The 68,917-nt window shown below is 32.9% G+C and overlaps 7 protein-coding genes across 8 annotated transcripts; 3 read left to right on the top strand and 4 right to left on the bottom strand.

Annotated features, from left to right (window-relative positions):
- The first annotated feature begins 5,326 nt into the window (after positions 1–5,326).
- Positions 5,327–6,248, top strand: LOC11438272 (intracellular ribonuclease LX). The gene is made up of 2 exons (XM_003599193.1): positions 5,327–5,713; positions 5,829–6,248. Exons 1-2 carry the CDS (start codon positions 5,327–5,329, stop codon positions 6,246–6,248), a joined length of 807 nt encoding a protein of 268 aa, XP_003599241.1.
- Positions 6,249–13,058: 6,810 nt separating this feature from the next.
- Positions 13,059–14,291, bottom strand: LOC120579491 (F-box protein CPR1). The gene has a single exon (XM_039831886.1). The coding sequence runs from the start codon at positions 14,289–14,291 to the stop codon at positions 13,059–13,061; it is 1,233 nt and encodes a 410-aa protein (XP_039687820.1).
- Positions 14,292–20,755: 6,464 nt separating this feature from the next.
- On the bottom strand, positions 20,756–24,381 carry LOC112419917 (F-box protein SKIP23). 2 transcript variants are annotated; one of them, XM_039832455.1, is made up of 3 exons: positions 24,263–24,381; positions 22,604–23,827; positions 20,756–22,125 (listed from the first exon to the last, which is right to left on the bottom strand). In XM_039832455.1, the coding sequence occupies exons 1-2, from the start codon at positions 24,375–24,377 to the stop codon at positions 22,629–22,631; spliced, it is 1,314 nt and encodes a 437-aa protein (XP_039688389.1). In that variant the 5' UTR covers positions 24,378–24,381; the 3' UTR covers positions 20,756–22,125; positions 22,604–22,628. The 2 variants fall into 2 exon arrangements, with proteins under 2 accessions (XP_039688389.1, XP_024633904.1); XM_024778136.2 differs by having other exon boundaries at positions 20,756–21,261.
- A 5,798-nt stretch (positions 24,382–30,179) lies between these two features.
- LOC11440786 (F-box protein SKIP23) lies at positions 30,180–33,657 on the top strand. Its single transcript, XM_003599188.4, has 4 exons — positions 30,180–30,369; positions 30,573–30,649; positions 30,926–32,077; positions 33,223–33,657. Exons 3-4 carry the CDS (start codon positions 30,939–30,941, stop codon positions 33,227–33,229), a joined length of 1,146 nt encoding a protein of 381 aa, XP_003599236.2. The 5' UTR covers positions 30,180–30,369; positions 30,573–30,649; positions 30,926–30,938; the 3' UTR covers positions 33,230–33,657.
- Positions 33,658–35,513: 1,856 nt separating this feature from the next.
- Positions 35,514–42,889, top strand: LOC11418666 (actin-related protein 7). Its single transcript, XM_003599187.4, has 8 exons — positions 35,514–35,804; positions 36,280–36,359; positions 36,456–36,677; positions 38,494–38,635; positions 40,047–40,291; positions 41,158–41,341; positions 41,936–42,003; positions 42,392–42,889. Exons 2-8 carry the CDS (start codon positions 36,282–36,284, stop codon positions 42,542–42,544), a joined length of 1,092 nt encoding a protein of 363 aa, XP_003599235.1. The 5' UTR covers positions 35,514–35,804; positions 36,280–36,281; the 3' UTR covers positions 42,545–42,889.
- A 580-nt stretch (positions 42,890–43,469) lies between these two features.
- LOC11438271 (polygalacturonase QRT2) lies at positions 43,470–47,950 on the bottom strand. The gene is made up of 9 exons (XM_003599186.3): positions 47,582–47,950; positions 47,183–47,308; positions 46,911–47,078; positions 46,371–46,391; positions 46,062–46,269; positions 45,505–45,586; positions 45,307–45,415; positions 44,477–44,593; positions 43,470–43,902 (listed from the first exon to the last, which is right to left on the bottom strand). The coding sequence occupies exons 1-9, from the start codon at positions 47,843–47,845 to the stop codon at positions 43,681–43,683; spliced, it is 1,317 nt and encodes a 438-aa protein (XP_003599234.2). The 5' UTR covers positions 47,846–47,950; the 3' UTR covers positions 43,470–43,680.
- A 14,351-nt stretch (positions 47,951–62,301) lies between these two features.
- LOC120579708 (F-box protein SKIP23) lies at positions 62,302–64,025 on the bottom strand. The gene is made up of 2 exons (XM_039832394.1): positions 62,929–64,025; positions 62,302–62,552 (listed from the first exon to the last, which is right to left on the bottom strand). The coding sequence occupies exon 1, from the start codon at positions 63,997–63,999 to the stop codon at positions 62,929–62,931; it is 1,071 nt and encodes a 356-aa protein (XP_039688328.1). The 5' UTR covers positions 64,000–64,025; the 3' UTR covers positions 62,302–62,552.
- Positions 64,026–68,917: the final 4,892 nt, after the last annotated feature.

Below are 68,917 nucleotides of genomic sequence, written 5' to 3'. Positions count from 1 at the left end.
TAAAAATTTATATTATTTTTTTTAAAAAACAAACAATTAATAGTTAAATATTAAAACTAACTATTAATTTTGGAATTTGGGAAAACTATATGCATATATACATCAAAATAGGCTCCAAAATGGGAAAAAATATGTATTTTTTAAAGTGACAATAATGGGATGATTTGTGGATTAATATTAGGGGTTGTGTAGTTTAAATGGTTTGAGCAAATTGTTGAAGGAGTTAGGGGAGTTAAAAGACTAAGATGGTGAAGGAGAAAATATAAATTTAAATCTGATTATTAATTTGTTTATAAACCTCTAAAAATAATAATCTGTCTATTAGAAATAACCATTATTGTCACTTTAAAAATACACATTTTTCCCTATTTTGATGTATATATGTATGTAGTTTTTCCAAACTCCAAAATTAATAGTTAGCTTTAATATTTAACTATTAATTGTTTGTTTTTAAGAAAAAAAATAATATAAATTTTTAAGTTTGGGGGGCATTTTGCACATAAGTGCAAAACTTCAGGGGGGTATTTGCAAAACGTCATGTTCACTAACAGAAAAATTTGATGGAGGGGGTAAATTGACTAACGTTGTGAAATTTCAGGAGGGTAATTGAAGTTTTGTTAATTTCAGGTAGGTAATTGATGAAACTTACAATTTCAGGAGAAAAATTGACTATTTACTCCTTAAATATTTGAAAGGAGAGCTTTATCATCCATTATAGTTCTACTGAATTCAAGATTTTACTTTCTGCGCAGAAAAGATACCTGTTCACACAACAAATAGATGGAGTGAGCAAATGATACAACTCAAGATTATACAAAACACATTTATTTATATTATTAGAGAAAGATTAAGTCTTACAGTGGTCCCGATTACAACATCACCCTTGAGGTGTACCCCCAGTCGCCACCCCACAACAAAGGTATGTACGTACCACCATTTTCATTTAACAGGAAAAAAATTTAAAACCATGAGTTTCATAACATCGCACTACCTAATTCAAACTACAGTCGTGATCGCATTGTAGTTTAAATCAAGAACCACTCTTTGTTCAATTATAAATGTTGCTAATCTTTCAAAAATATTCATAAAGATATTTACTCAATTTGCTACTTCACGAGCATATTCGAGTTGTATAGAAATAAATGTAATGTCTCATATTTTCCTTTGATAACACTTTTTCATGTTGTGAATAAAAATATTTATGTAATAATTCTAAATCTGAACTATTCACTTCAGCGTTTCAGAATTCATATAAATTAGCAGTAATCAATAATTTTAGCACTTACATCCTTTATTTATTTAAAAACTAAAAACCTAAAAGTTCATATTGATATACTATTTTGTCGATCAAGAGAGTAGTTATCCCATGGTAAACCATGATACAGTGAATTGGCCACAACACATGTCCTTTAAAAAAATAGATTCCTTCATCATGGGAAAACAAAGAAAATAAAATAACTTTAGAAGATATATATACATGATTATAGATATAGATAGTGATATATATATGTTGTCTTCTTGCAAACTTTTCTTCAATATGTATATGTAATATTTTCTATTTAGTAATATAAGAAATACCTTTGACAGAGATAAGCATCATATATGTAGTGAAAAGAGGAAAGATTCCTTCATCATGGGAAAACAAAGAAAATAAAATAACTTTAGAAGAAATGGATTAAATTATTTTTAGCATAAATAAACAATCAAAATAAAACTTCAATACGTATCTTTATGGTGGTAGAAATAGCATCATGGTGGAAACACTCTAAGATTTAGTATAATTGTCAAAATGGGTATAAATGAGTTCAAAATGAATGTGGAGTAGGTGATGGTTATAAAGGGTAAATGTGAATGTGAAAAATCTTGAACTAAACTTTTTGAATTTGTAGGTTATGAATAAAAAAAAAATGATAAGTGGAAGAAGTTACACAAATTAATTGGAAGTTACATAATAAAGAACTACATGAATATGAATGAATTTTATATAAATAAGTATGTAGTAAATAGATGTAAGAAAAGAAAAAAAAATAAAAAAGATAGCCATTTAACATAAGTATGAGATTTTAGTTAGAAAAAAGAGAGCTTTGGTGAGGTGATATATCATCAAAATGCACCTTAGAATATATGTTGAGAATTTTATATAAATAAATATGTAGTAAATAGAAGTAAGAAAAGAAAAAAAATGAAAAATAGAGCCACTTGGCATAAGTATGAGATAATAGTTAGAAAAGAGAGAGTTTTGGTGAGGTGACACATCATCAAAATGCACCTTAAAATATATGTATGTATCTATGTATGTATGTATATGTATATAGAGGTAAGATATACAATTTTGATTATGCTAGAAAGTAAATGAACACATAATTCATGGTTTACTGCCCAACCCTAAAATAATTACAGTTTTTCAATTTTGATTTGAAGTCTCCAATTACAAATAAAATAGATGAAGTGGTTGCTTATATTTACTGTTTTTGTTTAAAGATCTAATGATATATTATAGATGGTACACCGGTGAGGGGCTTAATTGCTTCTATATATGAGTGGATAATTAAGGTGTGAGCTGAAAGACATTATTATCACATATTTGGATTGTATGAAAAATTTAAACAACGACAATAAGTAGAAAAAAATGTAATGGGTTCACACTTATACCTTCTGTTGTTATAAACAAGGTATCTGGTGGACTTAGAATTTCACTTAGGAAACATTTGATTTTTTGATATCATAATGTCACTCAATATTTTTTTATTTTTTTTTATCAAAGCTAGAAATCAAAATAAAGCAGGAGAGGCCTGAACCAGAGTTAAACAATACAAGAAAACATCAAAAACAAAAACAAACCAAACCCAACAAAACGGGAGAGAAATACATCAGACTGCAATCATCCTTGAAGATAAGCTAAGACAATCCCTCTGAAGGAGGGGATGAATAAAAGATGGAGGCTGAATCCACCATTGAGTGGAAAACTGAGATAAACCTTGACCATGTTTAGCTAAAGCATCTGCAACTTGGTTACCTTCTCTGAGCACATGAACACAAGAACAGACAATGCTATGGCAGAACTTCATACAATTGTACCATCTAGCTTTCATCTTCCAAGGAACACCAAAACTCTTATTATAAGCATTCACCACTTGAAGACAGTCAGTTTCAATGCAAATACACTTGAATTGTAATTCCTTAGCTTTTTCAATGGCAAGCATACAAGCAGAAAATTCTGCTTCTAGGGCAGTGGCATGCCCAATGTTGCTAGCTACAGCTCCCAAAAAATAGGGGGTGGAGTTTCTAATCACAATACCAATAGCCCCGCAGGGAGAAGCCCCTATAGATGAGCCAACACAGTTGAATTTAATCGTCTCCCTAGCAGGAGGACACCAATGAGTGGCCTTTTTAGGAATGAATCTCTTAGAATGTAGGGGAATATTAGAAAGTCTGGAGACTTTGTAATCTTGCATATCTGAGTTCCCATTAACCCCAATCAAAGTATAACCTATTTTAACTTCAGCCAGAATATAATTAAATAGAGTTGTCATGGATTGATGTTTATTGTCAAAACATCTTTTGTTTCTTTCAATCCAGATTGCCCAAATAGTGTGTATGATAGCAGAGCCCAATAACTGTTGAACAAGCTTGCTTCCTCTGCCAATAGAGCTCAAAATAAGAGATGTACAGCTAGAGAAATCCAAAGGAATATCAGTGCCTTTGCACAGCCATTGCCATAAAACAGCAGTAACCTCACAATCAAAGATGATGTGATTGGATGATTCAACATCCTTCCTACAGAAGCAACAAATGGAAACAATTATGCTACCTCTTTTTCTAAGATTCTCATCAGTTGGAAGTTTATCATGGATAAGTCTCCAAGTGATGAAAGCTCTTGTGGGGGGTATGAAAGAATTCCAGATCACCTTGGACCAAGGCACATTCTGACCATTCCCATACAGACTAGAGAAAGCCATTTTGTTGGAAAGAATTCCATCAGGGGATGCAGTCCAGTGAAGAGTGTCAGGTAAGTCATCCTCAGGCAGAGTGAGTTGCTGAATTCTAGCAGCTAAAGCAGGATCTTTTTGATGTATGTAGGGTGGGAGACACCATTTGCCATCAACAATGAAATGTGATACCTCTAAGTCAATCTCATTAAGCACAGAGGGATGAATGTTCCAGAGATCCACTATAGTGTGTTCTAGCCACCTATCAGCCCAAAAGCTAATGTTCTTGCCATTGCCTATAGACCAATTAGAATGGGTCAGAATGTAATGAATGTGGGGTTTCATTCCAGTCCAAACTGAAGAGGTCAGATGATGGGTTTTAGGCTTGTGTTTATTGAGAAATCTGGTTCTACATATATTAGCCCATTGCTCATTGGAGGTATAAAGCTTCCAGGTTAGCAAAAGTAAAGATGCTTGGTTAACTTGAGCAGGGTCCCTAACATCAAGCCCTCCAAGATCTCTGGATTTACATACTTTAGCCCAAGAAACTGTGCACAATTTTTGTTGAGTGCAGATGCCACTCCAAATAAAGTTTCTCATAAGTTTAGCCACTTCAGAAAGCAAGTTAGCAGGCCATTTGTAAATATGGAAAGAGTACGTTAACATACTACTAATCACAGCATTTACCAGTTGCACCCTACCCATTATAGTGAGTAATTTACCTCTCCAAGCATGAAATTTACTTTGAATTTTGTCTACAACCGGTCTCAAGTGTCTGGCCTTAGGTTTACCCTTAAAGAGAGGGATGCCCAGATATGTGAAAGGGAGACTTCCATGAGTGAAGCCAGTAATTGAAACGATGGTATGAACTCTGGAAAGAGAGAGAGCACCAGCATAAAACTTGCTTTTCTGAGCATTAATCAACTGTCCAGAATAACTTCCATAAGTCTCAAAAAGCTTCATAATGTGCCTGATATTAGCCAATGTGCCTTTACAAAATATTAGGATATCATCAGCATATAAACAATGGCTAGGTATATATAAGTCCCTTGTGGCCCTGATTTGGGACAGACTGCCATCAAGAACTAAAGCTTCCAAACCCCTACTTAACACTTCCTCAGCAAAGCAAAAAAGAAGAGGTGAGAGAGGGTCTCCCTGTCTCACTCCTCTAGTGCAGTTGAAGAAACCAACAGCCTTGCCATTAATATTTACAGAGAGTTTAGCTGAATGCAATATAGTATTAATCCAATCACAGAAAGTTGGATGAAAACCAAAACATTGGAGCACATGAATGAGGAACTGCCAATTAAGAGTATCAAAGGCTTTCTTCACATCTATTTTTAAAGCCATATTACCACCAAAAGCTTTTTTATGTAACATATTAACAGATTCAGATAATGTCACTCAATATGATTCCAATTATCATCATATTTGTGGGTCTATTACTGGCTTCTTCTTCATGCTCTTATTCAACACCAAATAACACCAGCTATTATAAAACTCCAACTCCAACATCTCCTTCTCTATCTCATGATTCTCCATCACCTTATCATTTCCCACTTCTTAAAAAAGGGAAGAAAAAACCTCCACCACCACCACAGCCAATTGTTACTCCATTTGAGTACCTCAAGATAGTTCAAACATGGCCAACAACATTCTGCAAGGTTAATAAATGCATCAATCCACCACCTACAACATGGTTTACTATTCACGGCTTGTGGCCGTCAAACTACAGCGATCCTCAGCCACGTTTGTGCACCAAGGAAAAGATAGATTGGTCCACTGTAAGTTCATTTACTGAAATGTTTTCTGTTGTTAATATTTGCTATTTGTTATGATTATCATTGTTACATATATATTCTTGAAAAATAACATTTTTGTTGCTGTTTATTTTATCAGTTTTCTAGTTTGGTAAGCATGACAGATCTCCGTAAGTATTGGCCACGATTGGACACTGCTGTGAGAAACGATGATCTATTTTTCTGGTCAGAACAATGGGATAATCACGGTACTTGTTCGTCGATGCATCCACCGGACTTTTTTAATTTGGCTTTCAAAATTTACCATAAAAAAGAACTGAAAACTATCCTTCAGAACGAGGGTATTATACCTGGTGGTATAAAGCCTGAAACAAGCCAGAAAATATTTGATACCATAGAGACTGGTATTGGCGGTTTTAAACCACAAATTGAATGTCTAAGGGTGCAAAATAAGGATTATTTATATCAAATTAAACTTTGCTTAGATAAAACAGGTGACAAGTACAAAGATTGTCCTGGCCCTTTGATTAAATGTCCAATGGACGTGTACTTTCCATGATGATGATAACGTCTTCCCCCTTAGAATAATTGTCCAATGGACGTGTATTTCCCATGATGATGATTACAATTTGCAATAAATAAATTAAGTTATAATAATATTATTATTTATTATTATTATTATTATTATTATTATTATTATGTGCATGTTATAATTTTATTTTGCCCTAAAAAAAATCCAACTGCATAGATTTAACTTATTATTTACATCTATATATCTTCATAATTTTCTTTTCAATAATAAATCCGAATGTTTCTCTAAAAAAATATAAATTAATGAATTGGTTCATAATGGTGTTTTTGAATTTCTTTATGATACATGTTCAATATGTAATTGTATTGTTTCTTTCCTTTTTTGACCTAGTTCAATGAGTTCTTATGACTAATTAATTAGGTTCAACATCAAATTGTGTACTCAAAAGGTTAACTTTGAAGTTTCTTCAATTATATTTTTCTTTCAAAAGATAACAATAATCACCCAAAGGCTAAAAGAGTCCTCGCCTCATGTTTCTTTTCAAAATTATAATATTTGTTTGGTGATTCATAATTTTATCAATTGAATTTCCAAAATACCGCAAGAATTAAATAAAATCATTGGCAGGTAAATCTATTAAATCACCATAGTCCATAAATAAGCAAAACGAAAATAATTGAATACATTCCAAAACGGCCACGTAATGGAATGTGCTTGAAAATGAGTTATATATACTATAAATGAACCCAATTCGTAGGTGCGTGTGAAGGTGAATTAAGTCAACGTAAATGAACTTATGAACAAATGGTTTGTGGAGATTCCATTTGAGTGATAAAATTGGTTTCAACGACCAGTTAAAATCATTCCAGTGTCACACAAATTTATGCATTTAATCTAAAATTCATTTTAACTTTAGTTTTGATGTTGAAAACTATGATGCGATGTGTACTTTGATGTTTTGAAAACTATTTTACTGCGACGTTTTTAAATTTGAATGAAGTACTTTTAAATTGATGGAGATGGGAGACATCCTTGCATGCTTAATTAATTATCGTATTTTAATTATAAAATAATATATGGGGTTTAGGTTGTTATACACCCAATCAAACCGATTCCATACACGGTCGGGAATGGTTTTCATATACTCATCTTCGGTTTTGAAATTTTGACCTGAAATCGACCGAACCCGTCCGATGCTCTACCTTATTCACATGTAAGAGTGAACAATGTTTTTTTTTTCTCTTTCTAACATGTGCAAATTTGCATATGTTAAGAAGTTCAAAATAATACATTCGCATTGGAACTTGTATATTTTGTAATTAATACATAAATTTTTAATTAATAATTGTTGTTTTTCAATAAAAACTTACTAGTTTTAGTTGTTTTAACATGTGCAATGTTGTTGTATACTAATAGCATTGCCCAAAAATAAGAATAAAGATTGGTAGAAACCCTTAATATGTACACCCCTTTGTACCACTCTGAAAAATTTCAGTTAACCAAATATATGGTTGACCATATTTTTTCGGTTGCGTGACCACTACTTAGAAGCTGAAAACTGTGGTCACGCAACTAAATACACTTGACCACTATTTTTCCACTTAGTTAACCAAATAAATTCTGAGAAACTAGTGAAAATGGTCACATAGACCATATATTTGGTTAGCTGAAACTTTTTAGTTTTTAGAGTTGTAAAACTCTATTAAACTCCTCTACCATGGTTCCTGCAAATCTGCGACGGAAGAATAACATTTCGCCGGATTCAAATTTACAGCGAATAAAAGAATCCACAGTGGAGGCGGATTGGTCACAACTTCCGAGTGAAATTCTGCAACTCATATCCCACAAACTGAACAACACTGAGATCTACCTCATTCGCTTGCGTTCCGTATGTTCCACTTGGCATCGATCTTATTCAATCGCTAACCACCCTCGCAACTATTCTCTTCCAATGTTTCCCAATTCTCGCGACTTCGATTGCTGCCTCTCCAAAAAAAACATCTTTCTCATCAAACCACCAAACCAATTCCCGCGACTTCGCCCTTGGTTGATCAGAATTGGTCCAAATTTAAAGTTGACTTCGAAAAGTCATATGACTCGGTGGACTTACAATAACATGATGCGGTAATGGTAAAAATTAATTTCTGACCCTTTGGAGGAAATGGATTTGTGAATGTGTTGGAACTGCGGTGGCACCCGTCTTGGTGAATGGCAGCCCCACGGAGGAATTTCCTTTGGAGAGGGGGCTTCGTCAAGGGGACCCTCTCTCTCCTTTTTTATTCCTGCTAGCGGCCGAGCAGTTTAATGTATTGATGAAATCACTGGTAGGCGTCGATCTCTTTTGTGGATATCATGTTGGCCGACAGAATGAGGTGCAGTTAACCCATTTGCAGTTCGCGGATGACACCTTGATTATTGGTGAGAAGAGTTGGTTGAATGTGCGGTCTATAAGGGCTGTTTTACTTTCATTTGAGGCAGTATCAGGGCTGAAGGTTAATTTTCACAAAAGTATACTTACGGATGTGAATGTGTCCGACTCGTGATTGACTGAAGCTGCTTTGGTAACGAACTGTCGGACGGGTACGATTCCTTTTATGTATTTGGGATTTCCTATTGGTGGAGATATTTGGAATTGATCATATTTTATATCGTTTGTCTTCTCTTCTGATTTACTTTTTTTCCATCTTCAAGGCATCCACATGTATAATTTCTTATATTACATCTATTTTTAAAAGATGTCTTTTATTTGTGGCGGTCGGGGGGGCGAGGATATTAGGAAAATTGCTTGGGTCAATTGGGACTCGGTTTTTTACCATAGGAGATGAAGGGCTAGGTGTGACGAAGTGACATAAATTTAATTTTTTTATTATTATGGAAGTGGAGTTGGAGGATGCTGGTAGACAAGAAGGGATTTTGGTATCGAGTCTTGAAGGCTAGGTACGGGGATGAAGGAGGTCGTTTGAAGGAGGGGGAATGATTGCTCTTTGTGGTACGGGAGTTGGTTTGATGATAATGTCCGTCGAGTGGTTGGTGGAGGAGGTATACTTATTTTTCGATTGACAACTGGGTGGGAGGTGTTCCCTTTGGGGTTAGATTTCCTCGCCTTTTTGATTTGGCCAAAGATAGATGGGGAATAGTGGAGGAAATGGCGAGGAGAGGATATAAAGATGGGGACGGTGCCTAGGTATGAAGGAGGCGCCTTTTTCCTGGGAGGAGGAGTGTGTTAGGGAGTGTTTTTTTTTCCTGCATGATATTGTTTTGCAGGAACATATACTTGACAGGTGGAAGTAGCTGCTCGATCCCTTTAATGGTTACTCTGTGAAGGGGACTTATGATTTTCTCTCAACGATTGATGGATCTCTTGCAAGGGGCTTGTTCGACAATGTTTGGCATAAACATGTTCCGCTAAAAGTTTCATTATTTGCTTGGCAACTTCAACGCAACCGACTTCCAACGAAAGATAATCTTATGTGGCGCCGTGTGCTTCAACATGATGACAACAGATGTGTTGGATGGTGCGGTAATGAGGAGACTGCATGTCATTTATTTTTAGGTTGTCCTACCTTTGGCAGCGTGTGATCTTATGTTTTGCGGTGGTTAGGCATTACCTTCGTTGCTGCAGCTGCGGTTAGTGAACATCTTCTTCAGTTTGGTCATCTACCAGGGTCACCGCGATTTACATATTTGTTCCTGAAATTTGTAACACCCCGTTTTCCCAACGTGAAAATTTCATTTATTTAATCAGAGTAGTTAACAAAAACGGAATGTCACACTTCTTTTCTTAAAATCATAAACTGAATAAATAACTATTTAAAATTCAATAACAAAATCTTTAATACTTCGCAGCGGAATTTATTCAATAATCAAAACAGTCTTTGGCACGAAGGCCTCTTCATAAATATCTCATAAAAATCCAATCTAAAAACATAGTCGTAAATCTTCAAAAACAATACGTAAGGAATAGAAAAGCAATAACAAAAGATCCCATCCCGTTACGTATCAGAGCACCTAAGACACACGAGAAGGAAAGCTCACACGACATCAACTATTCTTGGTTACCTGTTAGTTACCCATGGTGGGCAAACAGAAGGGGTGAGATTTCACAAACAATAATATTAAGCATATAATTCATCAATTACATTTAACAACATAAACATCATCAATCATATTTAACAACTCATAGACAACATCATGTAATCATCATAATATTCATCATAGATAATAATATATCATAATTCACTTCTTTAATAGTTCATATAAAGAATCACAGCTTTAAACAATTTCATGATTTAACAACTTAACAACTCGACAACTTGATAACTTGACAACTTGACAACTTAACCTCTTGACTATGCAACTTAATCTTCTAATCATGCATGTGGTACCAATCTTTGAGCGTAAATAGGCTCCCAGGGCATCAAGCCCTCAACTTTATTGAGCGTAAAAAGGCTCCCAGGGCATCAAGCCCTCAACTTAATTGAGCAAAGGCTCCAGGGCATCAAGCCCCCAACAATGAAATGTTAATGCATGGACTCGACCTCTTAACATCTTAAATCGACAAACTCTTGTATAATCCAATAATTTGGAACTTCATCATCTTAATCAACTTAGACCGACTCATGCAGCTTAGTTAAATAACAACAGCAACACAGCAGTATACAAAAACAGCATGACATAATAATATCAAATACAAGTCAACAACGTCTCAATTATTCACATATAATTCAAGTAATGCATATACAATTATATCACAATATAACAACATCAAATAATAATCAACATCTTAAAACATCATATATACATATAAAACTTCATCAATCATGGACAATATCGTATTCACAAACATATACATACATATACTAATTCATCAATCATAATTCATGCAATATATATCTAATTATATAACATTATAAATATCAACAAATCATTTTAATCATTATCTAAGGTCTAAGGACAGTTTCTACATCTTTTTAACAAGTTTCCACCGTTTATTCATTAATTCTACAATTTTAACATACTTTTCAATTCCTCAAAAACTCATCCTACATCATGTTAAACCTAACCATTGATTCACGTACTTAATAGAATTGCAAAGTTAGTCTCACCCTTACCTTGGATTGATCGACGAAGAACTATACCGCTTTCTCTTCTTTAAAAGGACATTAAACATAAGAGGGATTATAGCCTTAAGAACACTTTTAATTCCGAAGGGACAGAAAGGAGTAGAAAAAGAAGAAAGACTCGTCAACCCAAGTCAAAAGAGGGAGAAGAGAAGAAAAGCACAGGAAGCATCAACTGTGAATTTCGGTGTGTAGAATGCACTGTGTGAGTTCTCTATTTATAGAGATAATTTACAACTAATAAGTGAGAAACTTTGGAAACAAGTAATGCACCTATTAGATCTAGTAATTAAATATATCAATTGAGTACCAAAATATATTATATTAAGTACAAAAATATATTAGATTGCCTACCAAAATTTCAATATTCTATTCTAATATATATATATATATATATATATATATATATATATATATATATATAAAATATTTCTAGAACAATAATAAATAACAAATATATCTCTATAACATATATATATATATATATATATATATATTTCCACAACAAATCATTTATATATTTTTATAACAAATGACATATATTTCTAAAACGAATCATACATATTTCTATAATAATTAACGTTTATTTCTATAACAAATCACATTTATTTCTGCAACAAATCATATATATTTTTATAATAAATAACGTTTATTTCTATAACAAATCACATTTATTTCTAAAACGAATCATATATATTTATGAACCAAATAACATATATTTTCTAAACCAATTAACATATATTTTCTAAACCAATTAACATATATTTTCTAAACCAATTAACATATATTTTTCTAAAACATATACATATTTCTAAATCAAATAACATATATATTATATTAATAAATATATAACATATATCATAACAAAATATCACTTATCAAAATAAATCATATAAATCACATAAATCATATAAGTATATTCTAAACTCATTTAAAATAATCAAATAATTAGAGAGGGCGTTACAACGATATGTCTTTCGTGTGTCTGGATCATTTGGAAGGAAAGGAACAACCGGGTTATTAATCACAAGGCACTAGATCCACAACAAGTAACAGACAAGGTAAAACTGCTATCTATCTAGTGGTCGAAGTTGGGTCTGATTACTTTCACGTTCAGCTATCATGACTGGTGGCGACATCCTTTATCTTATATGGGACTTTTGCTGTAATTTGTGTATGTTTCTTCTGTTTTATTTCAGAATGTTCTTTGATGAGACATCAGTGACTTGACTTGTACAAAATTTTGGGCGGTTCTCTTTTGCACATCTTTTGCGCGATGAATCACTTATGTTGATTTCATATATTTCATTTTGACTTGTTAAAAAAAAAAAACAACTAATACTAGTGATGTGATGTCGCATATGTGTGCGAGAAAAGGTAGTGAAAAGTTGTACTGCCTTGGGTTGTGAGGAAGTCCTTTGGGCCTAATGTGCAAATAAAAAAGAGACCCTTAATTATGATGTGCAGAATTCACGATATTATAAATATTGATGCAATTATTTAAAGTTGAGGTTGTGCAGACCACACTAGATCCGCCCCTGCGCATGTGTGTAAGTTTGTGTGTGTAGTTCCGATTATAATATAAAGTTCCATACATGTAAGTTATTTCAACATCGGGAATGTTGTTCCATCATGACAAATAAAAATAAAGATTGTAAAATCTTAATATCCATAGTTATAAATCTCCTAGGTACAAAATAGATATTAGATCGATGATTTATCCTCCCATAAGAAGAAAATTTTCTTTATAAAGTAATACATGACTAAAATTTAATGTATTTTCTTTAATCCCAAGGTCTTCAGTCATCTGGCTATTCCAATTAAACCAAACTATTTCACCATCTTCTTTTATAAAAAATACACCCTTGCTTCCTACTCCGATAGGACGCTGAATGCAAGCCAATGGGCCAATGGTAAAAAGCTTAGTCCATGATTCTTTCACACCAACTTCACCTAAAACATATATGTCAAACGTAGGTGTACCGAAATCCCATAAGATCAATGCAATGGAACCACTTAACGCAACCAAGTATAAGGGCCTTGAAAAAACGCTAAATATATCATCTACATCTAAAGGCGGGTCTAAGGGTATGAGTGTTGTAAAGAACACCTCATTGACCAAGTCAAACGACGCCAATGCTCTTTTAGCATCAGGATGGTCAATTAAATGCCACCAATGACATCTTCCATCCAAGTACAACCGCTGACTTTTAACACAATCAAACCCAGAAAAAGAACAACGTATATCACCCAAGTACATATTGATATCAAGTTTTTTCCAAGAATTACTTCTAAGACTATATATCTCCCAAAAGGAATCATTTGATATATCTCCCCACGGCACGTCTTGTAATGATATGCCCAAATCTTCAAAATCTCGGGAACTTGGTAAAAAATAATATAAATATCTAATCAACTTATAATCATCTCTAGCATGGTCATAGCCAAACCCATGAAGAACAGTACCAAACCCTTGATAAGTTGGAACAGCCTCGAGGGGGCTTGGAGGAATAACTTTGAATTCTTTAGTAGCTGGGTTCCAAAATACAGTTCTTTCATTATTTCTATTATTTCTGTTGTAGAGGCAAAGAATTCCGGTAATACTACCAGAATCTAAAATACAGAACCAAGGATCCTCCTCTTGAAAAGGATTTGGCCAATCTAATTTCACCATATTCTCATATCTATCACTTGAAAGTGAAAGCAAATCTCTATCACCAATTTGTAAAAGTAGAGATACATCACCATAGTAATAATGGTGATTAGATATTAAATTTTTGCAGAAGGTACTCATAAAATGATGGTTTTCAAATAAAAGTGTCCATGATTTACGAACACATCTAAATCGTTTTAAAGATTTCAGAGGTAATTTTGATAGAATGGAAAATGCAAGTTCATCATGTATGTAGTTCCTAACCTTTTCACCTGTCGCTGTGAAATATTTTTCCATCTCTGCTTGAAATTGTAATAGGTTCACAATCACAGGGAGATGTGTTGATCCGAGAAATTAGTAAGAAAGAAAAACAGATGAACTCAAGCAAAGTGTATATGATTTGAAGAGCGCTCAATGAAATTGTAAGGGCAGGGAAAACTGACTCTCTTCTTATATTTTGGATTAATATAACCTTAATTGATAATTAATAAAATAGAACCTTAATTGAGAAGTATCCGTAAAAAAACTTCTTAAGAAATCAATTAAAATATACTTTTATAGAATAATATCAAGAGAAAACTTAATTCTTAAGAAAGAAATTAAAATATACTTTTATAGAATAATATCAAGAAAAAACTTAATTCTTAAGAAAGCAATTAAAATATACTTTTATAGAATAATATCAAGAGAAAACTTAATTAAGAAAAGGGTTAATTAAGTAAATGGATCCTATAAATATTTAGAATTTTGTTTTTAGTCCCTATAAAATTTTTCATCAACATTTTTAGTTCCTATAAAATTTTCCATCAGCATTTTTAGTCCCTGTAAAATTTTTCCATCAACATTTTAAGTCCCTAAAATGGTTAAGGAAAATGTCACAGTGACTAAATAGTGTGATTTTATTTTGTAGGGACTAAAAAAAAATTGTGAATATTTATAGGGATTAAAAACTTAATTAACCCTTAAGAAAAAATATCAAATATTTTGATTTTCACTTCCACATATATCTTATCAATTTAAGTGTTTTATTAATTTTGTTTGACAAAAGTATTTTCTTAATTGTCAATTTATTTTTATATTATAAATTCTTTTAAATGTTTTCCTTTTACTTTTTAAAAATTTCAATGCTTTTCTTTAACATCCGTTGATTTTTTAATCATAATAAATACACTGATTTGTTTTTGTATATAGATTCTTTTAACATAAAGTTATGAAATAAAGGTATTTTTCAAAAAAGAAGAGAATAAAGGTATTATGGTTTCCTTGACTAAAAAAAAGGTATTATGATTTCTTTAATTTAGAAATGTCTATATTAAACTGATTTTTTTAATCAAAATAATAAATAACCGATTTCTCTTTGTTGGTCTATATGGCAAAGATGGATTTGGGCTAGAGAAAAGGTAAATAACGTTTTTCAAAATTATCAAGAGTTTAGCGAAGATGTATTTAAAAAAGTGTTTGACGTATTTAAAAAATTGTTGGTCTACATGATAGCGATAACAAAAAATCAAGACAACGATAATATTTTACTATTGAATTGAGATATTACATTGCTAATTAATCTTAATACAATCTCAATAATCCAGAACACAACTCAGAACATTAGACAATTCTCAAACCAAACCTAAATACAATAAAATAAGTTGTCATTTGAGATAGTCCGGTGGTATTGGTCTGAGACCTTGGAGTATAGGTCTCAAGTTCAATTCTTCATCATGTCAATTTTAATGGACTAATTTGGTTTTTTCAAAAGGTTTGACTTGAAATTATATACGAAAAGTTTATGCACTTATATCAACTAGAAGCTAGCATATACAATATATTATTTACGATATATTACTTTAAGTCAACTTCACAAGTTTGGTCTGATGTGAAAAAGACAAGTCTTGATTCTTAAAGTTTATGGGTTCGAGCCTGCCACTTCTCTTGTAAAAGTAAATGTAAATATTTTTATGAGTTTTTTTAAGCGATGAGATCTTCTATGCTTCTATGCATTGGATGAGACATCATCCTTCCACTTTAAATTTTGTTTATAAAGGAAATGGTTCACACCAAAACAAGTTTATGAAGATTAAGAATTATGTATTATGTTTTTTTTATTATCTGGCCTAACCCTCTTATAAAATTTGCTTCTAATGTGAGGGACTCACTCTTTATAAATACTATTGAGTTTAATGTGTGGATAAAAATGAAGGGCTGTCTGATGGATTGGTTTTGATACCATATTTAATTTTGTTTTTCTTTCTTATATTTGACTCCTTGTAAAACCATTTTATAAGGTGATTATTGTTGCTCTTCATAAATTTATTTTAAACCATGCCCCTTTTTGCGAGACTAATATAGGCATTATCTCTGATGGATAGGCTCAGTGACGAATCTTGAAATATTTTATGGGGGGTGCGAGAAATGTATGAAATATATATTAAATTTTGTGAAGGAAATATCACAATTGTTAACTGGTCCAGTGGTTTATTTTGCTTGATTGCAAAGTACGGGATGCGGGTTCAAATCCACATAGAAGCTTTTTTTTGAACAAAATAGTAAAAATATAACATAAATAAAAGAAAGAGGATGGAAGGGTCGAACCCGCAACCTACGCAAGAAAAACAAACATCATCTGCAGGTTCCTATGAAGATCCGCCACTGAAGGCTCATGGTTCTCTAACCAAAATATAATCAATAAATAAAGCAGTAATGCTTATGGTTCCTGACAAAAATATAAACAAACTCATAGATAATTGTTCATAAAAATACCATGAACTCTTCAATTTTTTGTTAATCGCTAGCAAATAACTAAAGCAAACTATTTCCTCGACATCGCTTTCGGACATGCTCCCGATCAAATATCATGCATAAACAAGAACAAAATTTGGAGGCAATGAGAGAAGGTGTCAATATTTTTATTTTTTTTTAAACTGATGCAAAAGCATCAAACCATTAGATTAACAAAAAAAAAAGAGTACAAAAAAGAAAAGGGGGACTATACCAAAATCTTTTCAAAAGGTAGTAAATCTAAATTTTGGCATACCCAACCTATTCCTATTGTACTCTCCTCTAATGAAGTCAGACAAACTATCAGACCAAAACAAGTCAGGTGAAGCCAATGCAAGACCACTATTAGCAAGGTTGTCCGCACAAACATTGCCCTCCCTATAGATATGAGACACCACAAATTTCATCTGCCTGATTCTAACTAAGCAATTGAGCCACCTATTTCTTAAAACCCAAGGAACCAAGGAAATAGATTTAAAAGCCAAAATAATCAATTGTGAGTCTGTTTCCAACCAAAAATTCAAGAAACCATTAATGTGAGCAATCTCAATGGCAATCATAATAGCTACTAGTTCAGCAAATAGAGCATCATGCTCCCCCAGATATTGAGTGAAACAACCAGTACATATGCTATCAAAGTTTCTGAAGATGCCTCCTATAGCTGCTCTATTAGGGTAATTTGTAGCTGCACCATCAGTGTTGGCTTTAATCCAAGATGACAAGGGAGGTGTCCAAATTACTTCTTTGATGATGGGAGCCCTGGGGGGTTTAATGTTAACTTTAAAAGCTTTGAGTATCCTGAATTCCTGCATGTCCCTGAAGGTGAGAAAAACACAAGAAGGGTTGTTGAATTGTGTTTGCTTTTTCTTAATCTTTCTCCTATCTGAAACAAGCAGATAGAATTCTACTTCTGAAGAGATGTTCAGAACTAAATGCAGCGGATAAAAATAGAGAGAAAGAGAGAAGGGAGACACAAGCAATTTATACAGGTTCCTTCCACAAGCCGGAAGTCAGTCCTGTCCCTCTTGCACTTCCAAGAGGAGTTCACTATGTAATATCTGATTACAAATGCTCACTACTAAACTTAGTAAGAGACTTCAAATTGCTCAAGCACAACTGCAAGAGACTTCCTATGCTCCTGAACACAATCAAGAGACTTCTATTGCTCAAGCACAACTGCAAGAGACTTCTTAATTCAAACAAAATTACAAAGAAAATTGTTTGAAGTTGAACACTTGATATACAATTTGTGGTGTTCACAATACAAATCAGATACAGACTCTTAAAGACTCTAGAATTCCTAAGATGCAAGCTTTGTTAAGAAATTCTAAGTGATTGGAGTGGAGAACAAATTCAATAGAGTTTTTGCTTAGCTGATGCGTATATTGTTCTTATGAAACTCTGTGTCTTTAGTCCCTTATATAGAGGTCTGAGAGAGACGTTGAATTTGCCAGCACATCCAAAAAAAAGAGTCGTTTGAAGCTTTGATAATTCACCATTGATCCTTTGCCTGATATGGTTATTGTCCTATGAAGGATCAATTTTAAATGTGTTCCCAATGTGTATGAACATTGTTTGCAGGCAGAGATGTTATTCTTGTCTTGTAGCAGAGACAAAAACAGAGTAGTGCAGATAGTGGTTATACACTTCGTACAAACGCACTATGTCAACGCTCCTTGAGGAATAAGCATCCAATGCTTTTCAAAATAGTCGTTGTTAACTTTCCAAGTCTTCTGCAATTTTCTGGCGAGCTTGAATCCTTGAAACAACTTTTGAAGCTTTAGGTTGATCTTCTGATGATCTGCAGCTTCTGGTGAACTTGCTTCTGATGACGTCAACACTTCAGAAGCACTTTGTCTTCAGAAGCACTTCAAACTTTAGACGCAGTTTTCTTCAGACGCTTTAAGCTTCCCTTTATGTTGATGTATAAGGAGCAGTGACTTCATGCACAATGCCATTGTCTTCACAAAACTTCTCAAACACCTTTGAGGTATACTCACCACCACCATCAGTTCTTAAAATCTTAATGGATTTACAACTTTGCTTTTCAACTAAGATTTTAAACTTCTGGAACATATCAAATGCTTCACTTTTGGCCTTAATCAAATATAACCAGAGTTTTCTGCTAAACTCATCAACAAAACTGATGAAATACTTGTTTTCCCCTAATGAAGGAACCTCTAAAGGACCACACACATCTGAATATACAACATTAAGCAGCTCCTTTGATCTACTTGTTGCACTTGAACTGAATGCACTTCTAGGTTGCTTGCCCAACAAGCAAGTATCACAAACTCTGTTAGGTATCTCAATTTTAGGTACTCCCAGAATCATTTCTTTATCAACCAATTGATTAAGACCTCTAAAATTGAGATGACCAAATCTATAGTGCCATAACTAGTTATCTTCATCTTTTACCATAGCAGATAAACAGTTCAACTCTACAGCTTTCATATTGGTCTGAAAAGTTCTATTCTTTGCAAGAGGAGTTTTCAATACTAACCTTTGATGATTACCAAACAACTTAAAGGTGTTGTCCTTCATAGTAACTCAGTATCCTTTTTGAATGAATTGACCTACGCTCAGCAAGTTGCACTGCATTCTAGGAACATAGAGAACTTCTTCAATTATTGCCACTTTCCCATTCTTCCCTTCAATAGCAATATTCCCCATTTCTTCTGCAACCAAGACTCTATGATTTGTAAGCTTCACCATTGTATATCTTCCAGGATCCACTTCTCTTAACCATGTCTTGTTTCATGTCATGTGATTAGAACAACCAATATCTAAGAACCAACTTTCTGAATTGCAGCTCTCAGTACTGGTTGTTGTAACCATCATCAATAATGAATCATCTGAATCATCTTATGCAACTTTAGCTTCCTCTTCATCATTCTTTGATTGTTTTCCTTTACCAGGCTAACATTCTGAAGCATAGTGTCCAAATTTCTCACATTTGAAACACTGAATCTTCTTCTTATCAATTTTCTTTCTTTGATTAGAATTTTCCTTCTTTGAAGATTCACCTTTTTCAAATCCATTGTTCTTGCCTTTAGACCAGTTTCCTCCCGTAGCGTTTTTTTCCCTTTCTTGAAGTTCTTCCTATCATTATCATCCTTCTTGATAGTTTGAACTTGTAGGGCTTTTTGAATTGATCTTTCACTGCTTCTTTCAGTTACCATCAATTCATGTGCTTCCAATGAACTCTGCAATTCCTCAATCTTCAATGTCTTCACATCCTTTGATTCTTGAATTGCTACCACAATGAAATTAAACCTTGAAGATAGAGTCCTCATAATCTTTTCAACTATATGTTGATCAGTGATAGCTTCACTACAAGCCTTCATCTGATTCACAAGATTGATGAGTTTAGAGATGTATTCAGAAATCTTCTGATCATCTTCCATTTGCACCAGCTCAAATTTCCTTCTCAGTGATTGAAGCTTAATCAACTTCACTTTATCACCACCTTCATGATACTTTGAAAGAATGTCCCATGCTTCCTTTGATCTAACTGTTTTTGAGATTCTTTCAAAGTTTCCTTCATCAAGACTTTGTTGAATCAAGAACAGAGCCTTGCAATCTTTCTTCTTCAATTCCTTGTGTGCGTTCCTTTGCACCTCAGTGGCATTCATAGCTAATTCATCTACACCATTCTGCATAATTTCCAACAGATCTTGTGCTCCAAATAGATTCTTCATCACTGCACTCCATCTTTCCCAATTGCGTGCTTCAAGAATTGAAAGATGTGTGTTGAAACTGCTGCTACCATTCATGGTGTTTCCTTCAACGTTTCTTCCTTCAAATTGCATGATTGAAGATCTTGATAACCCCTTAGAACGAAACCAAAGGCTCTTGATGCCAATTTGATAGCGCAACACTAAAGCTTGTTCAACAAGCAATGAAACCAGAAGCAATTTTGTAGTTTCTAGGGTCTGTAGATTTATGAATTATAGAGAGAATGAGAGAAGAAAAAGATTAAGAGAATGAAGAAAATAGTTGTTATTATTGATTCTCATGAAAATATACAAAGGAGGCAGCTTATATACAATGTCTAGCTAAGTTTCTTGAAGCACAAGCAATGTTACAAACTCTAGATCTTATTTGCTAACCTCTAACAAACTTGTAACAAACTTCATAACAAACTAAAAACAAAATGTGATTAATCACTAATTGTGATTATCACTAAAACTAAACTTGAATTAAAACAAACTAACACTTTATCCACACTAGATGCACAAGACATACACTAGATACAATACTTATGCCGCAACAGATGGAACCTCTTCTAACAATAGCATCCAAAGTTCCATCTATCTCTTGACTTGCCCTGTTAAATCACAATCTGCAACATTCCCCAATCAAAATTCTGCAGCATTCTTCAATTACTTTAGTAAAAATGTTATACAAGTCCGGCATTTGGTTCATGTATCTCGATCCAGTTTATGAGTTCACATCTGATGATGAACCCTGTCAGAAATTTTGCAAGAGATTCCTGCCCAAGCATTATCAGTTCAAAGTTTTTTTTTTTAAGATCAGTTCAAAGTTATTAAATAGATAAAAATATAACAACTTAATGCAGTAAAGATATTTTTCCAATATTAATGCATCATGCACACACTAGCAGCAGACCACGTCCATTCTGTCACTTCAAAACATTACCAGACCGTGACCATGGCTATTTTCTTACGCTAAAACCTGTCCTTACTTCTTAGGGCATATGCTTGGTATAAGTTATAAGCCTCGTCTATTTGATTCAGAACTTGACCGAGAAAAATTTCTTAAACTATTTTGATTTGCTCTAACTGCATAAGCTAGTTGAAATATCAAAACAAATTCAATTAACATGCAAAAGCAACAGTTATAAAAACGGTTACATACTCTACATACTTTTAACTAAGCTCTATTTTCAATCCACCACTGTAGTATATAACACCATTCTACAGATATATCACAAGGAAAATCAATAGCAAGAGCAAATGTCCATTTTTAAAACACAGTTTAATCTGTATTTAAATTCAATAGCATGACTAATTGCGAAAGCTTAAGTACACGAGTACTAAGGAAAATTTTAGTAGGCCTCCTATTTGAAATGTTCATGTTAGGCACAGGGCCCAATTTAATTTAATTTAACTGTGTATTTTTTAAGAGAATAAGGGAGGAATGTGTTAGATTCACTTGTTTTTATGTTGTTTTGGTTGAGAGAGGCTAGGCTCTCCAATTCCTAGAGGTTGTGTTATTTACTGGCAGTTATTGTATTTCTTGCTGTTCTTGTAAGCAACTCTGCAGAATGTTATTCTCAGAAGGTTATTGATTAAAATATATAAGTTATGTTCGTTAGACACTCTCCCTCGTTTACCTGCAAAGTTCCAAATCAATCAGAAAAAATTTAAACGGTGATAGCAGGAAGCAAATTAGTATTTCTTAGCATTCTAACTTCAACCAATGGCAACAGTAATGGAACTTACGACGTCATAAAATATATCACATGATTATTATGCTAAGTTCAATTAACTATTTAATATACAACTAAAATTATGCCTATAAGTTCCTTCATTTAACTTTATTTTAGAAGCTTCTTCATTTAACAGTAATTTGAACTTAGAAGTCAGAATTATTATCATAATTACAGCTGTATATGAAAAAGTTAAATTAAGGAGCTTAAAAAGAAAATAGAAGTCCAAATACCAATTTCAACATATCCAAATGTATTAATTAGAAAGAACTCAGTCAAAATGTAAGATCATTTGAAATATTCCTATTTCTATAAGTTTACTAATAACAATTATCCAATCTAACAAAGCATAAAAACTCAGTATCACTATCACAATATAAACCTTTCACGCAGGAGAGTGTACTCTGTTATTTCTGCAGCCCAACGATCCAGTCCGAAGGTGACCAGAATAACTTGAAGTAATCAGGATAACCAGACAAAGGTGAAACCCGACCTTGATCCAAGTGAAAAATACGCATTCCAGACTCCATGGAATCAAGCATTCCGGACTCCATGGAATAAAGCCCGTGGGAAGCATAATCCCTACTATAGATGACACAATTCCCATTTGCAACACACAACTCTGAAGCAGATGCAGAGAACGAACAGTCTTCCCCCAAAAACAAAACCCTATCCCCTAAATTGGTCAACTTGACCCACTTCTTCTCCTTCTCATCAAGCCTGAATACATCAATACTTACATCATCGTCACCGGCATCAATTCCATTGCAATCCACCAGCAACAACTCATGTTCACTCTTCACCAAGAATTTAATGTAGCCACCAAACACCGCGTTGGCCAGCAAGTGGACGCTGGAATCTGGTCCAATCATCACAGTGTGCCCATTGTTGTCTGCCACACAAGGCCGCCCTTTAAAAATGCACATGTCTCCCAACAAAGATGTTGACATGGTGGGAATCCTCGTCCAACCATCGGCCCCACAACCGAGCACCATCGGCACCCCAAACGGCACCCCAGCAGAGCAGTTGTCTGTGCGGAAAGCAAGAGATTGCCTTCCCTGACACGTCGCAACAACAACAACCTTTTCCAAATGGATATACCGATTATTTTGAAGCAAGTCAGTGTCGTGGATGTATAACTCTTCTCCAAGATCGAACACGGGGAGTTGGTTGAAGTCAAGCACATGGTAAGGGAAATTGAAAGGTGGTTGGTGAATTGAGAGGGGATGCCAGAGTTGGGTTTTACCGTTTAAATTTGGACCGATTCTGATCAAACAGGAGGTATGAGTTTGTTGTTGGTGATGGTGAGGGGTTATGGGTGGTTTGATGAGAAAGATGTTGTGTTTATAGAGGATAGTTTGGGATGGACGATAGATTTCTTTAGAGTAGGGGAATATCGGAAGCTTCAAGGGTGAATGGTTGTGAGGGTAGTTGGGAATGGAAGATCGCCATGAAGAACAAACCGAACGAAAGCGAATAATGTAGATTTCACTGAAATTGAGTTTTTCAGAAATTAATTGAAGAAGTTCGTTTGGAAGGCGAGACCAATCTGCCATGGATGGCGATGGCGATCTTGTCAGCTCTCTCTTTCTGTGTGTACTCAGTTCTGCAGTAACAAAATTCGATTATGATTAAATTGATTTTGTCTAAAAGTGAATTGAATTATGAATTAATTCTATAATCAGAAGCTACAATTTCTAGCTTAAAGTTAGATCAATCATAGAGGGAAAATCAATTGTAATATATGAAGCACGGACACTCCTCAGATTATGCCTGACCACTTGTCGTGTCTAGTGTCCGTGTCTATATATGTGCAAGTATCCGTGGTTCATATAGATTCAAATAAAGAGCAACCAAAAATTTGAAGTTCAATTCTACATCTATATAATAAATTTTAACTTCTACAAAAGGTGAAACCAAACATTCTCTTTTGTTCAATTAATGTGAAATTGATAAATAAGCTACTCGAGCTTTATGATCGGAGATTAAAGGATTCGAGGACTAAAAGGGAATTTGAACTTGAAAGAAAGAGAGAAGGAACCTGAGAGTGATGATCGAGGAAGAAAATGGATTGTTCCGAAACGGAGATACCAACGGTGGTGGAAATGGAATTGCGCTATTCGTTTGGTGATTCTGTAACTGTAACGTTCTTCCATTGTTTTTGTCCCATTGGTCTTTATTTTTAAATGAATTCCGTTTTTTTTATTGCGTTAATTTTTTAAAATTATTAACGGTGTTTTTTATAAATTTTTTATTTTGATTAAAACTAAAAATATAAATATTTGTTGTTTTCAAGATATAACTAAATAAACTAATCATGATTATTTATTTCAATGACACCAACAATATAACCTTTTATTAATTTTGTGAAAAAGGTTGTGTGTGAGATCTATGTAAGACAACAAGTCACTCTTGTTGAATCTGAATCTTACTTGTTATGCAAAGGTACAAATCGTATGACTGCTTTGTTTATGCACAATCTTATAGAAATGTTTGATGTTATTACTACAACACTATTTTTTTGGATTTAAATGGGAGATTGTTGGAACTTTAGATGGAATTAGTAGGAAATTGAAGAGTAAACACAAGTCTTTAGATTTTGAACTAGTGTGTGAATTGAAAAAATAGTTGAAGTCTCGCATTGAAAAATTAACACAATAATAGTGCTTATATTGGGAAGAGTGAGACTCTAACGGTGTGCCCTTGTGAGAATAATCTTTGGACGAAAATCCTCAATTATTCTCTAATTATTATTAATGTTGACGTCGTGTTCGATGTTTGTGGCTGAGCTTTATAGGTAATAGATTTTTGGGTTAAATATGTTTTTGGTCCCTATAAATATATTAACTTTTTGTTTTAGTCCCTCTAAAATTTTCCTTTAACTTTTAGTCCTTATAAAATTTTCAATCACTACTTTTGGTCCCTGTTTAATTTTTGTATTTTTTAATGAACTTGAGCAAAAATGTGTAGAATATTGTAAAAATCTCTAAAAAAAAATAGAATATTTTAACAAAACATAAATTAAATATGAATTTTTAACTGCCAAAAACATAAAAATTAATATTTAATTTATGTTTTGTTAAAAAATTCTATATTTTTTTTGGAGATATTCTTATAATATTATAAATTTTTCTGCAAAATTTTATTCAAAAATATGAATTATACATATGAGTTTACTTTAAAAGAGGGACAAAAAATGAAGATAGAAAAATTTTGGCGGACTAAAAGTTGAAGAAATTTTTTAGAAAGATTAAAACAAAATGTTAACATAGTTATAGGGATCAAAAACATATTTAACCCTAGATTTTTTATGCTTGCAATTTGTTATGTGCTAAATAATGAAAACATTTAGGTATCCTCATCTCGGTTATCACTGTCCATATATAAGACACTTGTGATCAGGGGCGAAGCCACTCACAACACTGTGAGGGCTCGTGCCTGCACTACTTATTTGAACAACCATTTCTTGTGACAACCTTTTAGACAACTAAATTATACAAAGAAAGTTAGGCAGTGACACAAAAATCAAAGCAATAGAGAGAGAAAGTAAAATGATAATGTGAATATGAGAGAGAAAGTTATCACAAAAATTGATAAAAAGTGGTTGTTTAAATACCATTTCTCAATTTGAAATGCAATCATATATATATAACATACTAATAACAATTGTGTAGTTCTTTTAAAAAAAAATTAACAATTGTGTAGTTGAAACTTTAATGGGTTTGTTTACATAAAAAAGATCTCACCTCTTTAATATTTTCCCCTCACATTTCACAATTACTTGATGACAATCATAATTAAATTTAGAATGCATACTCTGTATCAAAATATTTTTATAATTGCAATTTGATTTTACCGGCTAAATAAGTTTTTCGCCCTCATAAATAAATCAAAATTTGATTTTAATCTCTACAAAATAAAAATTATATGTTTTCATCCTCACAAAATGGATATAATTTTGACATGTTCTTGACATCTTTTTGAACTTATTATGAACACATAAATGTTAAAAATAATAATTAGGCATAAGATTGACACATTTTGAATATAAAAGAGTCGTAATCTTGACATTCATATATACTTAAGTTGTCCATCAAATGTAACACCCCGTTACCCAAAAGTAATTAAATATAAAATATTCATCAGTAATTCACAAACGGGCATGCTACACTACATTTCAAAATTTCTTAAATAGCATATGAAACTATTTAATTAAACATAATTCATAACTTCAATAATTATGCAGCGGAATATTTGCATTTTAAATAGCAACAACAACAACGGTTAAATTCTCCAAAACAATATCTTGGCATAAAGCCTTAACAACATAATTCATCCATCTTAGGGCCACAACATCCAGTTCCAAAATAAGATACATAGGAAAGAAAACAATAAAAAGAATATTTCTCATCCCACGTATCAGAGCCCTAGACACGACACTTGAGCCACCACCGACTACTCCGGATCACCTGCAAGTTATCCATAGGAAGGGCAACATTTTCAAGCAGAAGGGGTGAGCTTCACAACAATAAAATATAGATATTAAAATCTTCAATTGAATCTAACACCCTAAAACATCAAATCATCTTGCAATTATAATTACATAATTCACAAGCAACAACTGTATCACCATCAAATCAATCCATCATAATATGTGTATAAATGTATACTCATCAAACAACATCATCATCATCATCAATATAACAACCACAACCAACAATAAAGACTCATGCATGACATAACGACACCACTAAGACTCCTCAAATATGCAATTATGCATGTGGTACCAATCAGGACCGAAGCCCTCACCGCTTTTGAATGGTTAAAGCATTCATCAGGACCGAAGCCCTCACCGCTGTGAACAACTAGTGCTCCAGGACATGAGTCCTCTCCGCTGTTTATGCATATGCAATGGACCCACTCGTGTATATCTACATACAACTAGACCATGCATACATTCTCCATATGACTCCAAATTATACAACATGTATGGTTCAATAAATAAATCATACTTCACAGCCATCAACAACCAGTAATCCAGTAATCTAGAATAATGCATAATTAAATATAACTATGCTCAAAACAACAACACCAAGCACTACCATTCATGTACGTAATTCAGCACCATCTGCTCGCTATGGCGAGTTCACAAAACAGGTTACTCGCCATGGCGAGTTCAAGGCGAACTCGAGGCGAGTGAAAAGTAGGTGCTCTCGGGAGTTTTGACATTTTTCTCACTCAAACTTAATTCTAATCTCCCTATTCATCTTTTTAACATAAAACTTGCTCCAGTCATCATTAAAATCATTTAGGTACATTAAACTATCCCCAAAACATCTTATAACAACAATTTGAAAATCCAGAATTTCACTCACTAACTCGCCATGGCGAGTGGTTCTGCTCGCGAGGCGAGACATGATGTTGCTCACTCGCGAGGCGAGCGATGAACATCAGTACGGCCAGAATACAGATTTTTCCCAAAAATCCAATTTTCCTTCCATTCACTCCCCAAATCAGTTTACAGATATGAATTAACTTGCTGTATACACCCAGAACCTATTCCTAACATCAAAACAACAATTTCTACTCCAAATTCATCATTTCTTCACAAAACCCAAAATCCCCAATTCTCACCAGAACTCTGTTAAACTCAAAATCAGAAATTAACATCTACACTACTGAAGTAAATCTCACTCTTACCTTAATTCAGAATGAAAAATGCACATCAAATGGATTCTCTTGGTTCTTCTCCCTTGTTCCTGGTTTTCTCTCCCAAAGCTTGGTTTCACGTAAAACAGTTCTGACTCTCTTTTCCTAACTTCCCATTACTTAACTCCCCTTAATTATCACTTAACTCCCCATAATTCTAATAACTTCTATTATTTCGCCAAACACCAAAATAATTATTATTTCTCACTTATTCTAATTATTATTAAAATAAACTATATAATAAAATAAACACACCACATAAATCACCAAAAAATCATATATTAGACTCCACATAAATCAAAAATAAATAACACAACGATTAGAGCGTTACATTAAGGACCAAAAGAAAACAATTTTTTTTTTGTGAGGATGAAAACATTCATTTTTATTTTTTAGGGACAAAAATTAAAATTCGTTGTATTTTTTAGGATGAAAAACTTATTTAACCCTTATTTTATTTCAAAAATTAATATAATATGATATGATAATGTATGAAATAATGGTTATTCAACATTTTTCAAAAACATTCATATATTTCCGTAATTTAAGAAAATAGTAGAGAATATTGTGATCTATATATATACTATACAAATACACATATACTCTTAAGAATAATATTATATTTTTTATAGTATATTTATGTTGAATATTGCCCCCATAACTTAATATGGTTAGTTTTCTCCTAGGTTGAAGATGAGTTTTCATCTTCCTAGGTTGAAGATGAGTTTTCATCAACACTGTCACCTCATTCAATAAGCAGAATTTCAATGAATGCATTCTTGGAGGCTCAAAGAATTCATCTCACGTGTATCAGCAACATCGCGATTGTGCAGTCACTCAATAAGACATCCTTGAAGGATCAAAGAATCCCTTTCCCATAAATCACTTGTAATTTGATATTATGGAGACAATATAAATTATACACCAGATATACACAAGATACGATACTATGAGGTAACGGATAGAACCTCTTATGACAATAGCGTCCAAGGTTCCATCTATCTCTTGACTTGCAACCTGTTAGATCCATCAATGTCTTGATGCACAAAATTCTGCGGCATTCTTCAATTACTTCAGTCAACAAATTAGAAAAGTTTTGGCATTTGGTTCATGTATCTCCATTCAGTTCATGAGTTCACCTCTAAATGTTGAACTCTGTCAGAAATTTTGTAAGAGACACCAGCCCAGTAACATCAGTTCCAAGCTGTTAAATAGCTAAAAACAGAACAACTTAATGCAGTAAGATATTTTTCCAATATTATTGCATCCTGTGCACACTTGCAGTAGAATACGACCATTCTGTTTCATTTCAAAACATTGCTCTACGACCTTTTTCATACGCTAAAACATGTTCTTAAGGCATATGCTTGGTACAAATTATAAGCCTCGTCTTTGTTATTCACATGGCCAAATGTGTGTAAGGCTTATCTATCAAGGATTGCATGGCCAAAAGTGGAAAGCGGCCAAAGCGGACCTATAAATAGTAAATCAATAACTTGTACTAGTTGTATATAATTGGTATTAGCCATTTTTGATTTTGCTATTCCTTTTATTTCATATTATGAATACTTCATGAAATTTTGAGTAATGATTAAGGTATTTTGCTATTTCTTTTTGAATAAAATGGTATCTGTATTAAATTTATTAGTGGTCGCACCACCAAAATAGCGCCCGCTACGCGCCCCGCTCCTGCACCGCGCCAATTATTAGGTTGGCTGGCCGCGCCGCATTGACAACAGAGGGAGTAAACAAGTTTTAGTGCTTCACACATGTTTCTGCTAATGCAATGTGGAGTAAACTAATTTCATGAAAATGTATCCTTAAAAGAATGCCAAGCCGAGTGCTAATGGCTTTTACATTGGCTATAGCCACAACTTCAAATTCAATACACGGCATGAAAAAACGTGGGAACGAGGTGCAGGATCATGGACGAAAGTGACCATTTACTCCATATATATATATATATATATATATTGAGAGGCTAAAGAAAAACAAGAAGGGGGCACTAGGTGTATATTTCGGACCACACCCACCCTTCATTTTCACTTGCCAAAAATAACACATCACTAAAATTTACACAAACCCTAACCTTACTTAGTTTTTAGTGAGAGAAACTTCAACTTCTCTCTAAATTTTCTTTCTTCTTCATTCAGCGAGGAGAGACTATGTTCGTATGTGATGTACTTTATCTATTTGAATGAATATTGTTTTGTTTTTTTTTGTTTTTTTTATTAAAAAAAGAACACAACACAAAACTCTCTCTCCCATCCTTTCTTACCTTTTCCAAAATTCCCTTCACACCATTACTCAGCCCTCCATTCAACCTCACCTCTTCATTCTTCTCATTTTTATTTCCTCAAATTCTCATCATATATTCTACATTCATGATGAATTGAAAATACCCACTCATGAAGGGATTAATCTTTGGTGTTTCTTGAGGTAAATTTTTTTGATTCATATAATGATATCTAGCTTTGATGAGTAGTAAAAACTAGTATATATGAAGTCTAGGTTAGATTTTCATAGGTTCCTTTTAAACCCTAAGTCTAGAAAATTGGGGGTTTTACCAAATTCTTTTATCTGTTGTTATTTCAGCTTTGAATAAGTTTTCTCAAGAGTTATAATGATTGTATAATGTTCAGATTCGGTGGAAATCGCTACGGTGGCCGTTCCTGAACGCATTGCTAGGAACAAGCTTGAATCTTCATAGTTGTGACTTGTAAGTAGCTAAATTTCATTGTGGCATGTTTTTATAAGCAACAAATTTGTTTTATAGGAGAAACAAATAATTTTTTTAAAAGAGAATCTCATTTTCCTTCAAAAATAAGATTTCACTATTTTGTTCATTTTCAATAACATGAACTTAATTTTGATGAGAATTGGTAGCTATTGAAAAATTGAGGTGATAATGTGAATAAATTGTCATATGATAATGTGAGTAAATTTTCATATGGTAACACTGTTCTGGGCGCGCGACGCCAAATTCCTGTTTCAGTGAACTCGCATCCATGGAAGCAGATTGGTCTCAGCTTCCGAGAGAACTTCTGCAACTAATATCACAAAAACTCGACAACAGTGAACTCTATCTTCTTCGCTTTCGTTCCGTCTGTTCCACTTGGTGCTCTTCCGTCCCAAACTACCGTTGCAACAACCATTCATTCTTGAAACAGATTCCACAATTCCCTAACGAAATCAAACCACCCACAACATCAAACCGACCCGCTCCTACTAGCAATTACGTTCGCTGCCTCTCCAAACAAAATATTTTTCTCATCAAACCACCAAACCAACAAACTCCTCTTCGCCCTTGGTTGATTAGAATTGGTCCTGATTTAGACGGCATAACCTGCCTCTGGCATCCGTTCCACCTTTACCAAAAATATCCTTTACGTTTTGCACATGATCTCATCGATTTCAACCAACTCCCTGTTCTCCATCTGGGACACATGTTCTACATTCACGGCCCCGACTCAGATCAGACTACGCGTCTCCATTATGGAAAGGTCGTTGTTGCAACAAGTGATGTGGGACAGCCTCTTGCTCTTCTCACATACGACAGCTCTCTGGTACCAAAGATCTTCCGATGTGGGGACAATTCTTGGACGAGTATCCCCACCATGTCAAGGTCCTTGTGGGGAGACATCTGCCTATTCAAAGGCAGGCCTTGCGTGGCAGACAAAGATGGCCGCACTTTGATGATTGGACCGGATTCCACCGTTCACTTGCTGGCCAATCCGGTGTTTGGTGGCAATGTTAAACACTTGGTGGAGAGTGAATGTGAGTTGTTGCTTGTGGATTGCCATGGAATTGATACTTCTAATGCTGATAAGGATATAAGGTTTGATGTATTCAGGCTTGATGAGAACGAGAAGAAGTGGGTCAAGTTGGCAAATATTGGAGACATTGTTCTTTTTGTGGGGGGAGACTGTTCGTTCTCTGCTAAAGCTTCAGATTTGCAGGTTCGAAGTGGGAATTCTGTGGTCTACAATATATCTGCTGACTTCAGCAATCTTGATAAAATACAATCTGGAATGCGTATTTTTCGCTTGGATCAAGGTCGGGTCTCCAAGTTGTCTGGTTATCACAATTACATCAGGTTATTTTGGCCACCTCCAGAGTGGATCGTCAGGCTGCATTCACATCCAGAGTATGTTCTCTTGCATTTAAATGTTTATAATGTGATAGTGGTGGTAGTGCATTATTGTGCTTAGTTTCTGTAGTTAGATTGTTTAAACTTTGCAACTATTACTCATGGAAATATGAATATTGAAATAATATTACATTTTGACTCAATTTTTTTAACTCCTTGGATAAGTTAAAATTGGTACCTGGACTTCAATTTTCTTTTGTGAGCTCCTTAATTTAACTTTTCCATATATACAGTTAGAATTGCGGTAATAATCCTGAATTCTAAGTTCAATTTACTGTTAAATGAACATGCTTATAAAAGTGAAGTTTAATGAAGGAACTTATAAGCATAATTCTAGCTGTATATGAAAATGTTAGACGAACATAGCATAATAATCATGTGATATACGTTGTATGACACTACATTGCTTACTACTATCATTGTTTCAAATTTCTGGTAGATTTGGAACTTACTAATAGTGTATAACGAATTGAATTTATATTATAACAACAACACTCTGAGAATAAATTTCTTTACAGTTGCTTACAATAACTGCTAGCAACTAACACAACCTCTGGCAATTGGAGAGCCTAGCCTCTCTCTTCAACCTAATCAACATAAGAACAAGGGAATCCCCATCACATTCCTACCCTTATTCTAAATTAAAACATGCAATTAAGTTAAATTGGGACCTGTAAATTGAGATGCACCTAACACAACATTTGTAACTGAAGACCTACTAACAAATTTCTTCCTACGAGTGTCGGTAAATATTCCCAATTAGTTATGCTATTGAATTTAAATTGCAGATGAAACAATTTTTTGTAGTTGGATGAGTGCTCTTAATATTGATTGTCCTTGTGATAGTCATGTACAATGGTGTTATACTTATGCTAATAGTGGTGGATTGAAAATAGAGCTTAGTTAAAAGAATGTAGACTAGGTAAACTCTTTTTAAATCTTTTTTTTCTATTTGTCATGTTTTATTGCTTAGACTAGGCGTTGGCATGTTGCCCTTACAATAACTTTGCATCCAAAAGTTTGAGTTTTATAATCTTTGTATACATTGTTGGTTATCACTAAGCACATGTTTGCAGCGTTTATCGGTTATATTTGCGAGTTACTACCTGTTCATATTTAACCTTTCCATTCTTCTTGTGTAGGTATTGAAGAATTCTAATCCATCATTTCATTGGTTTGTCTTGGTCTCTGATGACATTCTTGTAATCATGAAGTAGTATATGGTGTTAAGGATTTGAAAGAACTATGAATACTAGGTATTGAAGAATTCTATAATCCATCATTGGTTTGATTTGGTCACTGATGACAATCTTGTAATCATGAAGTAGTTAGTATATAGTTAGTATATGGTGTTGTTTTTTTTTTTTTTTGGTCTAGTAGCCTAGTGGCTGGAGCTCACACATTTAAATATGGAGAAGTGGAGTGTTCGGGATTCGAACCCCAGCCCCTGCATAAATTATGCAATGTCCCTGCCAATTGAGCTATGCTCACGGGGACAGTATATGGTGTTGTTAATTGGAAAGAACTATGCATTACAATTTTAATCCATCTAGAAACAATGATTCTAAGTTTGAGGAGCTTGTTTCCTTTTTCAGTGTCCTCATTGTCAAGTTCAGAGGTTGATTGCTTTCAAGCTCAATGTTCTAATTTCAATTATGCTGTTCATATAAGTCATTTATGTAAAAAAGTTTATCAAAATCAAAATCGTATATTGTTAATTTGTTATACCCGATCAACGCGGTTCATATTTAGTGATGAAATCATGGGCGAAGATTTTTCATATCGATATTTTTTTTGTTTTAAGTCTCTAACTTATTTTTAAAGTTCAGTTTGACTCTTAACTTTAAAATCGATTAATTTGGACCTTTAACTTATTTTAAGAGTTTAGTTTGCTCTCTTAACTTTAAAATACAATTTAGTTTCTTACTTTTGCAAGTTAATGCAACTTGGACCATTAACATACACAAATATACTATAATACATCAATTGAAAGATCAAGTTACATTAACTTACACAAATTAAGAGATCAAATTTCATTAACTTACACAACTTAGGACTAAATTGAACGGTTTTAAAGTTAAGGAATCAAAGTGTTATTTTAGGCAGTTTTTTTAATGTGTATACCAATCATAGCAATGTATACTCAATCCAAATTTGAGTAACAATGAAGCAATCTCTTAGCGGACTAAATGAATAATTAAACCTAATATATGTATATATTCCATAAGCCTTTTTTTAGGAATTTTTTATAGTATATAATAAACCTATTATATACTATAAAAAATTATAATTGATGAACCTAATAGGAGTTGAGTCTTGCGAAAGAGATTAATTTCTCACAACGTGGCGAACCAATGTTTGAATCTAGTGGCGGAGCCAGAAAATTTATAGAGTCTGGACAAAAATAAAAGAGCGATAAGTTTTACCTACGGAAATAACCGGGGTGCCAAAATTGTTTGTAATATATATCGAACAGTTTCAATATGTAACAAGAAGCGGTAAGTAGATAAAGTGGTTTGTTTCTTTTGATTTTAGTGTGGGGGAGTGGGTTTCAAGTCCCTACCAGGACACATTTTTGGAGAAAATATTAATATTAAACATATAGGAGAAATACTAAAAAGAAGAGGCGATGGGACTCAAACCAGAGACCATTGAAAGTACGCTCACCATTTCACTGCAACCAAGCAAACTTATTGATTATTTATGTCTAATATGATATATATAGAAACCTTGGAGGATGGTATGACTCCCATGGGTCTCCAAAGAGATCCACCCTGAATATCGGTTGAGCCCGGGCTAGCTGGGTGGTGAATCCGCCCCTGTTTAAATCTCAGTAAGTACATGTGTTTAACGCAACTCAATTATGATTATTTAAAAAAAGAAAAGAAAGTAAGTATGGAAAAATAAATAAATTAATGAATAAAAAACAATTCGAAAAATGCAAATGAAACTAATAAAAGTTGTCTCAATTTATAAGTAGTGAACTCATCTACAAAATCATGAGTTCAATTCCTATTATCATATGACCTCATTAGTCTTTAGCAAATAAATAATAGTATATTTGTTTACATTTGGTGAAAAAAAAAATAGTATATTTATTTCAGCATTGCTATATCCCACGAAATCTGAAAATACGAAAGCCACGATAAGGCACAATGAAACAGTTACAAAAGTTTTTTTTTTTTTTTTTTTTTTAATTTTAAAATAATATAATTTAGGATTTGGTAGCAATTATGATCAAGCTAATCTTATTCTTGGCTTTCGTGGAACAATGCTTCGTGGAAAACAGCATTTTCCTATTTATTTATATTTGATGAACGTTTACAGTCGATTGAGTCAAGCTCATTTAAACTTTCTTATATGAAAATAAAAATAAAAATAATGGAGCAAAATTGACATCCATTCCAGCTTTGAAAACAACAAAAGCCAACCACGAATACAACAGAGTTCAAATTGAGTCCCGCTAAATAAATTGTTTAACTTCAATCTTCTTCTTCATTTCGTCTAGTTGCATCAACCGGCTCCTTACTACACCCCCACTATTACACACTCCACCCCCCTAAAACACTATATGTGAAGAATCAGAACAACTCTTCTTCTCTCTCGTCCCTTGCGAGTCTCTCTCTCACTCTCTCCCTAACCACACATACCGCTCTCTCTCTCTCTCTCTCTCTCTCGCCCCTGCTCACTCTCTCTTAGTTCTCACAGTCTCACTCACTCTAAGGTAACCCAATTCATTCTCCAATTGCTTGTTTTAGGTTTAGGGTTTTCAAATTTGGAATTGAAAATTGCTTTGTAAATCTCTCATCTGTCATATTAATTCTGATAAATAACCCAAATTTGAACATTTACTTGTGCTTTGTATGCGAATGTCGATTAGATGAATTAATTATGCTTTCTTTGTACAATTCTGCTTCCAAACTCACTATTTTATTTTATAGGATTAACAAATTTTTGGGAATTGGGAATTGAAATTTTGTTTGTCATGAATAGGTTGTATTTATTTAGATTGGAATTAGAATTTTGTTATCTACATTTTTTTGTTAGTTATAATTGAAATTGGAATTTTGGAATGTTAGTTTTTAGTTACTGAATTGGAATGTTAATTAGTTAGAATTGAAATTGGAATTTTGGAATGTTAGTTCTTTGAAATTTTAGCCACACATAGACTAAATGTCTAGATCCGCCTCTGTTCACAGCCATGGAAGCTGCAGTAATTGATGCCGGTTCCAGTCTCCTCAAAGCCGGATTTGCTATTCCCGATCAAACTCCTGCCATGGTAACAATACCCCCCTTTCAATTCTCCTTTCTCGAAATCAGCAATGTGTATCTCTAATTGTGATTGTTTTTGATGTTTTTGTATTTGTGGGTTCAGATAATTCCTAGTCAGATGAAACGAATGGTTGATGAAACAAATGATAATGGTAATGGTCAGTTGGTGGTGGATGATGTCGCGGTTGAGCCAGTGGTAAGAGGTTATGTTAGAGATTGGGATGCTATGGAGGATTTGTTGAATTATGTTTTGTACAGTGGACTTGGATGGGAAATTGGTAATGAGGGACAAATATTGTTTACAGATCCACTTTGTACCCCAAAGGTATTTGATTTTAGTAGTTATGTTTGTTTTTGATTAATTTTTAATTTAGTGTTTTTGAAAGGGTTGTTTTTTATTATCTTATGTTCAGCTTGATTGAATGTGTACTGCATTGTGATTTTGCAACCTGTTTTGTTCGATGAAGCACAGACGATAATAATTTGATAATAATTTGAAACCAGGAGGCTGGCCCATAGACACCGATAATAATTTGATAAAACTAAAGTGATTGAAAGTACCACATATGTCAGACGTCAGTGTATTGTTAGTGTCTGGCAAGGATATGTTCCTGACACTGTAAATTCCTTCAAATTGGAGGGTTGGTGCTCTACACATTGTTGTTAAATAGTAGCTATAGTGGCGATACACATTGTTATTGAATTGACATTGAAACCAGGAGTGTAGTTTTTTTAGAGTTGCCAATAAAAATATCATTTCAAACTGAGAATCAGGATAATAAACATAATACACTAATTAGATGATATTAAAATTAAAATAAAAAAATAGAAGTGGATGAAGTTTGCAATCCTAGAGCAAATAAAAGGTGAATTCATAAGTTGCTTTTATCGATTCCACTAGAAATTGATGGGGCTGCTGAGCTGAGTTCAGAACTATAGCCACTGATTATTGTTTTTCACCCAACGGGTATCGTCGCGGTCATATCCGTTATTGCGGTTGTTGTCTCCACTGCTTGTTACGGTTTCCAGTTGCCGTCTCTGTTTCTCACTCTGTCGCCATTGTTGCAGAGTTCGTGAAAGTACAGCTTTTTTCTTTCAATCTCTCCTCTCTCTACAATTGGTGAGCGACATTTTTGTTTCTTCAATCTCACCTATAATTATTTTTCTGTTACAGTAGAGAAAGTGATACGATCACTTTTTTGCTTGAGATGCAATATGTACTATGTTAGTTTGAGACTCAATATGGTTTTTTTAAATGGATACGGTTTACTACTTTTTCCAATGAAATGGATCGGGTCAGTTTTGATCAAAGAGAAAATGTTTTTTTTTTTTTTTAAATGGTTCACTGGATTTGTGGATATAGTTCTCATGAACCAGTTTTTTTGCACACCCCTGATACACTATAGTGGCGCTATAGCACTACTGTGTAGCAGAATTTTAACAGTCCTCTATTTTCCGATATCTGCAATGGACAACACTGGGGATACACATGTTTTGTTTCTGCTTTGATGAAATTATTTAGGGTTTTAATGTCATATACTACAAATTTAAGGTTGTGAAAATGTAAGTCACTTGTTACTGTTTAGATACACCCAAACGTTAAACGCATGCTTCTAATCATGTTTTAATATCTTGCAAACACAATAATATTACTTTTTAATATCTGTCTATAAATAATGAAATATGGCCCAATATCCAAGTAAAATCTGTTATATAGTCAGTGTATAGAATTTTTATGTTTTTTTAACAATCATTTATGACTAAAGCTAACCAACTTTATTGAAATGAGTACTTATTTACACCTTTTACCCAATCAGGGTTTTAATGCATCATGTATTGTGTGTGTGTGTTTGTGTGTGTTGGCTTGTGTATTATACCATTTGCCTCCTTGGTTACCATACTTTATTATGATGATCCTAGATAATTTTGATATCATTTTTGTGTATGTTTTCTTCTTAGGAATGTTTATGTCTACTGTTTATGGTTTATCCTACTAGGCGCTGGGTTGTTTGTGCATTCTTTCCTTGAAAATTAAATCGGGGGTGGCAATAGTTTTCTTTTAAAATGTATTATTTGTTTATACTTTACGTATATGCTTTACTGATTTTTTTAACAGATGTATTTATATTATTGCTTTCCAGGCTAACAAAGAACAGTTAGTGCAACTTATGTTTGAAACGTTCAACATATCAGGGTTTTATGCCTCGGAACAGGCAGTTTTATCACTCTATGCCGTGGGTAGGATCTCTGGATGCACAGTTGACATTGGTCATGGAAAAATAGGTATCTATATTTGAAGCAATAGGGATTTCAAGATTTGTTAGAATTTACGAATAAGTATTTAAGCGGTGTTTGATGTGCTTTCTATATGTCAAAGTCCATAAATTATCCCATGTTTGCAATTGCATATTCTTTTACCACGTAGATTGTTTCCTGGCTACTTCATTATCTTCATAACTATGTGATAAGAGTTGGACACCTGGCGTCGGTATAAGTTAATGTAGTTGAATTAAATGGATTTCTTAAAGAAGTCCTCTCAGCCCCATGGATCTATATTTGTAGATTACATATAATTTAAAATTCCTCAATTTTAGATCGGTATATCTGCCTTCAGCAAGTGCATATTCTGTTTCACATTTTAATGCAATGACACAAATATCAAACAATTCAAGAAGTATCAACACATCCCTTAAAGCTGGTGCGTAAATGTATGCATGGAGCTTGTTAAGTTGTTATATATGTAATTAACTTGGACCTCAAAGAAACACAGGAAAATGGTTAACAATTGATATTTTTGAAATGGAAAATGTTAGTGTTAATGTTGTGCATGGGGATAGAACCCTCAACCTCCTTATCATTCTACATCGTAACATGCTCCCACCCCAGCCACCAAGACAACGTTACATCCCCAAAATTCACCAGGTAGTAAATAATAATTTCCTTGTATATGACATTTTCTAGGATTAAACGGCATTCACTCGCTATATGGTTGGTTAGCTCTTGTATTCAAGTTGGAAATAGTTTAAAGGTTGTTTGATTGTCACAAATGAATATCAGAGAGGTTATTTTGCAAACTTCAGTTTTTGAAGTAGTCGTTTAAACCATTCAAGTTTAGAAAGTGCCATTGCTATGATTTAAAATTTCCACATGGTGGTAACTTGGAACACAAACGGTTCTGATATGCTTGTTTAATATCGTCATTCATGATAGACAATCGAACGAAGGTTAATACATATTTTTTGTTTCATGGATAGATGACTAAGTATTTGTTAGATGCAGAATATACAAGAGATAAATGGGAATAAGAGGGTATATGAATTCTGCATACTTTATTGTTAGCCTGCTATAACATCCAACAGGGCAGTTACACAAGTTACAACTGCTATATAATACAGAAGCTGACACACAAATACAGAAACTGTCTAAAATAACCACTCCTCTAGGAATCAGAGAGCCTAGTCTCTCCCAAGCCACACCAAATGACAACAGACTGTCTATTATGAGACATCCTTATTCTATTTATACACAATACATACTAATAATTACAATTGGGCCTAATTTAATTTGGGCCTGCGTCTGAAATGTACATGTCTAATAGGCGGCCTAGTAACAATATTTTACTTTCAGTTTGACTTTTCTCTTGATATTATTTGTTGTTCTGTGTAACTTTATCTTATTTGAATTTTGTAACCAGATATTGCTCCAGTAATTGAGGGTGCTGTTAACCACATTGCCTCAAGAAGATTTGAGTTTGGAGGTACTGATCTAACTAATTTCCTGGCTCAAGAACTTGGCAAATCCAATCCACTAGTGAATATCAGCATATCTGATGTCGAGAAAATAAAACAGCAATACTCATGTTGTGCTGAAGATGACTTAGCTTATCAAAAGACAGAAGACTCTTGTCCTGTGGAAACACATACCCTTCCTGATGGACAGGTCTGCCTTTTGATTCATCTTTTATTGGTTATGATTTATTATGGTAATTGCTTATTTACCTGTTCCCGACTTTATGTTTGATCAGTTCTTCAATAAAGTTTGTGCTCCTCGAATCTGATAATCGTGAATTAAAATTGGTTACTGAAGAGGGAGGCAAATAAAAATGAAAGACGGGATAAGTTGAATCAATTAGGCGATAGCAGGGTTTATTTTATTTTTTATTGTTGTTCTTGATTTAAACAAAGCTTGAGCAGAAGAGAGGAGTTGGCCGACGTTTGTTGCCATGGAAACATTCTGTTTTATTCATTATCAACGTGAAACATTATGTTTTTGGCTGGTGATATGATGTTTTCTTTCATTCGAATGTGTCTGAGCTGGATTTTTTCTATGGCCTTTACAAGTTCTCTCCAAAAATTTTATCAGAAAACATCTGATTGATTTGATTGAGGTTATTTAAGATTCTATTTTAGATATTTGAATTGTGAAATATGAAACTATCTCAAATTGGAAGTTTCAAATCTCAACATTTTTTCTTATTTTACGTCTAGATGTGTTGGAGAGATTATCATTTAGGAAATTAAATTGAAGATTACTTATGGTCTATATCTATTTCTTCTTTATATGGAAGTAATTTAATATGGATGCCCCATGCATAGTTATATTTTAGTTCTCATAAAGTTTGACGGGCTCTAGTAGATTTGTCCCTATATCCATTCCAGTGGAAGAATGTGGTTAATCTGACCTGATACATGTGATTTTCTTTGTTTTATTAATTTCCGTAGGTTATTGGTTTCATGTATGTTGAACATTATGATCATAGAGATGATCTGGATGGTGATAGACCTTTGACTAACTTTCTTGGGCAGGTGATAACAATTGGAAGAGAAAGATATACAGTTGGTGAAGCTTTATTCCAGCCAAGTCTATTGGGGTTAGAGACTCATGGGATTGTAGAGCAGCTTGTCCGTACTATTTCAACCGTGACATCTGATAATCATCGGCAACTTCTGGAAAATACTGTAGTTTGTGGCGGCACTTCTTCCATGACTGGTAAAATATTATTTTTCCTTCTTTCTTGTATTTAAATAATAAATAACATATATTTTATTGCTGCATTTAAATTTTTACAAAATGGAATCACAATTTTCTGCTGTATATGTGGTCATGTGCTTTTTTAAATTGCAATGTGATATGGCTGAATATTGAGCCATGATAAGGTTACATTTGGTTTTAGCCTATCAAAATGTAACATTTCAGTTTTTTTGTTGACTATTTAAATACAAAGTTAATCTGTATTTGAAGGTGGAATGTTGTCGTGATCTGTATGGTGATGTTTGGACTTTGAAGCAAATTGATTGTGTCTTCTTTTATTTGTAAAACCGAGATGTCCTGCTTGCTAAGTGATGCTATTCATAAGATAGACAGAATTTACTATTTTGCCGTCAGTGATTTATTTACATTTAGTTTCATATGGAATTTAGGTTTTTTTATCGCTAGCAAGTAAATTTCTACTGTCTGATTCATCAACTGATTCAGTATGTTCATGATAAGATGAAGGTCATCTCGAAGCAATCTGACCTCTTTATGAGTATGCTATTGTTTTATTTCTGCATTTTAACATGCTAATATTGCTTCTTGCTGCAGGTTTTGAAGACAGATTTCAGAAGGAATCTTTGCTATGTTCATCTGCCGTTCGACCTACCTTGGTTAAGGTAATTTGTTCGAGTTTCAGTTACCTTCTATCTTGTGACTGTTAGAACTTCTCAGTTAAAATAAGTTAATGGTTTTTTCACTTAGGAAAAAAGTTCTCACAATTTTTGTAGGAGTTTATGGAGAAATTAAATGAGTTTTTGTAAAAAGATTTGAGATGCAAAAGTTAATTGCACCTTATGCAAGACACCATTGTTCAATCTTATAATATTTCTTTTTTCATATATGCTTATGAAGAAGTTTATATAAAGTTACTTGTAGTATTGTGAAGTAAATCATGTAACATGTCTCCAAGGCATTATAGGCTTTGTCCTGTATTTCTGTGCATGATTGTTATAGTTTTTTATCTTATAATTTATGCTATTGCCAATAATCTCTGGTTTTTTGCAGCCTCCGGAATATATGCCTGAAAATTTGACCATGTATTCTGCATGGGTGGGAGGTGCCATACTTGCCAAAGTAGTTTTTCCTCAAAATCAGCACGTAACTAAGGCAGACTATGACGAAAACGGGCCTTCCATTGTTCACCGGAAATGCTTCTGAAGGAATGTTTTTGTACAATATCTTCAAATAGCTTGTTCTATTACACTTATGTTAGAACATGCGATAGGTCTTCATTTGACGTCAGATTCTATATGCTAGTCTTGCTAGATGTGTACTTGTATGAATTTTAGAAACTATGCAGTGGATCTACGTTAATTAAACTAGTTTGTATTTCTGTTTACCAGTGTTTAGGCACCAAATGTAGACGATTTCAGTAAAATCTTGGTTTGAAAAAATCATTAAAACGTGTAATATGCAGCAATATCAGTTTGCTTATCTTGTAATGAGTAGAGCCTGCAAGAAATGAAGTTTCCTCGGTGATATGTACTTGCACATTTCTTACAACTAACGTCCACTTTTTTGCTTGTAATTTATTGTTCTTTGTTAAAATCATGGTTTAATCAGTTGATATAAAGTTACTATTAGATTTTGAATGCTACAAAACAGCGTTAAAAGATACATGGAGTGGTGTAAATATGCTACTTCACTGGAATACGGATCAGCTTTCCTCATATGTTTGGATATGTTGTGACGAATATACTAGTGATATGAAATCGAAAGTGATTGCTCTACGTGTCATTTGGTTGCTCAACAGCCTTCCGGGTTTATCGGATTGTAACTTTGGATTACATAACATAAAATCTATCAGAAGTTGCAAAAAAATCCGACGAGTGTTTTTTGCATCGGAGCGTAACTCTCGATCAACTTGTTTCTATTGTTTGAAAATTAGAGAAACGAAAGCTTAATTAACTTAGCTCAAATGAAGTATTTCATTTCTCAGTTGTAAAGTATTATTTTTTTTCCATAGCAAATCCAAATACATTATCCTTCCTTAAAATTAATGGGGAAAAATGGGTTCCGTCACTCTCATTTATCAAAGAAAATAAAAAATAATGGGTTCAGCAATATGATTTTTTCAAATTTCATTGAAGTTTTTTCTTTTTTGTTATTAATTTCTAAAAGTGTATATCAAACTGAAAAATACACATGTTTGTCAAAAATCAGCGCAAACTTGAATCATTATTTTTCCAATTTTTTTGACCAACAAGTGTAAGCATTTGTGCCTAATCCTGATCAATAACTGATCTAGTATATACACAAATCCTAATTAATTTAATCCATCCTTCTTTCTTTCTTCAAGGGTGACACTTAGGAAAGAACATTCCACTATTTGAATATTTAACATTGTCACATTTTGCAATGGTGTCCTTAATGTTTTCTCCTGTTATTTTCACATCTTGCAAGTGAATTCCTTTGCATGGGACAGCTTTGCTACATTCAAGTTTGATTGCAACTTCTGAAGCACTTGTTCCTTTTATGTTTTGGTACATCACATTGCTCAATTCCACAGCTGAGTTCTGTAATTTGACCATGAATTTGATTAAATTAGTAACAAATATTTAGAGAGAGAAAAATAACTAAATCAAGTAGAGGATAACCTGTAGAATTCAAATAAAATATACTACAAAATCAAGACAAAAGGAGACTATACAATTAAAATTAAAATAATTAATTTAAACAAATAAATCAATATTATAGAAAAACGATTCGAACCATAACAGTCCAATATTATAAGATTTTTTAAATGATAAATCTTTTTTTTTACATCAGTAAAGTGGAATAAAACCTTGACCAATTTTTTTTTTTTAAAAGAATAAATTGTAGTTTGAACTTTGAACCATGAAACAAAACAAATATAAAATGGCGGGGGGTGTTAAAATGAATGAGAGCATGGGCTTGGAGCCCATATTGCAAAATGAAAAACAATTTTTTCTAGATAATTGCTATTTATACCCCACATCATGTTTTGTTTTTAGACCTAAAGCTCAAGTTTAGGTTGTTTCCTCTGATTTTGTTCGTTAATTATATATTTTTTTTCTTCTGCTAGTAATATCAAATATGAAAGTACTTAAGAAATTTAAAAACAATTACCTGTTCTTGACATTTCTTTTTTTGGTCACAATATTTTTGATCTATGATTATGGGATTAGTCACATTTCGCACAACTATGTTGATAAATTTGATGTTTCTTGCATAGCCAGAACCTCCCTGCATTGAGATATATAGTATGAAAAATAAGACATTAAAACAAAAACGATTATATTTCAATATAATAATTTATTTTTAATGTGATTTCTATATTTTAGAATTATATAAATTGAGTCCTTACTTTTAAACAAATAATCAATCAATAAAAATATCTTAACTTTTTTAAGTTATCAAGACATTTTTCCTCAAAAAAAAAGTTATAAAGACATTTGAAAACTTGGGTAAAATAAGATTTCAAGTATATGGACATCTAAAATTGTAACAATAAAAAAATGAAAAAAACACTCTTTGTTGGTTCAAATTAGTTAAGAAGAAGGACTAAAGAAAGTTGAACCACACAATATAAAATGTTATTGACATGTTTGAAGTAATAAGGTTAGAAACTGGTGGACTTTGTAAACTTGCCTAACTTGGTTAGTTAAAGTATTGCATGTAAAACTTTATGTTTAGTTAGAAATTAAAATCAACCATTAAAAAAAAATCCATTATTAATCCATGTAACATTAGTCAACTTCCCATTATTATAATGCTAATGCACCTAATTTGGTCCTAATTAACATAGTTTAACCAAAATTATAAAAGAAACCATATGGTAAAATAAAAAATTAAATTAAGTGGGTAGCTTTAATTCCACTCTTTTTATTTTATAATTTATAAATGAGCCTTAATTTATTTAATTAAAATGTTGCAAAATTTTAAAGCCATAAATTTACCTGCCAAGTCTTTATTCTGACTCCATTAGTGGTTCCTATTAGTGTGGCTCTGTTAACTTCCACATTAGACACTTCAGCTTGTGTGTTACCTCCACCTAAGCTTCCAATGCTACAAAACAATAATAACCACATCAATTTTTTTTAACCAATCAATTAAAAATTCAATGACAAAAAAAAAATCAACAAAGAGAATGATACCTGATTCCATGTCCTGGTCCACATGTAATATCTGTTGCTCGAACATTTTTGGACCCACTTACAATTGAAATACAATCATCACCTTAACAAAAATAGTGAGGAATAAATTAGAATTTTGAGAATTCAAGTAACTATTTATTGTTATTTATTGGGTTATAAACTTATAATAAACTTATAATAGATGTTTTGTTTATTACTTCCTAAATTGACTTATTGTCTTAAAGTTAGTTTCTATAAAAATAAAAATAAAAATATTTATTTTTAATGTTATTTTAAAAATACATAAATGCCACATTTTCTTTTTAAGGTAGAGTATATATATATTTTTTTTAACAATAGGAAGATTATATATTTTGAATCATTTGTTTAGAAAATTTTGCATAATCTAATCTTTGATTTAATTATTATGACTCTACTAAAATGTTTTAACAATTTTTCATCATATAATTAGTTATGATTTTTAAAAAATTTATATTATAACTTAAAAAATGAGATATGTTATGAAAAATGATATTATAATGTGACATTTTTTTTTTTTCATTTATATATCTTTTTACCTGTCCCAATGGTGCTGTTGGTTATGAAAACATTTTGTGAATGAGTAATATGAATTCCATCAGTGTTGGGACTATGCCCTGGTGCTGTGACTATAAGATTTGATGCCCAAACATTGTTGCATCCTTGAATCCTTAAATGCATTTGTTGTGCATTTCTGAATCTTATCTTATCCACTTTCAAATTATTGCATTCATCAAAAGTCACAGCCTATATATTCAACAAATTTACCAAGAAAAGTTAAATTGAATAGAAATGTGTATGGAAGTAAAGCATGTAATAAAGTTTACAAAAATGAAAATTTAACTTACAGTTGGTGCTCCTTTGCATGGCTGTGAAATAAAATGAGTAAAGAAATTGTGGTCAGTATTTAAAATTTGAATCAAATTAAAATGATAAGAAAAAAAGTCTATATAATTATTCATTAATTAAAATTGAAATCAATAATTGAAAATTAAGTAATAATAAATTGTTATTAAGATATACACTATATTAAGAGATGGGGGTCACTTCAATTTCATTTGTGTTTCTATTTTTCTTATGCACCAATTTTATATTTTTTTAATTAATTTTTAAAGATTAAAAAAAATATTGTGACCAATTATAAAAATGTTGAAAAAAGGTCAATTATAAGTTATTTTCTTTATGTCTGTATAAACAAAAAATATCCAAATAATTTTTTGAAAAGAAAAAAAATGAAGTGTATAAATAGTATACGATTTTTAGTTGTTACTGAAAAGTAAACAAGAAACAAAAAATGAAAATAATATATTTTTCCTTAATTTAACAAATCCAAAATTAATGCATAGATTAAATGAATGAATTAAAAGGAATTAGAGTTAATATCATACAAGGCTTTCATTGACTTTGCAAGAATTTTCCCACCATATTCTTCCATTTCCATTAATGGTACCACCACCATCAACTATGAGATTTGTGACATTCTCAAACTTGATCCATAGCTTTCTATCTGCTCCATATGCTGAAATTCTAGGCCATGCTTTGATTGTTCCATAGATCTAACATAATGAAACAGTGATTAATTAAACACAAAAACGTTACAATGAGTTTTATATATTTAAGTGGACATTGAGAGTTATAATTATAAATCACTTTAATTTACCTTTAATGCAGTATTGGGTTGGCATGGCCCTGAAAATGTTATAGGATTTAGATGATAGACACTTTGTTTAGGTACCACAAGAACCTTCCCATTAGAACATGCCTCATTCCATGCCATTTCAAATGCCTAAAGTGTAAAAATGAGAAAATTGAGAGCAATATTTAAATGGAAACAAATATCAAATGCACGATTTTACAATCGGACCAATCATAATGGAATTAGTGATCAGAACAAGACGATTAAACGTTGATCACATAAATATTTTAAATGAATTTGAATCTCACTCAACAAACCCGAGGCACAAACACATATAAGTATTGCACAACTCAGAAAACATGACAACCTTATATTCAAATACAACTTCAATAAAATAAAACTCACATTCATTTTCTAAATTACCTCATTATCAACTTGTCCATCATTAGATTTGGCTCCATAGTCGTTGACATTAACCGTGTTATGAGATTGCGGCGAAGGCGCAATCGATGGATGATGAGCCCTTGCCATGAAACTAAATTGTTCATGTCTTGGTTTCACCAACCTCTCATTGTAAGGTTGATGATTTGTTGAATAATGTCTTTCTTCTAAGTAAGAGCCAAAACACAAACCAAATGAGGCTAAAATGGTGAAAAGTGAAAGAGTTAAACTTTGTGAATACATCATTCCTATGTGTTTCTTTGTAGGAAAAGAATAGACTCAATTAATTGAAAGAATGAGAAAGTTGTAACTATGATGATTGAGATGGAAGAGGTATCATATATTTATAGGAAAGTTTTGAGCTTGGTTTCAAGAGAGAGAAAATGAGAATTGAATAGGAAAGAGAGAGAATTGATTGTAGAATAAAAGCAAAGTTTTGCTTAGAATTGAGATGCTAGAGACTTGGACGAAAAACTAATGATGGGGTGTTACCAGAATTTGGAAAAAAAATCAAAATGGGGTTAGTTAATTTCTGGTCCTAACTATGTATGTGCTTGTTTACCAACAAAACAAGCCAAGCATTTTATGAATTTGAACTTTGCTATTTGTTCATGTGTCTAACAATTGACTAATGGACCGGTTTTTGTGCCTTAACATGTGTATGCAGTATTTGTACTATTACTTCATTAAATCAATTTTGTATAACTGTCATCAAACAAAACTCAAGGGTATAAAATAACTACTATTTTTCATAACTTACATAATTTTATGAGGAATAACTATTACGTCATTACTATTCCTCTGAGTATACCTTAGTTGACAGCAGGGGCGATCCAGAATTAAGTTTTAGCGTGACTAAAATAATATTATCATCGAAATCAGTAATTTTAGAAGTTTTAATTGGGTTAGTTTTATTATTACAAGTTCATTTGTAATTTTAACAAGGCCTTTTAACAATTGTTAATTTAAACAAAACAAGTCATTAATTTCCTCTAAAATCTCATTCTTAGCCATCAATCATGTGATATTTTGGGATGGGACATTGTAATATGGAAGGGATGAAGTTCAAACCTCAAATTCTCATTTTATTCACATTAAAAGATGAAATTATGGTCTTAAACAATTTGACAAAAAAAATATCACATCCTTATTACATATACTTTCATTAAGTCATTGACTTCAAGTGATTAATGAATTTAAATTGTTCAAAATAATTCAAATTTAGTCCGAATTTACTTATTTTTCATCGAGTTGGTCCGAATTTACTTATTTTTCATCGAGACTACACACTAGTAATCCTCATTGTTGAGATTGTGAAATCGGATGATTAAGACTGAGAAATTATTTTGTAAAAAAAAAAGACTGAAAAATTATTACATATACTTTTTTATGTGCGTAGAAAACTAAACTTTGACTCATATAATATTTGTATAAAGTTTTTTTTTTTACAACTATATTTGTACAAAGGTTACTCCATTTGCTTAACGGATGTTTTGTTTTTCCAGTTAGAAAAAGGAAATAAAGAGGCTCGAATTTGGTAACATAGAATAATTCATTTACAAACAATTAAATTGGACAAAACTGAATTACATAAAGTTTAGTTTCTATTTAAGGTAACCACATATTCAAAGGGATTCAGTTATTTATTTCCTAAACATACATATAGTCAAACTTTGGATATATATTCATTCAGGTCAATGGCTTTTTTTAAAGGGGAAATCAGACTTTGAAATGCATTCCTAAACAAATATTCAAAAAAAAAAAAACTTAAAATGTTGAATCATATCACATTTATTACGAGACTGTTAAAGTAAATAATTCAAATTCACATATTCTTCTCGTAAAAATAAAACAAATGTATACGTTTCCGTTAACTTAACTCAATTGATAAAGACGTAGTATTATATACGAGTTTGAACCCAATATCCACTTGTTTATTTTCAGACGTGAATTTCATTCAATGATACTTTATATAGGTGATTTAAACTTTAAACGGTCTAAGTTGTGAGGATATTTTAAAATGCATACTGAAGTATAGTTTCTTAATTTTTTTTTTTCCTTTTTGAAGATATAAAAAGGAAATGTGATTAATAAAATTCTAATCACAATTAGTCAAAAAAAAATTCTAATCACAAGGCATGTCTGAAAAAAAATACAAAACGAAAACGCCACTAAGCCATCAATGGGAGCAACACTCAAAGAACGAAAACACACCTCCCTCTCACCTTTGGACAAGTCGGAAATTTCCTTTAGCCGAAATGTTTTTGAAGAGAAGAAAATTTTGTTTCAAGGTTTTATTCAAGTTAAGAAAGTGGAATGTCGATCGAAATACCTTGATCGGCGACATTTGTATGGAAGTCGAAACAACCGATTTCCAATTTTGCTTAACTCTTAGCTAAATCAATCTATAAATTCCTAAAAAAAAAAATGAAGTTCTATACTCTAACAATCTTTTATCCCTCAAGAAAGAAACATTCAGAGTAAACTCTAGAAACTAAGCATTGTTCCTCGACACTTACAGTTCTTGTGGCAGATTCTTCATCAAAGGCTATCAATAATCGAAGAGGTTGAAAGGGATCAAACTTGCGAAGGAACCAACTCTTTGAATCTCATTACATTCATCATTGGTCTAGAAAAGAACCATCATTCTTATGTAGGAGTAATAGTTAAATACTTCAAAAGTTTGTCTCCTTGCTTCAGTAGTTTGAAATTCTAGCATATTCGCCGTGTAGCAAATTAAGTTGCACATTATTTAGCAAAATTTGCAATTCATTCGTCGTGTAGCAAATCGATTTGAATATTATTTTGGTTGAATAAAGACCTCATTGTATTTCTACAATTGTGGTTTTTGATTTATTGTCACCGTCGTTTTAATACAATCAGTCATTTAAAAAATAAAATATTATACAAAACAACACATTATATAACTTTTTTATTTTATTTTCTTCCAAAAATAACAATATCAATTTGTTTCATACGTACAATTTAGATGGTAAAAGACCGTAAGGACTATTAACAATATAAAGAATAAGAGAGAATAACACAAAAAAAGCGACTATATTTAAAAAATAATAGTGTATATTTATGACTTATACAAAAAATAAAACCCCCTTAGCTTTGGAAAAACATAAGCCATTTCTCATAGTCCATCTTCCAGTTCTTTAAGCCCATTCAATTCCAATCCATATTCCAGACACAGAAAAAAAATCCTTTCAAACACTAGTTTCTTGCCACTCTCTTTCTCTGTTTAGACACTTCAAGCTATGACTCAAGCTAATTTTCCATGTACGATGAAGCCTATTGAAGCTCAATTTAGACACTCTCTTTCCCAGGTTAGACAGTTCAACCTCTCTTATCATCTAATTATGCAACCCATATATTTAGACACCCTTTTATTTTTCATATACACATATTCAACACCTTATTTTCTCGCTATCCTTCGTCCTATTATATCATAAATATATTTCATCCATCACATCACACTCTCTATTTCTTTCTCTTTCAAAATGTTAAATGGATATAGGATATACTCAAACGAATTTCCCTTGATTATGTTACGAGTAAATAGGCAATTATCCTGAAATTGTAAGTTTTATCAATTACCCTCTGATATTAACAAAACTTCAATCACCCCCTGAAATTGACAATGTTAATGAATTTACCCCCTCTGTCAAATTCTTCTGTTAGTCAACATGACGTTTTGTTAATACTTCCCTGAAGTTTTGCACTTCTATGCAAAATGCCCCCCGGACTTGAAAATTTATATATTTTTTTTCTTCTTATCCTTGACTCAAGATATTAAAGGCAAACAATTAACAATTAACTTTAAGCCATTTTTGAGGAAAATAATATTATTGATATTGTTGTTGTGAATTTCAAGATTGCCTCTTATGAGAAGAAGGAAAAAGTGGTGTTGTATTTTACAAGCCTACGTGTTGAAATGTGTCTCAAAATTAATGTTGAAGTTTGGAACAATCGTGGCACGTTTGCAGGGCAACGTGGCACGATTGAAGGGTTCAGTTTTTGGGTTGCCACTGGAAAAATCGTGGCACGATCCAGGAGGAACGTGGCACGATGCAGACGGATAAGGTATAATATTGTACTATCACCTGCTCCATCGTGGCACGATGGGTTCAAAACGTGGCACGATGTTGCGTATTCGTGAACACTATTTAAGACTTCATTCTTCATTTTTGAGTAGAGCTTCAAGAGAGAGACACTAGGGAAATCAAATGAGGTAACTTTAGGGTTGAGGGTCTTTGATTAGGGTTCTCTTCAGTTGGGAAACATTTGTAAACACCTTGGGTGAGTGAAAATCATTGAGTGTCTTGTTCATTTGTGAGATTGGAAAAATGGGTAGAAATTAGATTTTGTTCTTTGTGAGCTTGTTGAAGCTAATTTCTTGTAACTCATTTATACCTCTTTGTAAGAATTCTTTGATAGTGGATTGGAGAGATTGATCTCTCCCCCAGATTAGGTAAAGTTGGACCGAACTGGGTCAACAATCTTTGGTGTGTTTGTTTCTCTTATCTCTTTATCTTTTGCTTGTGGTTTTGAGCTTTTCACTTTGATTACTAGATTAGATCTAGGTGTTGTTATTATTGTAGTTGCTTGTTATTTGCTTTGATATTGGTTACTACTTTCCTTTGCTCCACAGATCATAGTTTGTATTGGTGTGATTTTGAGTCCGAATTCACAACACTACGTATGGTGAGAAAACCTTATGAGGATTGTTGCAAAGTTAGGATGATTTTGAAAGGATTAGGCATAAGGGTTGGTGAGAGAGATGTGTCAATGCATATAAGATTCAAGGAAGAGCTTAAAGAGTTACTTGGTGAAAGGTACTATGATAAAGGAGGATTACCAAAAGTATTTATTGGAAAGAAATACATTGTTGTAGTTGAGGAAATTCATAAACTTCATAATGACAAGAAGCTTGAGAAATTGCTTGATTGTTGTGAAAGGATTGACGACATTGAAGGAGGTGATGGTGGATGTGAAGCTTGTGGTGATATAAAGTTTGTTCCTTGTGAAACATGTCATGGAAGTTGTAAAATCTACTATGAAGATGATTATGAAGAAGATGATAATTGTGAGGTTGGTGAGTGTGGATTCCAAAGGTGTCCTCATTGCAATGAAAATGACCTAATAAGATGTTACATGTGTTGTTTCTAGTTCCATATTTTATTTTGACATTTAACAATGAAAATGGCTTAAAGTTAATTGTTAATGGTTTGCTTTTAATATCTTTTGAGTCAAGGATAAGATTTTTTTTTTTCAAGTTCGGGAGGTATTTTGCACATAAGTGCAAAACTTCAGCGGTGTATTTGCAAAACATCATGTTGACTAACATAATAATTTAACGGAGAGGTAAATTGATTAACGTTTGATCAATTTCGTGAGAGTAATTGAAGTCTTGTTAATGTCAGAAGGATAGTTAATAAAACTAACAATTTTGAGGGATAATTGGCTATTAGGTTATGCTAGAAGCCACCTATGAATGTGTCTTTTAGCAACCCATACCTCAATGTGTGATTTTCACTTTTTAGTTATAACTTTGCAAAAGAACACCTTCATAAAAATTAGTTAATGTCTTTTAACAAATGTTAATAGAATAACTTGTTAAAAGACACCTTCATAGAAGGTGTCTTTTAACAAAACCCTTGTCTATTTACTCATTATGTTACTAAAGGGAACTACTCCAATATTTCAATAAACATCAATCTTATCAAATCTACCAGACTATGACATTCACACCACTTAACTGACGACACAACCATTATGAACTCATCACTTTTCAATATGTGTAATCTTTACATTCATTTTAAATATTATTTGTTTGTTATTGTTTATAGTCTTGTAGCAAATAGACTACGGAGTACTATAAACTAGTATGTAGAAGCCATGGTAAGCAAGAGTACAAGACCACATTGATACATCAATATTGATAGTCTCATTTCTGTTAAGTTTCCGGTACCGTTTAAGGTAGGAGACGTGAATAGGTCTCCTACGGTAGGAGGCCATATAAAACACAGTTTTTTTTTTTTTGTTATCAAAATGACATGTGTTTGTAGGTTGTTGTACATTGGTAACCTACTATTGGAGGTAAATTCTGTATAAATTATTTATTTAACTGTTGGATAATCTTGGAATTTCCTCCGAATTAATTTTTTTTTTCCAGCAACATTGTAATTGCAGCATCGTTGCTATTCCTTGAACTACATTAATATAATGGCTGCAATTTCTTTTTAGAGAAATATAATGACTGTAGTTGAAAATATATTTACGATTTTACTATAGATATTGAATATTATGAGGTTTTTTTTTTTTTAAAAAAATAATTGAATATTATTAGTTGAATGGTCAATATACAACAAGAGTTAAATAAGTTTTTAGACTCAGATGAAAAATAATTTGACATGTTAATGATGTCTTAGTGAAAAAATTCAACCCCCAATTTTATTCTCTACTCCATCCGTTTTTAAATATAAGCAAAATTTACTTTAGGTCCATTCATTTAATGATGTATGTGGTTCATATCCTAACAACTCAATTTTGCTTATATTTAAAAACAGAGGGAGGACTTTAATTCTAAAAATTTTCTTAGAATTTGTTTAATTATGTTTCAACATTTTAATTTTTGAACACCTTTTTACAGAGATGTTAGGAGCACTAAGGAACTCTTTTATAAAAAAAAAAAATATTTTTTTTTAACATGCAATAAATTAAATTACAATATTTCTAAACAACAAAATTTTAAGATTAAAGTGATGAAATATTCTCGGCCGATAGTATTGTGATTAAATAAAGTGATTATAAACGGTGATTTATTGTTTCAATTTTAAATATGAGCGTAAAATACCACATAATGTCAAAATTCTAAATAAAATCAAACTAAAAAAAATCAAATAATATCTAAAAAAAACCTATTTATAAGAAGATTGACCAAGTTTCAAGATGTTTGAAGGTAAATTTCATTTGTGCCCTTATTTATTATGAGAGAATATTAAAAGTAAGTAAGTTGGTGGAATAAAGAGTAATTAATTTAGGGGTATTCATGAAATTTTTTTAAATGTAGAAATGTATTAAATGAAGATGACTATTTTCAATGTATTTCCTTGGTCTTGATGTTTTATGTCTTTTGTTTCTTGTATAAAATGTTTTATGTCTTTTGTTTCTTGTATAAAGGATCGGAGGGAGTACACTTTTAATGGGTCAACTTGCCAAGAGATCCATGCCATTCAATAGCTACTTACTATATCCAAAGGCTAACAATCAATTTTCAGCAACAAAAAAAAATAAAAATTGAGTCTCCTACGGTAAGAGACCCATTAAGGTCCTATTGTAGCCAACGCCTAAGTTTCCACATAAAACTGTAACTTTAGTTTTCATAATCGTTTTTCCATTTATAGTGAGTTTTTTTTTTTTTTTTTTGACAAATATGGTACCGGTAGCTATCCACTCACAGTAATGTTATTCCTCCTGTGTTTGACTTTTAAAGCATATTTTCTTTTACATGAAAAATAGTATATAAATAACATAATCAAATTCTCTCCCGTGGGATTTGGAGTTTAATGGAATGTCACTATTCAATTTTCTTTTAAGTGACTTTGACCTGTGCGGTAGAGATAACTTAGTGGCTGACCCTAAAGTAACAAACAAAATTAAAGCTATCAGTAAAAGTTTTTTTTTCTCGTTCTGAAGAGTTTTTTTTTTTTTTTTTTAAGAAGGTAAAATGAAATATATTATCAACCTCAAAAGTCTTTCCTATCACAAGGTGTGCAGAGGAAAAACAAAAAAATTTGTACATTATTTACAAACCAGGAAAAGAAAAAACAACAAAAAAAGAGCAATGAAAGAAATAACAATTAACTATTGTCTATTATGTCAAGGGGACAAAGCCACCATCCATGGTATTTGAAAGAGAATTGAACAAATTTCTCGTTCAACCGCGAAAAGGAAATAGACTTTATTTTGTCCACTATGCGCAGAAGAGTTATTATTAGTAAAAGTTATGCGCAGAAGACTGTTTTTTTTTTTTTTAACAAAATAATAATTATTTTAAAACTCGCTCAAAAAAAAAAAATTAATTCAAACCTAGACCAAATTTTTTTTGGTCCCCCTATTGTAACGAAATGACGTGGAAAATAGGGGGACGGAAAGTTTTTTAAAATAGGGGAACCAAACATGTATTTAAGCAATCTTTTTATTACCATTACATAGGTACAAAATTTCTATCTTCATTTAACAATGACTAATCTTAGTTGCAGAACTTTGTCAAAAAAAAAAAAAAAATCTTCGTTGTAAAACTTGTGGGCCACTTAACTAAATTCTTCAATTTCAATTGAATTTTCTCCATACACAAAAATCAAAGGTGGAATCTTTGTAGGTTAAAGTGCACTTTTCGTCCCCTAAGTTTTAAAATGTCGTGATTTTGGCCTCCGATTAAAAAAAACGAAAATTTTGCCCTCTATCTTTAGGTAAATTGCTTTTTTAACCCTCTAACTTTATGGAAATATGATCGTTTAACCCTCTATAATTAGGGAAATAATCTCTTTTGACCCCTTATCTTTACAAAAAGTTGCAACATTGGCCTCCTGTTTTAGGACACGTGGCATCTTCTCGTTATCTTTGCAATGTTGTGTTAAATTAAGGGGAAATTGTTTCCAAACTTTTGGTTCCCCTATTTAGGACTAAATCGATAGTTTGTCCTCATTATTGTTGTATGGCGTGTATCTCAAAATCTAAATTTTAACATTGTATATTTGAAAGGATATAACTGGTGTAAGGGATAACAAAGGATGAACTTGGTAAAATTATACATGGAAGAAGTTGGAAGTAATTTTGGCTGAAGCATGTGTTACTGAAAAAGGCAATAGAGAATGTTATGATTGTGATGTTAGCTATATGAGAATGGGATTTGCGTGTTTTAATTAAGGAAGAAAAATGAAGGAACACATTCTCCATCATGACCTAAAATAGTTGAAGTAATGTGCTTTTGAAATAAGAAATGATGCATACATAGGGATGGGGCTTTGACTTGCTTCTCAATTTCAATTGTCTCTAATACGTCAGTTTTTTTTTTCTCTTCTCATGTCAAACTTATATACAAAAAACCATTGCTTGTTATTTTTGACTTTTCAATGTTGTTGGCTTTTGAATGGATTATAAATCAATAGAAAAGCACGTGCTCATCAAAGGTTAAGTACAATTTCACAAAACGTGCATGAACTTTTTAATAGCAAGATGCCACTCCATATATTATTTCAAGCCAAACATTACTATTCAGGTTGCATGCAAATCTTATTAGACCTTTCAAAAGTCAATTCATTTTTACCAAACTAATTTTACACGTGAAAAATTGTGAACCATGTAGATGCGTATTGGAATTGTATGGACATGGTTCTTAATAAATGATAGAAAGTTTAAAACAAGATAAGAAGCACATTGTGCTATCTATAATACATTGCTTCAACCCATGTGGGTTGGCCAAGTTGTGTAGGTTTGAGAGTTTAGTGTGTGCTCTTCTCCAGATTTTAAGTTTGAATTCTCTCGGTGTCAGCTTCTGTGGGCTAGTCGCAAGGGCGGTGGGATACCAAGTTTAAAAAAAAGTACATTTCTTCAAGATATAAGACAATGGACAAAAAAAATCAATATGAAAAATTTCTTCCCATGATTTTATTACAAAATTTAAATTGCGTGTATATACCAGTATAATATTTTGATTTAGAAATACATTTTATACGAACCGATATTTATATGATCATCATTGTTGTAATTGAAAGAAAGAAAATTAAAACATTGAATTTGAAAACAATCAAGTTGAATTTGGATATTTTACTTGGCAATTAGGACATTAGAAAAAAGGAAATAGGCTCCTCAAACTTAGAATCACTGATTCGAAATGGATAGTTTTAATTGTAATGCACAATTCTTTTCTATCCTTAACAGCATATACTAATACAGGATTCCAAGATTTTCATGAGACTAAAACAAACTAAAAGATGGATTAGAACTCTTCAATACCTAAAAAAAATGGAAAGGTTAAATAAGAACAAGTGGTCATTCACAAAGGTAATAGGTGCCAATCATAGAAGCGTATCAACTTGGAAGCCGGTGGTTGAAGAATTGAAAAGAAAACTGTCCATTTGGGAAGGTAAACATTTGTCTTTCGGAGGTTGTGTAACGCTAATTTACTCGGAAGACAATCAATAAGATTGGTTTGCAGGTGACGTCAAGATTCGATTTGGGAATGGTTTGAAATCAAATTTTTGGAGGGGTGGATGGCTGGGATCTGACTGTCTTATGCAGGTTTTTCTGCGTTTGTATGCGCTGGCAGCAGACCAGAATTGTTCTGTAGCTGATGCAGGTTTTTGGTCTGAAGGTATTTGGCGTTGGAATCTCTCTTGGTGACGCCCACAGCTGTGTTGGGAGGAATCTGCTACAAAAGAGTTGTTTCAGCTACTGCACGGAATTTATCCTCATCACAAGACCAAGGATTCGTGGATTTTGATGGTGGATCCGTTAAGAGGGTACACTGTAAAATCGGGTTACTAACAGCTGCAGAGGGATGCACAAAATGCAGCAATAATCGCAGCACCCAACGACAATTTCAAACACGCGATTAGCCGAGCTGTAATGTGCTGTCTAAAGTAAGAGCTCTTGCGTCAGAAGTTTTTCATGACAGATTAGTGATGAGGATGCTATAGCGAGAAGAAGCGTGGTGGATTCAAGAAGGGAAAGAGGCTGCGTCTTTTGCTTCAGAATCAATGAAACACCACAACACCTCTTTTTTGAGTGTTCTTTTTAACACAGAATTTGGATTGGTATTCTTAACCGGTGTGGTGTGCAAGGGCCAGTGCAACAAAGTAGAAATCGAAAAGGAAGAATAAATCGAAAAGGAAACGTTTATAGTGTGGATGACTACGGTTTGGTGTAATAACTTGTTGCTTGTATTGATAGCCATGTATGAATTTTAGTTTTTAGTCTCAGAACAATGTAGTGGGTTCGAGTATCCCTTTTACTCTTATTAATACCATTTTGCTTATTAAAATATTGGTAACTACTAATTATTTCACCATGATTTAACTTTAGCAAATAGGTATTTAGTGATAACAATTTCAATTCACAATCTCAACTTCTATCAATATAATTTTATTTCCACTTTTCTCTCTTAAATGCTAATATCAATATTTTGCTGCATCTTCTATTATGAATATTGATATTATATGTATCCGTGTATGCATACCAAGCGATCAATGTATAAAGGTAACTCATGCTGTCAATAAAAATCAACCCTTTAGTTTCTCTTCACTTCTTCTTCTTCAACATACAAATCTCTCTCTCTCTCTCTCTCTCTCTCTCTCTCTCTCTCTCTCTCTCTATCTATCTATCTATCTATCTATTATGTTATCTTTCTTTCACTCCAAAAGCAACATGTTTTCAACAGAATTGGCAACAGAGCGCCTTGGTTCTGATTGAAAGAAAGATACTGTTACAACGCTGCGCAAATGGCTGCAAAAAATGGTCACTTTCCTGGAACACTTCCCATTCTTGATGGGAAGAACTTTGATAAGTGGAGTTCTCAGACGAAGGCAATTTTTGGGTACCAAGATGTGTCGGAAATGCTACGGAGGCACAGAGCAACATACAAAGAGTTGAAGAAGAAAGATTGCAAAGCACAGTTCATTCTCCATCAATGTGTAGATGCAGCAAATTTTGAGAAGATTGAAAATGCTACTTGTGCAAAGGATGCGTGGAAGATACTAGAAAGTTCATATGAAGGAGCTGAAAATCTAAAGAAAGTCAGATTGCAGACTCTAAGAAGGCAATATGAATCGAATTAAGAGCTGTGGTGATCAACTCATCACCGATCAAACAATTGTGGAAAAGATACTGAGGAGTCCCACACAAAAGTTTGATTACATACATTGTTGCAATAGAAGAGTCCAAATATCTTGCTACCATGAAAGTTGAACTTCAAGCATCTTTGATGGCACATGAGCAGAGAATCAATGAAAGAAATGCTGAAAGAAGAAATGATCAAGCACTGCAGGCTCACGTCGCAATGAAGAAAAAGGGTGAGAAATGGAAAGGCAAGAAACACAAAGGAAAAATGTCTCGGAACAAGACTGAAGGAGCAGTAAATTTCAAGAATCAAGATCATGCTGAATCATTATCACAAGCCAACAAGAATTACCATTCAAAGAAGAAGAACTGGGATAAGAGTAAGATACATTGCTTTAATTGCAATAAGTTTTGTCATTTTGCTAGCGAATTCTATCAAAAGAAGAATGTTCAAAAGTGATCAAATAATGAAGCAAATATGGCTCAAGAAAATGATTCAGACTCGTATAGTTGCTGATGGTGACAACAAGCTCGGAATTAGGTAATTCAGATACTTGGTATCTTGACTCAGGTTCTTCATATCACATGACTGGCCATAGAGAATGGTTAGTGGATTTTGATGAAAACGAGAGAAGAAATGTGAGACTTGCAGATAATAAAACAGTTCCAGCTGAAGGAACAAGAAATACAGTGATCAATACCAAAGAAGGAAAGCAGGCAGTGATCACATATTTGTCATTAAAAAAAAAAACTAGATTTAGTTACTTTTTAAATTTGGGGCTTAACTCATCCTTACAAAACAGGTTTGTAAGGTGAGGAATGCCTGCATCCGATGTGGGACTAAATGAAGGTGTTGGAGGCTGCAATGAAGGTTAACCAAAGGCTGCAATTTAGGCGACTAGGGGCTGACAGCAATTAAGGCGGAATTTCCAATAGTTACTATTTCAAAAGCATGAACTATCTAATTCGCTTGTCTCAGTAAATTCAATATGAGTTTTCAGAATGAAAAAATTCCAGACCTCAGACCAAGAACTCTAATATGAGTTACCAGCAGATTTGATTTTGTCCCACAACCCACTATTTTGCTCAATTCAAATCCACACATAAACAAGATATGCAGGTAGTCCTCGTAATTATCTCAATAAATTTGGACAATTCATGCCTTTATCTATGACATGGTACAAATGCCAGACAACCAATATTTTTTCTAAAAAAAATACAAAAACCATATAATGATAGTGTTTCTATACTGCGTCGCCAACTCTGTTACTAGATGCATACAATACATACAACTAGGTTACTTGTGTTTCAAAAACTAGAATCCAATTCCACTTTGTTTTAATTTCCGAATACACTTCAGGCCATTCGTAAATCCATGCATCATACCATGAGAATTCAATTTTGATGTTGAAGGCACATAACAATGATAGATAATCCTATTAGACTTATGTGGCTTTTTCGCCAATTTGAATTCAATGGAATTACACCTTCTATTGTTACTTTGAGTATTTTGATGAATTTTTACTGCAACCTGCGTGGAATGAATTTTTTCTTTTCTATACTGGCCAAAATTCTCATGATGGGTTATGAGCTGAATGCCATAACATTGACCACCTTTACGAAAGGTATGTGTCTGAAACGATCGAGCTCAAGAAGCATTGTACTTCCTTGACCATGCGGCTGCACATGGAATTAGGCTGGACCAAGTGAGTTATGCCATCTTGATGAATGGGTTATGTAAAATGTGGGAAACAAGAGCCGTTATGCAAATGCCAAGAAAAATATGGGTCAACACTGACGTGGTAATGTATAGCACAATCATTGATGGTTCGTGTAGAGATAAAGTTGTAAATGATGCATAGGAGGTATATCCTGAAATGATCGCAAAGGGGATATTTTTTTTTCCAAATGTTTATCCTTTTATTATACTAGTTGATGCATTGTGCAAGGATGGAAGAGGAAACAAGCTATGACGATGAGAAAAGGTGTACAACCGAATGTTGTTACTTATGATGCTTTAATGGATGATTATTTTTTAGTTAATCAAGTGATGAACAAGGCCATTAATATATTTACCGTTGTGGTCCAGAAGGGAGTGGTGCCAAATGTTCGATGCTACAATATCATTATTAATTAATGGACTGTGCAAGAAAAAAGGGTGGATGAAGCCATGAATCTCTTCAGAGAGATGCATTGGAAAAAGATTATTCCTTTCCAAAGAGCAAGTGGCAAGATATGTCATAGGCAAGGTTTTAGACTTCTACTAAACAACCTGACCCATCTTCACTTCGTTGTCGCATAACAATGAATGTTCCTTTCCAATATACTACAGCAGCAAAAGCTCCTATCGTAACATAACATAGAAATTAGACATAAAGAGTGATTACACGTCGGTAGGTCTGAATTTACTTTTGTAGCTTTTCTAATAGAACCAGCATCTTTTGTCATGCCTAAATGCAGTGCTACAAGAAGAGTGCCACCCTTAACCTAAAACAAGAATTACATTGAGAATACCTAAATTACTAGAGATGGAACATTGTTAATGTAGCTTCTAACTAGAGACATACAGTAGAAAATTTGTCGAGAAAACTGCCCAAATATTTCAATCAAAAGGAAACAAAGACAGATGCGAAGGAGACTACTACTGGAGATTGGTCTTGCATAAAACATGTAGAAGTAAAACCCGAGATTAGTCGTAGTAAGGGGTATGGTGTAAAACTATTGATTGTAACTTTGCTTGTCATTGCATACTGTGGAAGCTCTTCGCTCATACTAAATTTATCAAGGATCAAGACTCGATATCTAAATAAAACACCAAGGATAATAATATAGAAAATAAAGAGTGAGAATAATAATATAGAAATCTTTTCAATATGTCCAACAAGTGCATTGAGAACTAAATAAGACTAAAAAATCGATTAGAAACTATAACTTGGCAGTATCACTTCCATATTGTCCGGACATAAAAGTAAAATATTAAATTTGCATATTGTCTGATCCATTCGTCCTAGAAAAATAACACACCTTGAATAATCACAACTTGCTGAAAAGAGAGTTGAAGTATCAACCATACACTTATCCAGCAGCCGAAATTCCACTTCTTTTTCTAGGAAAAGAAACAGTGAAGATAATAAAATACATCAACATTGTTATATCTAGTCTAGAATCTTATTGATAATGATATTTTGCCATGATGATATACTACATACATTCATATATACATATAATCATATAAGTTACCCCTCAAAACAGTATGCATCATTTCATCATATAGATCAAGATTTATTAATAAGGTAGCTGCATTTTAAAAAATAAACAACGAGTTTATGAAAAATTAGAATTATTTACTCATACTTAATGCGTTACAAGCAAAATTTCAATTTTCTAGTCAAAAAGTTTATCCAATCTAACAACATAAGTTAGGCACAATACTGCAATATGAAAATCACATTATAGAAACCTATCGATATAAGATAACATACTCAGCTCTCGAGGATCCAATCCGGTGGCGAAAACAAGTTGAAATATTCATGATAACGAGACACAGGCGAAACCCGACCTTGATCCAAATGATAAACACCATTCCCACCTTGCATCCAATAAGCGGAGACGGAATCATCGATAAAGACGATGCAATTCCCTTTGGAAACACACAAATCCGAAGCTGATGCAGAAAACGAACATCCTTCGCCCAAAAACAAAACCCTATCCCCTAAATTCATCAACTTCACCCATTTCTTCTCCTTCTCATGAAATCTGAAAACATTAATACCAAAATCTAAACTTTCATAAATGTCCACCAACAACAACTCACCGTCACTCTCCACCAACAATTTTCTATCCCCACCATGAACCACATGTTCAGCAACCATCTGAACCGTTGAATCCGGCCCAATCATAACTGTCCTACAAAATTTATCAGCTGCGTAAAACCGCCCTTTAAACACACAGATGTCGCCAGACGTCGTGGATATTTCAGGGATCCACTTCCAAGGCTGATTGCCGCAAGTGAACAGCACCAGCTGGGGGGTACAATTTTTTAATATGCCAAGAAAGAGAGAATGTTTTCCAATGGAAATTACCTTTTGAGGGAGCAGCATGTGGAATGCGAGTTCGTTTGTGATGAAATCGGCTCCTAAATGTAGGACGGAGAGCTTGTGGAAATCAATGGCGCGAGGCAAATAAAAAGAGGTTGAAGATGAGTGATGGGATAAGAATGGATCGAAGCGTTTCTTTTTGCCACTTGAGTTTTGTGTTATTCTAACTAACCAAGGACGAATTAGGGTTTGTTGTTGTTTTTGTGGTGGCTGTGGTTTTATGAGGAATATACTGCGTTTGGAGAGGCAACAGAATGAAGTGATGGTAGAATTAGATAATGATTTGTGGAGTGGAAAATTGATGGTTAAATTGAGATGGTGATTTGGGACGGAGGAAGAGCGACGCCAATTGGAACAAACCGATCGAAAGCGAATCATATCGATTTCGATGTCGATTCGTTCTGAGATCATATTCAGAAGCTCCTTCGGGAGATCAGACCAGTCTGCGTCCGCCATGGGTGATGTTGATGCAGCTGCTGATGTCAAATAGCAAAATAGCCCTAAAAAAATAAAGGGATTCCAAGTTATTAAAACATTATCATGCATATGATTTTATATTATTTATTTATTATTTTTCTGAGGGGATTACCATCCCTAAGATTACCGCGTCCAGATCCTATCCATTTCCAAAGTAAATGGGGATCGACATTTCATCGCCTTGCGGAACGACACGTGGCATAATTTGTAACCAACGACAAAGATTTAAATCCAATTAATATTAATAAAAATAATAAAAGAATTCAATCACGTTCAGTTGCCAAATTCGTTCAACTGGTTCACCTTCGTTCGTCCCTATCGACCTTTACGCCGTCTGTGTTTAACTTCATCTTTCCGTTGCCATTCATCTTCGTTCTGTTCCGCCATTGCGTTTCCATTTTTTGTCCCTTACACATTCATCCCTAACTCCGTCTTTTCTTTCTCGCTGTGTTTTGTCATGTTCGTAGTTTATGTTGATTGTACTAGATGATTTTATTTGTTTGTTTGAACTGAACGACTCGAGTTTCATATTCTTTTTCTCTGATGGTTGAATTGGTTGATGAAACCTAAGGTTTTTATAGTTAACTCATTTGGGTAAGTGACATAATTATGTTGATACCTCCCTTGGTGTTTACTTTATGCACTCTGTTGATGTTAAAGCCTTAGAAAGGGACCTTGTCAATACACGTTGCTTGCAAGTTGTAGCCATGTTATGAAGGCATTTCAAAACCATACTTCTCTCCTTTCAGACACTAGTTTCTCGCCACTCTTTCTCTGTTTAGACCCTTTAAGCTATGACTCAAACTCAATTTCCATGTACGATGAAGCCCATAGAAACTCGTAACTTTTGAAGCTCAATTTAGACACTTCAACCTCTCTTATCACTTCATTATGCAACCCTACTTTTTATTTTCATTACACACATTCAACACCTTATTTTCGCTCTATCTCTCGTACTATTATATCACAAATATATTACATCTATCAACTCACACACTCTATTTATTTCTCTTTATCAAGATTTTAAATGGATATAGGATGTACTCGAACAAATTTCCCTTGATTATGATATTCAAGGGAACTACTCCAATATTTTACGAAGAGATGTGTTATTTGAACATCTATTTATTTGACGAACAATATGACAACTATATTTTTACAAAGAAAGATATGTATTGACATGAAAACCAATGCAATAGAGAGAAAATAAAAATAGGGAAATGTTAACTTTGCCCTTAAGGCACGAGTTAAAGAGTTAAAAAAAGAATTATTTTTTTGAAAAGTGTGTATTCAACATTACAACAGTTTACACATTTATAATTTCAATACAAAATTAATAGAATCAAATTTTCTCCAGTGGAATTTGGAGTTCAAGGGAAACTAGAACTCCGACCCGTGCTGATGCACAGGTCTTATAGAATGTAGTATTTAACAATGTAACCTAAGTTTGTATGAGACTATAGTAGAATGAGTCATAAGTCATATAACAATAAGTCATAAATCATACAAATAGAAGAACTTTAATTCGGTTCAATCATACAAAGTACATGATTTAGGATAATTTCCAAGTCATAAATATTAAAATAGAAGAACTTTAATTTCGTTCCATCATACAAAGTACACAATTTAGGATACATTGCGAATAACTTCGTTATAAACAACATTAGACGTTACATCAATGTCTTCACCATCATCATCAAATATTAATATCTTCAAACCTTCTCTTGAAGTAACCCTTGACAATGCCTACATACAGCTGACCATTAGAAAAGATAGGCGATGGCAAATATACGCTTGCATGTTTTATAGAGAATGACCTTGACTTTTGTTGATAGTCACACTACTAGAAAAAGCAAAATTGGCGAGGGAAATTAGTGACGGAAAAAATGAAATTCCTCACAAATTTCATAGTCGCAAAATTTAGTGACGGAATTAGAGAGGGATTTCACGTTTTCCCTCACAAAATTTCCCTCACTAATTTTTGTTTTTTTAGTAGTGTCATTGCAAAAGAAACGGTCAACGGAAATTATTTTCGTTGAAACTTGAAATGAATTCTAGTATCAGATCGTGTCAAAGATAATCTTGGAATAAAAACTTTATCACCTATATTAGAGCCGGATATCACTTTTCCTTCAAGCACAAACTTACCCATCCTTGTAATAACCAACCTCGTTCCAATGCACAATCCCAAACTCTGATCTATATTTCTTAACAACATCACTGGAACTCCTACCTTTAAGCGCAACTTGTGATTTGGAAGTCCTGAAGAAACTAATGTGTTGAGAAATTCAGGTGTATGAACATTGTGAACATTGTCCACTGCATCCGTACTTGTGTTATTTTCTAATGGCTATCGTAACTCAAATATATTCTTTCTTTTCTTGGCATCAAGTCCAACACATACTCGTTTATCCGATCAACAATTGAATTTTTGGGGGCTAAGATAGCTCTGTTTTGGAAGTAATCTATATTACTCATATCTTCTAAAAGATTTGGGTAAGTGTTAGAAGGGAAATGCTCATTATCGCGAAAGAGGGCCTCACGAAATCGTCCTGAATGATCTGCACCGTCAACTACTTCGTTTTTTTTTTCTTTGCTTTTGGGCAGTCCTGAACTACTCTATTTTCATCCACTTCCATGCATTACTTAATATTATTTAATTAATAATTCAGTTTCAATCACATCCTCCTTTCATCTTCCACTCCAACATCAACACTCCCTCTTCTTAAGTAGTTCGTTGTAGAACTTGTGAGCTACAAAACTGAACTCTTCAATTTCAATTGAAATTTCACCATACACAAGAATCAATGGTCGAACCCCTAACCATTGAGCGCATGTCGCTTTACCTCTGAAGCTTATCTATTATTGGTAGTTAATTATACATAGGTTTTATCATCAATATTCGTTTTGATCGATGGTTTGTCCTCATTATTGTTGTATGGCGTGTCTCTCTAAATCTAAATTTTAATATTGTTTTCGAAAGAATATAACTGGTGTAAAGGATAAAAAAGGATGAACTTGGTAAAATTATATATGGAGAAGTTGGAAGTGATTTTGGTTGAAGCATTTGTTATTAAAAAGGCAATAGAGAATGTTATGATTGTGATGTTAGCTATATGAGAATGGGATTTGCGTGTTTTAATTAAGGAAGAAAAATGAAGGAACACATTCTCCATCATGACCTAAAATAGTTGAAGTAATGTGCTTTTGAAATAAGAAATGATGCATACATAGGGATGGGGCTTTGGCTTGCTTCTCAGTTTCTATTGTCTCTAATAAGCCAGTTTTTTTTTTCTTTTTTCTTTTTCCTCTTCTCGTTTGAACTAAAGAGGTTTAGTTGAAGGTAACATTTTTTTAAGCCACGTATATATCCTCCGCACAACTGTTGAGATTAATTTCCCAAATGAGCAGCAAGCTCTCCCTAACTATTTTAACGTTGTTGCATGTCCAAGGCTGAATTCGAACCCAAGACCATGATTAAATTAGAAGAGACTGTGACATCTCATATAAGCTTTTTTGGGTGTTGAACATACCATTTAAGGTTAAATATATAATTCTTCACTTGGAAAACTATCCATATCCATATAAACTTATAAAATTTGTAATGAAATAAAAAAAGGGTGAAAATTATGAAAAAGTGACAAAGCTAATGTCAAACTCTTGACTGAAAAAAAAAAAAAAAACTAATGTCAAACTTATATACAAAAAGCCATTGTTTGAAATCCTGAAAATCTTATGGAAACGGTATTTTTTTAATAGGAATTTACCGTATTTGTTGTTTTTGACTTTTCAACATTCTTGGCTCTTGAATGAATCATAAATACATAGAAAAGCACATGCTCATCGATGGTTAGTACAATTTTACATAAAAATGCATGAACTTTTTAATAGCAAGATGTCACTCCATATATTATTTCAAGCCAAACATTACTGTTCAGGTTGCATGCAAATCTTATTAGACCTTTCAAAAGTCAATTCATTTTTACCAAACTAATTTTACACGTGAAAAATTGTGAACCATGTAGATGTGTATTGGAATTGTATGGACAGGGTTCTTGAAGAAATATGATAGAAAGTTTAAAACAAGATAAAGTGGTGTAGGTTTGAGAATTTGAAATGTGCTATTCTCAATATTTTAAGTTTGAATCCCTCGATGTCAGTTCTGTGGGTTAGTTTTTTGCTAGTGGATGGTGGGATGCCAATTTTTTTTTTTAAAAAAAAAAATACATTGCTTCAAGATATAAGAAAATGAAAAAAAAAAATCAATATGAAAAATCTCTGCACATGATTTCATTAGAAAATTTGAATTGTGTGTTTAACAAAAAAATATTTTGATTTTGAAATACATTTTATACGAATGGATATTTATATGATCATCATTGTTTTAAGGGTTAATGGTGCTTTACCCCCATGTAATATATGTCATTTTTGGTTTTTCCCCCTGTAAAATATTTTTTTTGATTCCAAAAAAAATATATTTTACAGGGGGGTAAATCAAAAAAAATATTTTACAGGGGCGAAAACAAAAAATGATCTATATTACAAGGGTGTAAAACACCATTAACCCTTATTTTAATTTAAAGAGAAAAAAAAATTTGAATTTGGATATTTTACTTAGCAATCATTATTTTTTTGAAAGACAAATATTATTCTCGACGAGAAAATGAAAGATGCATAGGCACTCGTGGAAAAAGCAAAAGCAAATTCAACCGGCACTACATGTATACGGAACACCTCCAAACCAGACATTCAATACTTCCTAAATAATGAGGCCGGAGTATACATACGGACAAGGAACCCAAAAACAACACAGCACCGCTGCCAATTCCTAAGCATCACATCATAGGTAGTGCCTAACAGCAACAGCAAACTACCTTCCCCAAAACAAACTTAGAAT

This window comes from Medicago truncatula, chromosome 3 (genome assembly GCF_003473485.1).
Source record: "Medicago truncatula cultivar Jemalong A17 chromosome 3, MtrunA17r5.0-ANR, whole genome shotgun sequence".
Lineage (NCBI taxonomy): Eukaryota > Viridiplantae > Streptophyta > Magnoliopsida > Fabales > Fabaceae > Medicago > Medicago truncatula.
The sequence above is the reverse complement of the archived record's forward strand: the minus strand, read 5'-3'. Positions and strand labels throughout refer to the sequence as shown.

Excerpts from the sequence above, each read along its gene's own strand:
- LOC120579491 (XM_039831886.1), bottom strand. The coding sequence starts at position 14,291 with ATGGAAAAATATTTCACAGCGACAGGTGAAAAGGTTAGGAACTACATA.
- LOC11440786 (XM_003599188.4), top strand. The coding sequence starts at position 30,939 with ATGGAAGCAGATTGGTCTCAGCTTCCGAGAGAACTTCTGCAACTAATA.
- LOC11438272 (XM_003599193.1), top strand. The coding sequence starts at position 5,327 with ATGTCACTCAATATGATTCCAATTATCATCATATTTGTGGGTCTATTA. Across the intron at positions 5,714-5,828 it reads AAAAGATAGATTGGTCCACT|TTTTCTAGTTTGGTAAGCAT; the intron begins GTAAGTTCATTT and ends TTATTTTATCAG.
- LOC11438271 (XM_003599186.3), bottom strand. The coding sequence starts at position 47,845 with ATGATGTATTCACAAAGTTTAACTCTTTCACTTTTCACCATTTTAGCC. Across the intron at positions 47,309-47,581 it reads ATGGACAAGTTGATAATGAG|GCATTTGAAATGGCATGGAA; the intron begins GTAATTTAGAAA and ends TTTACACTTTAG. Across the intron at positions 46,270-46,370 it reads CATGCAAAGGAGCACCAACT|GCTGTGACTTTTGATGAATG; the intron begins GTAAGTTAAATT and ends TTGAATATATAG.
- LOC11418666 (XM_003599187.4), top strand. The coding sequence starts at position 36,282 with ATGGAAGCTGCAGTAATTGATGCCGGTTCCAGTCTCCTCAAAGCCGGA. Across the intron at positions 38,636-40,046 it reads CATTGGTCATGGAAAAATAG|ATATTGCTCCAGTAATTGAG; the intron begins GTATCTATATTT and ends TTTTGTAACCAG. Across the intron at positions 41,342-41,935 it reads CGGCACTTCTTCCATGACTG|GTTTTGAAGACAGATTTCAG; the intron begins GTAAAATATTAT and ends TTCTTGCTGCAG.
- LOC112419917 (XM_039832455.1), bottom strand. The coding sequence starts at position 24,377 with ATGGAAGAACGTTACAGTTACAGAATCACCAAACGAATAGCGCAATTC. Across the intron at positions 23,828-24,262 it reads TCCTCGATCATCACTCTCAG|AACTGAGTACACACAGAAAG; the intron begins GTTCCTTCTCTC and ends TTGTTACTGCAG.
- LOC120579708 (XM_039832394.1), bottom strand. The coding sequence starts at position 63,999 with ATGGCGGACGCAGACTGGTCTGATCTCCCGAAGGAGCTTCTGAATATG.